This window comes from Rutidosis leptorrhynchoides, chromosome 4, assembly GCF_046630445.1.
Source record: "Rutidosis leptorrhynchoides isolate AG116_Rl617_1_P2 chromosome 4, CSIRO_AGI_Rlap_v1, whole genome shotgun sequence".
Taxonomy (NCBI): domain Eukaryota; kingdom Viridiplantae; phylum Streptophyta; class Magnoliopsida; order Asterales; family Asteraceae; genus Rutidosis; species Rutidosis leptorrhynchoides.
The window spans coordinates 102,371,730-102,443,818 of NC_092336.1; the positions used below are offsets into that span (position 1 = coordinate 102,371,730).

The 72,089-nt window shown below is 34.6% G+C and overlaps 2 protein-coding genes and 1 pseudogene across 2 annotated transcripts; all 3 read left to right on the top strand.

Annotated features, from left to right (window-relative positions):
• Positions 1-23,490: 23,490 nt before the first annotated feature.
• Positions 23,491-24,393, top strand: LOC139840861 (uncharacterized). Its single transcript, XM_071831104.1, has one exon. It carries the CDS (start codon positions 23,491-23,493, stop codon positions 24,391-24,393), a length of 903 nt encoding a protein of 300 aa, XP_071687205.1.
• A 1,334-nt stretch (positions 24,394-25,727) lies between these two features.
• On the top strand, positions 25,728-26,480 carry LOC139840862 (uncharacterized). Its single transcript, XM_071831105.1, has one exon. It carries the CDS (start codon positions 25,728-25,730, stop codon positions 26,478-26,480), a length of 753 nt encoding a protein of 250 aa, XP_071687206.1.
• A 6,344-nt stretch (positions 26,481-32,824) lies between these two features.
• On the top strand, positions 32,825-42,477 carry LOC139840863 (putative F-box/LRR-repeat protein 9; annotated as a pseudogene).
• The last annotated feature ends 29,612 nt before the right edge of the window (positions 42,478-72,089 follow it).

The following is a 72,089-nucleotide window of genomic DNA, read 5'->3' on the forward strand; positions in this document are numbered from 1 at the left end:
CTTCTGATCGAAGATATGCTGGACACTCTTGTGATCGGTGAAGATAGTGCTCTTAGTTCCATACAAATAATGTCTCCATAATTTGAGCACAAAGACAACGGCTCCAAGTTCAAGATTGTGAGTAGTGTAGTTCCGCTCGTGAATCTTCAGTTAGCGGGAGGCATAGGCGATAACCTTTGATCGTTGCATCAGTACACAACCAAAACCACTCTTCGATGCATCACAATAAACAACAAAGTCGTCACTGCCTTCGGGAAGTGATAGGATAGGTGCAGAGCTTAACTTCTTCTTCAAAGTTTGGAATGCTAATTCATGTGCGGGTTCCCAAATGAACTTCTTACCCTTGTGAGTCAGTGCGGTCAAAGGACGCGCAATCAGAGAAAATCCTTCAATGAACCTTCGGTAGTAACTGGCGAGACCTAGGAATTAGCGAATATGCGTCAGAGTAGTAGGGGTCTCCCACTTGCTGATGGCTTCAATCTTGGTAGGATCAACTTTGATACCCTGGTCGCTCACAACATGACCCAGAAATTGAACTTCCTTCAACCAAAATTCACACTTGGAGAATTTGGCGTAATGTTGCTCTTGTCTCAAGAGTTCAAGTACTAGTCGGAGGTGGTGCTCATGTTCTTCTTCGCTCTTAGAGTAGATGAGGATATCATCTATGAAGACGATAACAAACTTATCCAAGTACGGCTTGCAGACACGATTCATAAGGTCCATGAACACGGCAGGTGCATTTGTCAAACCGAATGGCATCACGAGAAATTCATAATGACCATAACGGGTCCTGAATGCAGTTTTCATCACGTCACTTTCCTTCACCCTCAACTGGTGATAACCGGATCACAAATCGATCTTTGAGTAAACGCTCGATCCTTGTAGTTGATCAAAAAGATCGTCAATTCGTGGAAGAGGATACCGATTCTTGATTGTCAATTTGTTGAGTTCGCGGTAGTCGATACACATACGGAAGGATCCATCCTTCTTCTTCACAAACAACACAGGTGCGCCCCAAGGCGAGAAGCTTGGTTGGATAAATCCTCGATCAAGTAGTTCTTGTAGTTGACTTTGTAATTCTTGCATCTCGGAAGGTGCGAGTCTATAAGGTGCGCGAGCTACAGGTGCAGCTCCTGGCACTAAATCAATCTGAAACTCTACGGCTCTCTGCGGCGGCAATCCAGGCAATTCCTCTGGGAAGACATCGGAAAATTCGTTCACGATTCTAACGTCGTTCACGCTCTTCACCTCAGTTTCTACCGCTTTCACATGTGCTAGGACAGCAAAACTGAAATGTCCCGTTCTTAATGATTAAAAACGTTCCATATTAATTGATTTCGTTGCGAGGTTTTGACCTCTATATGAGACGTTTTTCAAAGACTGCATTCATTTTTAAAACAAACCATAACCTTTATTTCATAAATAAAGGTTTAAAAAGCTTTACGTAGATTAAATGATAATCTAAAATATCCTGTTTACACACAACCATTACATAATGGTTTACAATACAAATATGTTACATCGAAATCAGTTTCTTGAATGCAGTTTTTACACAATATCATACAAACATGGACTCCAAATCTTGTCCTTATTTTAGTATGCAACAGCGGAAGCTCTTAGTATTCACCTGAGAATAAACATGCTTTAAACGTCAACAAAAATGTTGGTGAGTTATAGGTTTAACCTATATATATCAAATCGTAACAATAGACCACAAGATTTCATATTTCAATACACATCCCATACATAGAGATAAAAATCATTCATATGGTGAACACCTGGTAACCGACATTAACAAGATGCATATATATAAGAATATCCCCATCATTCCGGGACACCCTTCGGATATGATATAAATTTCGAAGTACTAAAGCATCCGGTACTTTGGATGGGGTTTGTTAGGCCCAATAGATCTATCTTTAGAGTTCACGTACTTGTGTCTATTTTGTAAATCATTTATAAAACCTGCATGTATTCTCATCCTAAAAATATTAGATTTTAAAAGTGGGACTATAACTCACTTTCACAGATTTTTACTTCGTCGGGAAGTAAGACTTGGTCACTGGTTAATTCACGAACCTATAACAATATATACATATATATCAAAGTATGTTCAAAATATATTTACAACACTTTTAATATATTTTGATGTTTTAAGTTTATTAAGTCAGCTGTCCTCGTTAGTAACCTACAACTAGTTGTCCACAGTTAGATGTACAGAAATAAATCGATAAATATTATCTTGAATCAATCCACGACCCAGTGTATACGTATCTCAGTATTGATCACAACTCAAACTATATATATTTTGGAATCAACCTCAACCCTGTATATCTAACTCCAACATTCACATATAGAGTGTCTATGGTTGTTCCGAAATATATATAGATGTGTCGACATGATAGGTCGAAACATTGTATACGTGTCTATGGTATCTCAAGATTACATAATATACAATACAAGTTGATTAAGTTATGGTTGGAATAGATTTGTTACCAATTTTCACGTAGCTAAAATGAGAAAAATTATCCAATCTTGTTTTACCCATAACTTCTTCATTTTAAATCCGTTTTGAGTAAATCAAATTGCTATGGTTTCATATTGAACTCTATTTTATGAATCTAAACAGAAAAAGTATAGGTTTATAGTCGTTAAAATAAGTTACAAGTCGTTTTTGTAAAGGTAGTCATTTCAGTCGAAAGAACGACGTCTAGATGACCATTTTAGAAAATATACTTCCACTTTGAGTTTAACCATAATTTTTGGATATAGTTTCATGTTCATAATAAAAATCATTTTCTCAGAATAACAACTTTTAAATCAAAGTTTATCATAGTTTTTAATTAACTAACCCAAAACAGCCCGCGGTGTTACTACGACGGCGTAAATCCGATTTTACGGTGTTTTTCGTGTTTCCAGATTTTAAATCATTAAGTTAGCATATCATATAGATATAGAACATGTGTTTAGTTGATTTTAAAAGTCAAGTTAGAAGGATTAACTTTTATTTGTGAACAAGTTTAGAATTAACTAAACTATGTTCTAGTGATTATAAGTTTAAACCTTCGAATAAGATAGCTTTATATGTATGAATAGAATGATGTTATGAACATCATTACTACCTCAAGTTCCTTGGATAAACCTACTGGAAATGAGAAAAATAGATCTAGCTTCAAAGGATCCTTGGATGGCTTGAAAGTTCTTGAAGCATAACCATGACACGAAAACAATTTCAAGTAAGATTTCCACTCGAAGTAAGATTTCCACTTGGAAGTATTCTTGATTTTATGAAACTAGAACTTTTGGGATTTATGAAGAACACTTAGAAATTGAAGATAGAAATTGAGAGAGATCAATTAGATGAAGAAAAATGAAGAATAAAAGTGTTTGTAGGTGTTTTTGGTCGTTGGTGTATGGATTAGATATAAAAGATATGTAATTTTGTTTTCATGTAAATAAGTCATGAATGATTACTCATATTTTTGTAATTTTATGAGATATTTTATGCTAGTTGCCAAATTATGGTTCCCACATGTGTTAGGTGACTCACATGGGCTGCTAAGAGCTGATCATTGGAGTGTATATACCAATAGTACATACATCTAAAAGCTGTGTATTGTACGAGTACGAATATGGGTGCATACGAGTAGAATTGTTGATGAAACTGAACGAGGATGTAATTGTAAGCATTTTTGTTAAGTAGAAGTATTTTGATAAGTGTCTTGAAGTCTTTCAAAAGTGTATGAATACATATTAAAACACTACATGTATATACATTTTAACTGAGTCGTTAAGTCATCGTTAGTCGTTACATGTAAATATTGTTTTGAAACCTTTAGGTTAACGATCTTGTTGAATGTTGTTAACCCATTGTTTATTATAACAAATGAGATGTTAAATTATTATATTATCATGATATTATTATATATAATATATCTTAGTATGATGTATATACAGTTAAATGTCGTTACAACGATAATCGTTACATATATGTCTCGTTTCGAAATCATTAAGTTAGTAGTCTTATTTTTACATATGTATTTCATTGTTAATACACTTAATAATATATTTACTTATCATTTAACATAATTAACCAATTGTATCAATATCTTAATATGATTCATATGTACCTAGTAAGACGTTGTTATAACGATAATCGTTATATATATCGTTTTCGAGTTTCTTAAATTAATAGTCTCATTTTTATGTATATAACTCATTGTTAAAATACCTAATGAGATACATACTTATAATAAAATCATGTTAACTATGTATATAACCATATATATGTCATCGTATAGTTTTTACAAGTTTTAACGTTCGTGAATCACCGGTCAACTTGGGTGGTCAATTGTCTATATGAAACCTATTTCAATTAATCAAGTCTTAACAAGTTTGATTGCTTAACATGTTAGAAACACTTAATTATATAAATAACAATTTCATTTAATATATATATATATAAACATGGAAAAGTTCGGGTCACTACAGTACCTACCCGTTAAATAAATTTCATCCCGAAATTTTAAGCAGTTGGAGGTGTTGACGTATCTTCTGGAAATAAATGCGGGTATTTCTTCTTCATCTGATCTTCACGCTCCCAGGTGAACTCGGGTCCTCTACGAGCATTCCATCGAACCTTAACAATCGGTATCTTGTTTTGTTTAAGTCTCTTAACCTCACGATCCATTATTTCGACGGGTTCTTCAATGAATTGAAGTTTTTCATTGATTTGGATTTCGTCCAACGGAATAGTGAGATCTTCTTTAGCAAAACATTTCTTTAAATTTGAGACGTGGAAAGTGTTATGTACAGCCGTGAGTTGTTGAGGTAGCTCCAGTTGGTAAGCTACTGGTCCGACACGATCTATAATCTTGAATGGTCCAATGTACCTTGGATTTAGTTTCCTCCGTTTACCAAATCGAACAACGCCTTTCCAAGGTGAAACCTTAAGCATGACCATTTCTCCAATTTCAAACTCTATATCTTTTCTTTTACTATCCGCGTAGCTCTTTTGTCGACTCTGGGCGGTTTTCAATCTTTGTTGAATTTGGATGATTTTCTCGGTAGTTTCTTGTATTATCTCCGGACCCGTAATCTGTCTATCCCCCATTTCACTCCAATAAATCGGAGACCTGCACTTTCTACCATAAAGTGCTTCAAACGGCGCCATCTCAATGCTTGAATGGTAGCTGTTGTTGTAGGAAAATTCTGCTAACGGTAGATGTCGATCCCAACTGTTTCCGAAATCAATAACACAAGCTCGTAGCATGTCTTCAAGCATTTGTATCGTCCTTTCGCTCTGCCCATCAGTTTGTGGATGATAGGCAGTACTCATGTCTAGACGAGTTCCCAATGCTTGCTGTAATGTCTGCCAGAATCTTGAAATAAATCTGCCATCCCTATCAGAGATAATAGAGATTGGTATTCCATGTCTGGAGACGACTTCCTTCAAATACAGTCGTGCTAACTTCTCCATCTTGTCATCTTCTCTTATTGGCAGGAAGTGTGCTGACTTGGTGAGACGATCAACTATTACCCAAATAGTATCATAACCACTTGCAGTCCTTGGCAATTTAGTAATGAAATCCATGGTAATGTTTTTCCATTTCCATTCCGGGATTTCAGGTTGTTGTAGTAGACCTGATGGTTTCTGATGTTCAGCTTTGACCTTAGAACACATCAAACATTCTCCTACATATTTAGTAATATCAGCTTTCATACCTGGCCACCAAAAATGTTTCTTAAGATCCTTGTACATCTTCCCCGTTCCAGGATGTATTGAGTATCTGGTTTTATGAGCTTCTCTAAGTACCATTTCTCTCATATCTCCAAATTTTGATACCCAAATTCTTTCAGCCCTATACCGGGTTCCGTCTTCCCGAATATTAAGATGCTTCTCCGATCCTTTAGGTATTTCATCCTTTAAATTTTCCTCTTTCAAAACTCCTTGTTGCGCCTCCTTTATTTGAGTAGTAAGGTTAGTGTGAATCATTATATTCATAGATTTTACTCGAATGGGTTCTCTGTCCTTTCTGCTCAAGGCGTCAGCTACCACATTTGCCTTCCCCGGGTGGTAACGAATCTCAAAGTCGTAATCATTCAACAATTCAATCCACCTACGCTGCCTCATATTCAGTTGTTTCTGATTAAATATGTGTTGAAGACTTTTGTGGTCGGTATATATAATACTTTTGACCCCATATAAGTAGTGCCTCCAAGTCTTTAATGCAAAAACAACCGCGCCTAATTCCAAATCATGCGTCGTATAATTTTACTCGTGAATCTTCAATTGTCTAGACACATAAGCAATCACCTTCGTCCGTTGCATTAATACACAACCGAGACCTTGCTTTGATGCGTCACAATAAATCACAAAATCATCATTCCCTTCAGGCAATGACAATATAGGTGCCGTAGTTAGCTTTTTCTTCAATAATTGAAACGCCTTCTCTTGTTCATCCTTCCATTCAAATTTCTTCCCTTTATGCGTTAATGCAGTCAAGGGTTTTGCTATTTTGGAGAAATCTTGGATGAATCTTCTGTAGTAACCATCCAATCCTAAAAATTGACGTATATGCTTCGGAGTTTTTGGGGTTTCCCACTTTTCAACGGTTTCGATCTTTGCCGGGTCCACCTGGATACATTCTTTGTTCACTATGTGACCGAGGAATTGAACTTCTTCCAACCAAAATGCACACTTTGAAAACTTAGCGTACAGTTTTTCTTTCCTCAATACTTCTAGCACTTTTCTCAAATGTTCTTCGTGCTCTTGATCATTCTTTGAGTAAATAAGTATGTCATCGATGAAAACAATGACAAACTTGTCAAGATATGGCCCACACACTCGGTTCATAAGGTCCATGAAAACAGCTGGTGCGTTAGTCAATCCAAACGGCATAACCATAAACTCGTAATGACCATAACGCGTCCTAAAAGCAGTTTTTGGAATATCATCCTCCTTTACTCGCATTTGATGATATCCAGAACGTAAATCGATCTTCGAATAAACCGACGAGCCTTGTAGTTGATCAAATAAGTCGTCACTTCTCGGCAGTGGATAACGGTTTTTGATGGTAAGTTTGTTCAACTCTCTGTAGTCAATACACAACCTAAATGTACCATCCTTCTTCTTGACAAACAAAACAGGAGCTCCCCATGGTGATGTGCTTGGTCGAATGAAACCACGTTCTAATAGTTCTTGCAGTTGGCTTTGCAGTTCTTTCATCTCGCTGGGTGCGAGTCTATAAGGAGCATGAGCTATTGGTGCAGCTCCTGGTACAAGATCTATTTGAAATTCAACAGATCGATGTGGAGGTAGTCCCGGTAATTCTTTCGAAAATACATCGGGAAATTCTTTTGCGACGGGAACATCATTGATGCTCTTTTCTTCAGTTTGTACTTTCTCGGCGTGTGCTAGAACAGCATAGCAACCTTTTCTTATTAGTTTTTGTGCCTTCAAATTACTAATAAGATGTAGCTTCATGTTGCCCTTTTCTCCGTACACCATTAAGGGTTTTCCTTTTTCTCGAATAATGCGAATTGCATTTTTGTAACAAACGATCTCTGCTTTCACTTCTTTCAACCAGTCCATACCGATTATCACATCAAAACTCCCTAACTCTACTGGTACCAAGTCAATCTTAAATGTTTCGCTAACCAGTTTAATTTCTCAATTCTGACATATATTATCTGCTGAAATTAATTTACCATTTGCTAATTCGAGTAAAAATTTACTATCCAACGGCGTCAATGGACAACTTAATTTAGCACAAAAATCTCTACTCATATAGCTTCTATCCGCACCCGAATCAAATAAAACGTAAGCAGATTTATTGTCAATAAGAAACGTACCCGTAACAAGCTCCGGGTCTTCCTGTGCCTCTGCCGCATTAATATTGAAAACTCTTCCGCGGCCTTGTCCATTCGTGTTCTCCTGGTTTGGGCAATTTCTAATAATGTGGCCCGGTTTTCCACATTTATAACAAACTACATTGGCATAACTTGCTCTGACACTACTTGCTCCGCCATTACTCGTTCCGACACCATTTGTTCCTTTCGTTCTGTTAACCCCTGGTCCGTAGACCTCACACTTCGCCGCGCTATGACCATTTCTTTTACACTTGTTGCAAAATTTGGTGCAGAACCCCGAGTGATACTTTTCACACCTTTGGCATAGCTGCTTCTGATTGTTGTTGTTGTTACGGTTGTTATTGTTGTTGGGATGATTGTTGTAGTTGCTGCTGCTATTGTTGTTGTTGTTGTTGTTGTTGTTGTTGTTGTTGGGCCGTTTGTTGTAGTTGCGATTGATGTTGCGATTGTTGGGATAATTGTTGCGATTATTATTGTAATTGCCGTTGTTGTTGTATTGGTGATTCTTATCACCGTTTTCCTCCCACTTTCTTTTGACTTGCTTCACATTGGCCTCTTCAGCCGTCTGTTCTTTAATTCTTTCCTCAATCTGGTTCACTAGTTTGTGAGCCATTCTGCATGCCTGTTGTATGGAGGCGGGCTCGTGTGAACTTATATCTTCTTGGATTCTTTCCGGTAATCCTTTCACAAACGCGTCGATCTTCTCTTCCTAATCTTCGAACGCTCCCGGACACAATAGGCACAATTCTGTGAATCGTCTTTCGTACGTGGTAATATCAAATCCTTGGGTTCGTAACCCTCTAAGTTCTGTCTTGAGCTTATTGACCTCGGTTCTGGGACGGTACTTCTCGTTCATCAAGTGCTTGAATGCTGACCACGGTAGTGCGTACGCATCATCTTGTCCCACTAGCTCTAGATAGGTATTCCACCATGTTAACGCATAACCTGTGAAGGTATGCGTAGCGTACTTCACTTTGTCCTCTTCAGTACACTTACTTATGGCAAACACCGATTCGACCTTCTCGGTCCACCGTTTCAATCCGATCGGTCCTTCGGTTCCATCAAATTCCAAAGGTTTGCAGGCAGTGAATTCTTTGTAGGTGCATCATACACGATTTCCTGTACTGCTAGATCCAAGGTTATTGTTGGTATGTAGCGCAGCCTGTACTGCGGCTATGTTTGAAGCTAGAAAAGTACGGAATTCCTCTTCATTCATATTCACGGTGTGTCGAGTAGTCGGTGCCATTTCCTTCAAAATAGTCAAATGGAACAAGTTAATCATACAGAATATTAAGAGTAGTTAATAGTATTTCATAGCATAATATGAACTCATTTATAAAAGCTTTTTCTTCATATTAGCGTTTTATAAGTTTAAATTCGGGTAGTACCTACCCGTTAAGTTCATACTTAGTAGCTAATATACAATTCAACTACTACAATTCTATATGAAAAACTGATTATAATAATATTTCACGTTCAAACTTTTATACAATATTTTTACAAACTTACAATACCGCTTATTTTACATAAAGCATGAAATATAGCACACAATAACTTTGATACAAGATAGTTGTGAAGATAATTCTAGCTAGTACACAAGTCGTTCAGCAAAGGCAATAAAGACACGTAATTCATACGTCCAGAAATAAGTCATGCATTCTGGTTTTACTAGGACTACTTCCCATCCTTGGTCTTGTGGAACATAACCATTATGGCCGTTTATAAGACAGCGTGTTGTAACGTTGTCAAAGGGATGAGGGTTACTTAATGACCAACAGTCTCGTAATAACCTAAAAACCTCATTTCTTACCCCAATTACCGACTCCGTCACTTGTGGGAACGTTTTGTTTAATAGCTGTAGCCCGATGTTCTTTTTCTCACTTTGGTGAGAAGCGAACGTTACTAACCCGTAAGCATAGCATGCTTCTTTATGTTGCATGTTAGCCACTTTTTCTAAATCATGAAGTCCTATATTCGGATACATTGAGTCAAAATAATTTCTTAACCCGTTGCGTAAAATAGCATTTGGGTTCCCCGCAATATATGCGTCAAAGTAAACACATCGTAACTTATGGGTTTCCCAATGTGATATCCCCCATCTTTCAAACGAGAGTCTCTTATAAACCAAGACATTCTTGGAACGTTCTTCGAATGTCTTACAAACTGATTTCACCGTAAATAGTTATGCCGAAGAATTCTGACCGACTCTAGACAAGATTTCATCAATCATGTCTCCAGGTAGGTCTCTTAAAATATTGGGTTGTCTATCCATTTTGTGTTTTTATACTGTAAAATAGACAAGAGTTAGATTCATAAAAAAAAGACCTATTAATACAAGCAATTTTCACATATATCATAAAGCATAAGCACACTATATTACATATATTACACCACACGAATACAACTATCTTATTCGGACTCGCTCGTTTCTTCTTCTTCGGTTTTGGTTCGTTTTGCCAAGTTTCTAGGGATATATGATGTTCCCCTAATACGAGCTGTCGTTTTCCACAACGGTTTAGAAAAACCTGGTGGTTTAGAGGTTCCTGGGTCATTGTTACAACTTAAGGGCTTCGGGGGTTGACGATACATATAAAGTTCATCGGGGTTGGAATTAGATTTCTCTATTTTTATGCCCTTTCCCTTATTATTTTCTTTTGCCTTTTTAAATTCAGTTGGGGTAATTTCTATAACATCATCGGAATTCTCGTCGGAATCCGATTCATCGGAGAATTGATAATCCTCCCAATATTTTGCTTCCTAGGCGGAAACACCATTGACCATAATTAACCTTGGTCGGTTGGTTGAGGATTTTCTTTTACTTAACCGTTTTATTATTTCCCCCACCGGTTCTATTTCCTCCTCCGGTTCCTCCTCTTCCGGTTCTGATTCTTCTTCCGGTTCTGATTCTTCTTCCGGTTCTTCTTCGGGAACTTGTGAATCAGTCCAATATATATTCGACTCTTCGTTATTATTAGGTGAGTCAATGGGATTTGTGCTAGAGGTAGACATCTATCACACAATATCAAACATGTTAAGAGATTAATATATCACATAATATATACATGTTAATAATATATAGTTTCCAACAAAAATGTTAAGCAATCATTTTTAAAGAAAACACGGTCGAAGTCCAGACTCACTAATGCATCCTAACAAACTCGATAAGACACGCTAATGAAAATTTTCTGGTTCTCTAAGACCAACGCTCTGATACCAACTGAAATGTCCCGTTCTTATTGATTAAAAACGTTCCATATTAATTGATTTCGTTGCGAGGTTTTGACCTCTATATGAGACGTTTTTCAAAGACTGCATTCATTTTTAAAACAAACCATAACCTTTATTTCATAAATAAAGGTTTAAAAAGCATTACGTAGATTAAATGATAATCTAAAATATCCTGTTTACACACGACTATTACATAATGGTTTACAATACAAATATGTTACATCGAAATCAGTTTCTTGAATGCAGTTTTTACACAATATCATACAAACATGGACTCCAAATCTTGTCCTTATTTTAGTATGCAACAGCGGAAGCTCTTAGTATTCACCTGAGAATAAACATGCTTTAAACGTCAACAAAAATGTTGGTGAGTTATAGGATTAACCTATATATATCAAATCGTAACAATAGACCACAAGATTTCATATTTCAATACACTTCCCATACATAGAGATAAAAATCATTCATATGGTGAACACCTGGTAACCGAAATTAACAAGATGCATATATAAGAATATCCCCATCATTCCGGGACACCCTTCGGATATGATATAAATTTCGAAATACTAAAGTATCCGGTACTTTGGATGGGGTTTGTTAGGCCCAATAGATCTATCTTTAGGATTCGCGTCAATTAGGGTGTTTGTTCCCTAATTCTTAGATTACCATACTTAATAAAAAGGGGCATATTCGATTTCGATAATTCAACCATAGAATGTAGTTTCACGTACTTGTGTCTATTTTGTAAATCATTTATAAAACCTGCATGTATTCTCATCCCAAAAATATTAGATTTTAAAAGTGGGACTATAACTCATTTTCACAGATTTTTACTTCGTCGGAAAGTAAGACTTGGCCACTGGTTGATTCACGAACCTATAACAATATATACATATATATCAAAGTATGTTCAAAATATATTTACAACACTTTTAATATATTTTGATGTTTTAAGTTTATTAAGTCAGCTGTCCTCGTTAGTAACCTACAACTAGTTGTCCACAGTTAGATGTACAGAAATAAATCGATAAATATTATCATAAATCAATCCACGACCCAGTGTATATGTATCTCAGTATTGATCACAACTCAAACTATATATATTTTGGAATCAACCTCAACCCTGTATATCTAACTCCAACATTCACATATAGAGTGCCTATGGTTGTTCCGAAATATATATAGATGTGTCGACATGATAGGTCGAAACATTGTATACGTGTCTATGGTATCTCAAGATTACATAATATAAAATACAAGTTGATTAAGTTATGGTTGGAATAGATTTGTTACCAATTTTCACGTAGCTAAAATGAGAAAAATTATCCAATCTTGTTTACCCATAACTTCTTCATTTTAAATCCGTTTTGAGTGAATCAAATTTCTATGGTTTCATATTGAACTCTATTTTATGAATCTAAATAGAAAAAGTATAGGTTTATAGTCAGAAAAATAAGTTACAAGTCATTTTTGTAAAGGTAGTCATTTCAGTCGAAAGAACGACGTCTAGATGACCATTTTAGAAAACATACTTCCACTTTGAGTTTAACCATAATTTTTGGATATAATTTCATGTTCATAATAAAAATCATTTTCCCAGAATAACAACTTTTAAATCAAAGTTTATCATAGTTTTTAATTAACTAACCCAAAACAGCCCGCGGTGTTACTACGACGGCGTAAATCCGGTTTTACGGTGTTTTTTGTGTTTCCAGGTTTTAAATCATTAAGTTAGGATATCATATAGATATAGAACATGTGTTTAGTTGATTTTAAAAGTCAATTTAGAAGGATTAACTTTTATTTGCGAACAAGTTTAGAATTAACTAAACTATGTTCTAGTGATTACAAGTTTAAACCTTCGAATAAGATAGCTTTATATGTATGAATAGAATGATGTTATGAACATAATTACTACCTCAAGTTCCTTGGATAAAAATACTGGAAATGAGAAAAATAGATCTAGCTTCAAAGGATCCTTGGATGGCATGAAAGTTCTTGAAGCAGAATCATGACACGAAAACAATTTCAAGTAAGATTTCCACTCGAAATAAGATTGTTATAGTTATAGAAATTGAATTAAAGTATGAATATGATTATTAACTTGTATTAGAAAGATAACCTACTGTAAGTAACAAAGGTTTCTTGATCTTGGATGATTACTTGGAATGGATTTAGAAAACTTGGAAGTAAACTTGCAATCTTGGAAGTATTCTTGATTTTATGAAACTAGAACTTTTAGAATTTATGAAGAACACTTAGAACTTGAAGATAGAACTTGAGAGAGATCAATTAGATGAAGAAAATTGAAGAATGAAAGTGTTTGTAGGTGTTTTTGGTCGTTGGTGTATGGATTAGATATAAAGGATATGTAATTTTGTTTTCATGTAAATAAGTCATGAATGATTACTCATATTTTTGTAATTTTATGAGATATTTTATGCTAGTTGCCAAATGATGGTTCCCACATGTGTTAGGTGACTCACATGGGCTGCTAAGAGCTGATCATTGGAGTGTATATACCAATAGTACATACATCTAAAAGCTGTGTATTGTACGAGTACGAATACGGGTGCATACTAGTAGAATTGTTGATGAAACTGAACGAGGATGTAATTGTAAGAATTTTTGTTAAGTAGAAGTATTTTGATAAGTGTCTTGAAGTCTTTCAAAAGTGTATGAATACATATTAAAACACTACATGTATATACATTTTAACTGAGTCGTTAAGTCATCGTTAGTCGTTACATGTAAATGTTGTTTTGAAACCTTTAGGTTAACGATCTTGTTGAATGTTGTTAACCCATTGTTTATTATAACAAATGAGATGTTAAATTGTTATATTATCATGATATTATGATATATAATATATCTTAGTATGATGTATATACAGTTAAATGTCGTTACAACGATAATCGTTACATATATGTCTCGTTTCGAAATCATTAAGTTAGTAGTCTTATTTTTACATATGTATTTCATTGTTAATACACTTAATAATATATTTACTTATCATTTAACATAATTAACCAAGTGTATCAATATCTTAATATGATTCATATGTACCTAGTAAGACGTTGTTATAACGATAATCGTTATATATATCGTTTTCGAGTTTCTTAAATTAATAGTCTCATTTTTATGTATATAACTCATTGTTAAATTACCTAATGAGATACATACTTATAATAAAATCATGTTAACTATATATATAACCATATATATGTCATCGTATAGTTTTTACAAGTTTTAACGTTCGTGAATCACCGGTCAACTTGGGTGGTCAATTGTCTATATGAAACCTATTTTAATTAATCAAGTCTTAACAAGTTTGATTGCTTAACATGTTGGAAACACTTAATCATGTAAATAACAATTTCATTTAATATATATATATATATATATATATATATATATATATATACATGGAAAAGTTCGGGTCACTACAAAAACGTCCCTTCTTCATAATCTTTTGCGCTTTCACGCAACTAATGAGGTTCAACTTCGAGGTACATCTCTCTCCATAGATGATCAGTGGTTCGCCATCTCCTTGTGGTATGCGAAGTGCTTTATCTCCACAGATAATATCGGCCTTTATCTTGCTCAACCAATCCATACCAACGATCACGTCAAAGCTTCCCAGTTTGATAGGTATCAAATCAATTTCGAAATCTGCACCAGCTATGTTGATAATAGCTCCACGACTAATATGGTCAACTTTCTCAAGTTTTCCATTGGCGACCTCGATAAGCATACTCTCTTTTAACGGGACTAATGACCAATTAATCTTATCGCAAAAATGTCTACATACATAACTTCTATCCGCACCAGTATCAAACAAGACAGAAGCTAAAAGATTGTTGATTGTGAATATACATGTTACCAAGTCGGGGTTATCGCGTGCATCCCTTGCATTAACATTAAAAGCTCTACCACGGGGTGGCCCGCCATCTTTTCGCTTGTTTGGGCATGCATTTCTGAAATGGCCCGTCTGCCCGCATTCGTAGCACTTCTTAGGTCCATTGGTATTCGCCTTCCCATTCAAAGTGGTGACTTTGCAGTCTTTTCCGATATGCCCAGCCCGTTGACACTTCTCGCAGACAACATTTCAATACCCAGTGTGGTGTTTGTAACACCTCTTGCATTGTGGTAAGGTTCCTTTGTAGTTCGGGTTTGAGTTGGTGTTGTTGTTGGGGTTGGGGTTTCCACCGTTGTTGTGCCTCTTGGCGGGGGTCTGGTCATAGGTTCTCCCCCTATTGTTGTGGTGGTGGTTGTTGTTGTTGTTGTTATTATCCCACTTTCACTTTTCGCTACTACCAGTTTCAAACTTAACCTTCTCCGGCTCATCAATAATGATTTGGTTCATGAGAGTATGCGCCATGCGCATTGCTTCGGGAACATTCGGTGGTTTGGACGATGTGACGTTTCCTTTGATGGACTTAGGGAGTCCCCAGAAGTATCTCTCCATACGCTTGAATTCCGGGGTGACCATTGTCGGACACATAAGAGCTAGTTCCAAAAATCTCCTGTTGTAGCCATCAAGGCCGTTCCCAACGGCCTTTAACTGCATAAATTCGATTTCCATCTTCTGAATTTCGGTTCTCGGACAATACTCATCAATCATAGCAGCCTTGAATTCCTCCCATGGCGTAGCATACACCTCATCAATGCCTTTCACTTGAGCTAACGTGTTCCACCACGTTAGTGCGCTGTCAGATAGCGTGCACGAAGCAAACTTGGTCTTGTTGTCCTCCGAACAGTTGCTAACTCGGAATACTGATTCAAGTTTCTCGAACCATCTGGTGAGACCAACCGGTCCCTCGATTCCACTGAAGTTATGTGGTTTGCAGCTCTGGAATTCCTTGTAAGTACACCTATTTCGAACGGGTGGGATAACCGGTGGTGGTGGCGGTGGAGCTTGGAGATTTCTTTCTGCTAGGGCTGCGGCTACACGTTCTTGGATCATCTCTTCAATTTGAGCAGCAGTAGGTGTGGATCGACCGTTAGCCATGATGTTCTAAACAAAATTTTTGACTCAAGTCAAAATCCAGCATGCAAGTAGTAATAATACAGTATATAGTGACCAATATGGAATCAAAACGTCACATGTTATTAAATAATGCATCTAGGTACAAATACCACAGAATCATCGTACAATAATGTAAATAGAACATCGTGCAAGAATTAAATAACGCAAAGTTCCATTAATAATAATAAGTTCCATACATCTGAATAAGTCCTTATAATACATAAATAATACAAGAAGCTACAACTAGATTACATCATGAAATCTAATACAAAAGTCCTACGCTGGAGGTGGGTGTAGGATGTCTAAAACCTGAGCCAACTGCTCCTCGAGCTCAGTAACCCGAGCTCGGAGGATTCTCACCTCCCTTGTAAATTCCTCGACAGTGGGAGCTGGTGGGGCAGGCGGTGGCGGTGCAGGTGGTGCCGGTGGTGCAGATGGTGCCGGTGGTGCAGATGGTGCCGGTGGTGCAGGTGGTGCAGCCCTCACGAAACGAGGTGAAGACGTTCCGGCTCCAGAAACAGTCAATACGTAACGGGGAACCTTACGTATCTGTGGGTTGGCAGGGTACGGCACAAGCCGTTTATGAGCAGTGACCCTCCGACGCCGACCAAAAGCGTCAATGAAAGCACGACCTCCATTCACCCCTGGAATAACGGTGCCATCAGGACGGTACCGCTTCTTCGGCGGGGTGGAGGGTGCCTGTATAGGTATATCAGCAGGGTCCTCTTCGTCACTGGAGTCTGATGAAGAATCATCTGATGAAGAATCGGTGGATGATGAGTCATCTGAATCATGTGGTGGTGACACGGGTGGCTGAACTGGTAGTCCAAAGGCGGCCAACATCTGTCTGTGTCTGCCTGGCGGAATCGGCACTAAACGTCCGTCGGGAGTGCGTCGGCAAGGCGTGCGCATATGGTTACGAAATGGCCCTTCCTCGAACTCCGCGGGAATCTCAATCCCACCGATGCGGGGCTGTGACCCCGAGGGTCCGGGAGCAGACGGAGCTGGAATCTCCGTAGGGCCTACGTGTCCATCGGAAGCAGCCACTGGGGCAGGTGTACTACTACTGGCTCCGGAAGTAGAAGCGCCGGGATCACTAATGGGTAGCGGGACTGGTGGATCGGCAACGGTGGTAGGTGGAGTAGCTGAAGAGTCTAAACTGCCCAAAACGCTAGCAGGTGGTACATCCGACATCTGAACAAGGAAAATAAATTTTCCATGTCAGTAAGTCATAAAGCAAGCACGTATTAGGCTAACAGTTTAAATCATGTATAACAATAAGTAGCATGGCAATAACAGCAAATCGTACGAAGGTAGCATGCAATCGAAAGCAAGTAATAGCATGCAGTAGTGAAATCATGTAGTAGCATACGGCATATAGCAGTAACAGTAAGCAGCAGCATGCAGTAAGTTCAGCGGAAACAAGTAAACTAGCAAGTTGTAGATTAGTCCTATTAGTGAATCCTACTCGGGTCGGTCTTAGACTCACTAATGCAACCTAATTCCCTACAACCAATGCTCTGATACCAAATGTGATGCCCCGTACAAAACCATCGTGTACGAATCATCAACAACAGGATCATTACAAGGTTAAGTACTATATGTTGTAATTAAAGAAGTTGCATTCACGATAAAAAGGTGATGTCATAACCGACATCAAATGTTTTACATTTCAAAAGCATGCTTCACTAAGTAGAAGCAAATAATAAGTGTATGTGACCACAATGGTCGTTACAAGTCATAGTTCAAAAGTACTAAAGTTTGAATGCAAGGTAAAGTAGTTCATGCGATGACAACTCTAAGCAGCGGGTGTCTACAGCACGACTAGTACACAGCGGAAGCTAACCTCAAGCAACTGAGAAAAACATGCTTAAAAATGTCAACACAAAGGTTGGTGAGCTATAGTTTAAGTATAACAGTATGTAAGGTAGACCACGAGATTTCAGTGCTACAAAGAGCGTTTCAAAACAGTATGATAAAGTATATGTTAACCGTGGGCACTTGGTAACTAACTTAACATTTATACCCCCTGAAAGTACACTTGGCAAGTGCGTATGTCTACGGAGTATTAAACACTCGTTAAATGCTAGCGCTACTAGCCCGAGTGGGGATGTCAAACCCTATGAATCCATATCTAAGATTCGCGTTCACGGTTCAAAAACCAATGATTAAACGTTACCGAGCTAAAGGGAATGTTTATGCCGTTGTATAACCCACACATATATAAGTTTAAGTACACGTGCATAGTATGTAAAACATAAAATCCGCATGTATTCTCAGTTCCCAAAATAAGTTTAAAGTAAAAAGGGAATGCTATAACTCACAATGATAATGTAGTCGTAAAGTCGGTTCGAAAAAGGTGTGCAAGTAATCGGTCCGAAGGTCCTCAACCTAAGTCAAATAGTACTAAGTCAGTAAATCGTCCGAAAAGGTTTAAAAGTATATAAATAAGGTCTTAAGGGTCATCATCATTCATCATCAAACAAAAGGCGCAAAGTAAGTTTCGTTTATGAAAGTAGTTTAAAACAAAGGCTGACTTCAGTCAGTAACCACGGCCTCTAACCTTACTGAATTAAGGTGAGACCAGTGGCCATGGCTCCGTATATGAGTCCTTTAAGTGTGGTAAAATTTACAGAAGCAAACTCATATTCGTTTGACCGTGGTGACGGTTTAAGTGCGAGTAGGTCAGAAATTTCTGCACAACGTTAAAGGACATAGTGACGATCGGAGGGCCATAAATCCTAAACCGTAACTCGGATTAAGACGAGTCCTATATGAAAAGTTATCTACTTGAAAAGATATATTTGAAAATAATAACCACAACAGCCCAGGTCTACTGGTATGTTACAGAATCAGCAAAACAGTAGGGTTTGGACAGAAACAGTAAGTTTAAGTGAGTTCCGGTGGTCTTGGTGCTTGATGTTCATCATGGTTCTCATCCTTGATGCATATAGCTTCAAGTGTACAACTCATTGATGTGTCTACATCATCTCAACCAAGTCTTGACCATCATAACACTAGTGCAAGTCTAAGACATGAAGCACAACTCACTTAAGAGTTGCATGTAGTTTGATGAACCAAAGTTACATCAAAGTCTTAGGTTTGACACTTACATGAACTATAAAAGAAATATTGAACTATAAACTTGAAAGTAAACTAACTAATCAAGATCTTAAGATGTAGAACATAGTTCTTAGTTAGATCTTGAAGATCCAAGACCCAAAAGTCTAGATCAAGCATAAGTATACAAAGTTATGTTTAAAGAAAACTTATTTGCGTGTTCTTGAACTTTCAAGGTTAACTTTTAGTTCCAAGAGATATGAGATCAAGACTAACTCGTAGTACTTGACCAACAACAACCAAATTCATAAAATTAAAGTGCAAGAAGAAGTAAACTAAGTAAACATGTAATTTGTTCATGGTTGTTCATACTTTAAAGATTCAAACCAAAGTTTGATCTTTAGAAAGTAAACTTTAAAGTTTACTTCATGAACTTCAAGTATGAGTTTAATCAACACATGAACTTGCAATCTTTTAAGAAAGTATATGTAGAACCATAACTAGTAAGTTATGTTCTTGAGTATTCTTGATAAATACAAGATATCATGAAGAATCAAACTAGTAAGTTTGATCTTGTAACTAGTAAAGAACAACTAACAATTACATGTAACAACTAACAACAACAAGTAACAAAAGATGATAATGATTGTGGGTTGTTGGGCCACGGTTTTGGCAAGAAAAAAAGAAGAAGGAAGAGATGCTCAAGTTACTTACCAAAACTAGAGAGAAAAGAGAGAAAAAGTTGAGAGAAATTACAAGTACTTGTGTGTGTGTGAAATGAGAGTGTTCTAGTGAATAAGATAATGGAAAATTTGAAACAAAAACACCCCTAAAGACCCACTAAGCTGGCGGTCAGCAGCATGGGAGGGAGATGGGGAGTGTTTGTTGGTTATTAGCATGAAAAGCTTACAAAAGATGGATATTAGATGTGGTCTCATGGGGATTATAAGGTAACTAGATTCTTAATGAAGTAACTAACTAGTTTCCATGTACAAGCACTACTTACAAGTCTTATGGGCTAATTAAGTCCATTTAAAATGTAGGGTGGGCTTGGAAGCCCAATATCAAGAGTCCACAACATTAATCAAAGCCCAAGTTCAATAAATTAACAAATAAGTCCAATAAAAGCCCATGTAATTAACTAACAACTTTAGTTAATTGAAATGATTAATAAACTTAATCATGAATGTAAATAATATCTAAAAATATTATTCGTGAAAAGTCCGGGTGTCACAAAGACGTTTCGGGCAATTAAAGTCAAGTTCGGGCAATCATGGCAACATGTAAATGTAATAACGTACATTCGTTTAATTACACGTATTAATAATAATTATTAATTAATAATAATTATTAATAAATGAACGTTGGAAAATCCAGGGTCGTTACATTTAATGTATATATATATCATATTAAGATATATTAATACATCATGATATCATGATAATGTAATAATTTAACATCTCATTTGATTTAATAAACAATGGGTTAACAACATTTAACAAGATCGTTAACCAAAAGGTTTCAAAACAACACTTACATGTAACGACTAATGATGACTTAACGACTCAGTTAAAATGTATATACATGTAGTGTTTTAATATGTATTCATACAATTTTGAAAGACTTCAAGACACTTATCAAAATACTTTTACTTAACAAAAATGCTTACAATTACATCCTCGTTCAGTTTCATCAACAATTCTACTCGTATGCACCCGTATTCGTACTCGTACAATACACAGCTTTTAGATGTATGTACTATTGGTATATACACTCCAATGATCAGATCTTAGCAGCCCATGTGAGTCACCTAACACATGTGGGAACCATCATTTGGCAACTAGCATGAAATATCTCATAAAATTACAAAAATATGAGTAATCATTCATGACTTATTTACATGTAAACAAAATTACACATCCTTTATATCTAATCCATATACCAACGACCAAAAACACCTACAAACACTTTCATTCTTCAATTTTATTCATCTAATTAATATCTCTCAAGTTCTATCTTCAAGTTCTAAGTGTTCTTCATAAATTCTACAAGTTCTAGTTTCATAAAATCAAGAATACTTCCAAGTTTGCTAGCTTACTTTCAATCTTGTAGAGTGATCATCCAACCTCAAGAAATCTTTATTATTTATAGTAAGATATCTTTCTAATACAAGGTAATACTCATATTCAAACTTTGATTCAATTTCTATAACTATAACAATCTTATTTCGAGTGGAAATCTTACTTGAACTTGTTTTCGTGTCATGATTCTGCTTCAAGAACTTTCAAGCCATCCAAGGATCCTTTGAAGCTAGATCCATTTTTCTCATTTCCAGTTGCTTTATCCAGAAAACTTGAGGTAGTAATGATGTTCATAACATCATTTGATTCATACATATAAAGTTATCTTATTCGAAGGTTTAAACTTGTAATCACTAGAACATAGTTTAGTTAATTCTAAACTTGTTCGCAAACAAAAGTTAATCCTTCTAACTTGACTTTTAAAATCAACTAAACACATGTTCTATATCTATATAATATGCTAACTTAATGATTTAAAACCTGGAAACACGAAGAACACTGTAAAACCGGACATACGCCGTCGTAGCAACACCGCGGGCTGTTTTGGGTTAGTTAATTAAAAACTGTGATAAAATTTGATATAAAAGTTGTTCTTCTGGGAAAATGATTTTTATTATGAACATGAAACTATATCCAAAAATCATGGTTAAACTCAAAGTGGAAGTATGTTTTCTAAAATAGTCATCTAGACGTCGTTCTTTCGACTGAAATGACTACCTTTACAAAAATGACTTGTAACTTATATTTCAGACTATAAACCTATACTTTATCTGTTTAGATTTATAAAATAGAGTTCAATATGAAACCATAGCAATTTTATTCACTCAAAACGGATTTAAAATGAAGAAGTTATGGGTAAAACAAGATTGGATAATTTTTCTTGTTGTAGCAACGTGAAAATTGGTAACAAATCTATATTAATCATATCCTAGCTAACTTATATTATATTATACATGTATTCTAATATATTATGTAATCTTGGGATACCATAGACACGTATACAAATGTTTTGACATATCATATCGACCCATGTGTATATATTATTTGGAACAACCATAGACACTCTATATGCAGTAATGTGGGAGTTAGCTATACAGGGTTGAGGTTGATTCCAAAAATATATATACTTTGAGTTGTGATCTAGCCTGAGACGTGTATACACTGGGTCGTGGATTGATTCAAGATAATATATATCAATTTTTTTCTGTACATCTAACGTTGGACAACTAGTTGTAGGTTACTAACGAGGACAGCTGACTTAATAAACTTAAAACATCAAAATGTATTAAAAGTGTTGTAAATATATTTTGAATATACTTTGATATATATGTACATATTTGTTATAGGTTCGTGAATCGACCAGTGGCCAAGTCTTACTTCCCGACGAAGTAAAAATATGTGAAAGTGAGTTATAGTCCCATTTTTAAAATCTAATATTTTTGGGATGAGAATACATGCAGGTTTTATAAATGATTTACAAAATAGACACAAGTACGTGAAACTAAATTCTATGGTTGAATTATCGAAATCGAATATGCCCCTTTTTATTAAGTCTGGTAATCTAAGTATTAGGGAACAGACACCCTAATTGACGCGAATCCTAAAGATAGATCTATTGGGCCTAACAAACCCCATCCAAAGTACCGGATGCTTTAGTACTTCGAAATTTATATCATATCCGAAGGGTGTCCTGGAATGATGGGGATATTCTTATATATGCATCTTGTTAATGTCGGTTACCAGGTGTTCACCATATGAATGATTTTTATCTCTATGTATGGGATGTATATTGAAATATGAAATCTTGTGGTCTATTGTTACGATTTGATATATATAGGTTAAACCTATAACTCACCAACATTTTTGTTGATGTTTAAAGCATGTTTATTCTCAGGTGAATATTAAGAGCTTCCGCTGTTGCATACTAAAATAAGGACAAGATTTGGAGTCCATGTTTGTATGATATTATATAAAAACTGCATTCAAGAAACATATGTCGATGTAATATATTTCTATTGTAAACCATTATGTAATGGTCGTGTGTAAACAGTATATTTTAGATTATCATTATTTGATAATCTACGTAATGCTTTTGAAACCTTTATTGATAAAATAAAGGTTATGGTTGTTTTAAAAATGAATGCAGTCTTTGAAAAACATCTCATATAGAGGTCAAAACCTCGCAACGAAATCAATTAATATGGAACGTTTATAATCAATATGAACGGGACATTTCATAAATCTCTGAAAAACCCTAATTGTGATGTGTTAAAAAAGCTGGATAGGGTTTTAGTTAATGAAGAGTTCACAAGTAAATTTGGTAGAGCACATGCTATATTCCATCCATACTTAATTTCTGACCACAGCCCTGCAGTCTTGGTGATTCCTGATGGTATTGTTTGTAAACCTAAATCCTTTAGGTTTATGAACTACATTGCAGATAAGCCTGAATTCATTCCTTTGGTTGAAAATGTATGGAAGAAAGTAGTCAATGGAGTTCCTATGTTCAAAGTGGTTCAAAAACTTAAAGCTTTGAAAAAGGATTTGAACTTTCTTAACTGGCAGAATGGTAATATTTTCTCTAAAGTTAAAGATCTTAAGCAAAAACTGAAAGTTGCTCAGGCTGAAGTAGATGATAATCCTTTTGATAAAACTGTTAAAGCTGAAGCTGTTAAGCTATTGAATGAATATAGAGATGCTTGTAAAGATGAAATGAAGATATTAAAACAAAAAGTTCGTGTAAAATGGCTGGAGGATGGAGATAAAAATTCAAAATATTTTCATAGCATCCTTAAGTCTAGGAAGAGTAAAAGCAGAGTTGAGAGTATTTGTAATGATCATGGCCAGAGGTTTTTTGGGGGTGAAGTTGCAGATCAAATTGTAGAACATTTCAAAAAAAATTTGGGAAGCTCAAGCAATACACAACCTGTGGAGGATTTGGGAGATATATTCACTAAAGTTTTAAGTGCAGAAGAAGCTAACTCCATGGTGGTTGAGGTGACCAATGCTGAAATTAAAGAAGCTCTTTTTGATATTGACAGTAATAAAGCTTCAGGCCCAGATGGCTATACTGCTAGATTCTTTAAAAAAGCTTGGCCAGTTGTGGAGATGATATATGTTTAGCTGTTAAGGATTTTTTCAACTATGGTAAATTACTGAAAGAAGTCAATGCCACATTGTTAGCTTTGGTCCCAAAGGTGGAATTTCCAAATAAAGTGTCTGAATTCAGACCTATAGCCTGCTGCAATGTTTTATATAAAACAATCAGTAAAATCATTACTGCAAGAATTAAAATGGGATTAAATAAGCTTGTTAGTTTGAATCAGAGTGCTTTTATTTCAGGAAGGTCCATCCAAGACAATATTTTTCTTACTCAAGCATTATTGAAGGGTTATGGTAGAGCTAAGGGGCCTAAGAGGTGTGCAATGAAGATAGATGTACAAAAGGCTTATGATACTATGTGCTGGAGATTTCTTAGGTCTATTCTGGAAAAATTTGGCTTTCATGAGAAAATGGTACATTGGATAATGACATGTATTACATCAGCTACTTTCTCTATTTGTGTGAATGGTGAGATAAATGGGTATTTCAAAGGGGGTAGAGGATTGAGACAAGGTGATCCTATGTCACCTTACATATTCACTCTTGTGATGGAAGTGCTTAACCTTATAATGCAGAAAAATATTAAAGAGGCAAAAGGGTTCAAATATCATAGTGGCTGTAAAAAACTTAAACTGTCCCATATCTGCTTTGCAGATGATCTCCTTATGCTATGTAAAGGTGATGTTGAATCTGTGAAGGTTATAAAGAAAGGGTTAGAGGAGTTTAGTTCCACTTCTGGTCTATTTCCTAATTTGCATAAGAGTACTATATTTTTTGGGAGTGTTCACCAAGTTGTTAAAAATGAAATCTTGGATATTCTTCTCTTTACTGTTGGTTCCCTCCCAATTAAATACTTAGGTGTTCCCCTTCTCTCAAAAACATTGGGAATTGCTGATTGTAAGCCATTGGTGGATAAAGTAAAAGAGAAGATTGATTGCTGGAAAAATAAACACTTGTCATATGCAGGAAGGCTACAATTGATATCCTCTGTCTTAGCATCCATGCAAGTGTATTGGGCTTCTGTATACTCATTACCTAAAGCTACTATTAAAGATATTGAAAAAATGATGAAAAGTTTTCTTTAGGATAAAGGGCATAATAGTAGAGGTAAGGCTAAGGTGGCATGGAAGTTGATTTGCAGGCCTAAGAAGCAAGGGGGGCTAGGTTTGAGACCCCTCAAAGAGTGGAATGATGTATTATTGATGAAGCATGTCTGGAAAATTATAAGTCAAAAAGAGTCCATTTGGTGGAATTGGGTTAATGTGGTGAAGTTAAAAGGTAGAGATTTTATGCATGTTGGTCAGGAAGCTAATGATAGCTAGGAATGGAGGCAGATTTTGAGGATAAGAGATGTTATGCAAACACATGTGCATAAAGATAATGAGGGTACATACTGGTGGATTACTAGTGAAAATAAAATAAAACCCTACTTAACTGGTCAAGTTTGGGAAGATTTAAGGAGTAATGCTGCAAATGTTGGGTGGTGTGATGTCATTTGGTTTCCACAATATACACCAAAGCATGCATTTATATGCTGGCTTGCTGTGCAGCAGAGATTGACAACTCAAGATAGGTTAAAAGTGTCGTACCCTAATGAAGTGTTTATTTGCAGCCTATGTGGAAAGCATGAGGATTCCCATCCACATTTGTTTTTTAAATGTGAGTTCTCATCTCAAGTGTGGGAAAACACAAAGAAAATGCTTGTTTATAAGGGTCTGCATAATGATTTGGGTTTAATTGTGAATGATTTTGCAAGATATCCTGCTAGAAAGGATATTAGGAATATACTGAATAAAATTGCAGTTGCTGCCACTGTATACTATGTATGGATGGAAAGGAATAAGATACAGTTTTTGAAGTTGAAGAAATCTGTGGATGCAGTAAGTCAGGAGGTGAAGGATTTTATTCGGGTTAAGTTGACTTCCCTGAAGGTCAAGAGTAGTAAGAATATTGGTATGATAGCTGGTATGTGTAATTTGAAGGTGGTTGGTTGTAGTTTGCAGTTGGATTTTAGTATGTGTATTGGAGATGTATTTCTTTGGGTGTGTTGTAGTGGGTTTGTATTTCCAAGTTTATGGGTTAGGATATTCCCTGCCTATGTTCTGTAATTTGTGTTGATTCTAATATATTCTTACTTTTGAAAAAAAAAAAAAAAAAAAAAATTAAGGACAAAAGCAAGCCATGACAATAGCGAAAAAAAAAATGTAATCAAAACATTATTTTACTAGAGGTACTTACAAGATGAGCAATTACTTCATAGTCATTTCGGTATTGATTCATCATCATTCATAGGCTATAGTCAATGGATGCTAATAATATGATCATCATAAGTAAGCTACTACGAAAGCATGTGCTAATTAGCACAATTACAAAACAAAAATTTTTATGATAACATAATTGACTTACAGGTGTAGGACTCAATTTGTTTGAAGTGCGGTCTTGAGGTTAAAGAGTCATACGACGTATAAAAGAAAGTTGTATTTTGAGGTGAAGCTGTTTAGCATTGCATTTTGAAAGTCATAAACTTTACTATACCCTTACACTAAAAGCCCGACTAAATATTAAAGATCAATCAGATAATCACTTTTTATTTAAAAACCAATCACCTCTATAAAGAAAAGTAAAAATTTTTTACTATAATACTGTTAAGAGATTATTGTTTCATACTGATGAAATAGTTCTGTTTATTTCTCGGAGAATGGTGAGATGCGGTGCAAGAATCACGACTTTCGTTTTTATTACTTTCCCGATTCGATACTGTTTTGAAAGTAAAAAGTAAATATAATCTTGTATTGAATTTTAAGATGTTATACAATTGTATTGTGTTTACTACACCAACTGAGATGTTCTTTATACACATAATGTCCTCACAGCTAATTCTATTACAAGGGAAGGCTTCAATAAACTTTTGGAACCTCCTTTGGTAGAACTGGAAATATGTTTATTGTGTAGTATGAACTAATCCGTTGAACTGATGCAGTCTTGTGTGACGACCCGTCCAAATCCATCTGGACGAACACGTCATTCATTGATTTCATTGCGAGGTATTTGACCTCTATATGATACGTTTTGTAAACATTGCATTCTTTTCAAAAAGTACACAATAAATAAATATCAATTTCTAAGGTTTTCAATGTTTGATGATTTCTACATATAGACAATCACCATAAATAATAGTTTACCATAATACATCCGTTGACAATGAAGTCAAAATAAGATACACGGTGATGATTTTGTGAATGCAAAGTTTTCTTGAATAAAGCATTTATGACTCCATGCACATAGCTTGTATCACATATAAGCAAACAGCGGAAGACTTCTAGAAACCTGAGAATAAACATGCTTAAAAGTGTCAACACAAAGGTTGGTGAGTTCATAGTTTTAATGTTGCGCATTATCTGTATATAAAGGTGAATCACAAGTTTCAGTTGTTTATCAAAATATTCTACGAAATTGAGCACCCTGGTAACTAAACTTAACGTATATATATTTTATACCCTTTGTATAATCATCTTAATAATACACGCAAACCAACGTGTACGCTTCTCAAATATCATACGTCCGTTAAAAGGCTAGTACTCTAGCTCGGACGGGGATATCAAGCCCTATGGATCCATATACTACTACTCGCGCCCACCAGTTCTTATAACCGGTAGTTACTAGTTACCAAAGCTAAGGGATTTTCGGTTCAAACTCAGTGTAGAATTTAGTATGTACTTGTATCCATTGCGTTTAAAATAAAGTGCATGTATTCCAGCCCAAAAATATATATTGCAAAAGCAATTAAAAAGGGAGCAAATGAAACTCACCTTAGCAGCATATAAAGTCGTTCACCAAAATGTGACCGAAACTCGGATTACCAAATAACCGTAGATCTCAACGTATCAATATTGTGATTCAATATTGCAGGAAAGTACGTAGACGTAACAGAGATGATAAACACTAGGTTTGACTTGCAAAATAATACCCACGAACATTACCCATAACCTCCATAGCTATAACTCATAGTTTCCTTAGCTCTATCCCGCTCGAAAACCATTTTGAAAGTGACACGCTCATGACCTCGTTGTAGTATTTTATGTATAATACTACTAATAATAATAAGATTAATAATAATATTAATCTTAATAATAATAATAATAATAATAATAATAATAATAATAATAATAATAATAATAATAATAATAATATTATTATTATTAATAATAATAATAATAATAATAATAATAATAATAATAATAATAATAATAATATATGTATATAAGTTATACGGAGTGTAAGATGAAAGAAATATGAATCACAAAAACTGAATTCGATCGCTTTATATAGACTTGGCCTGAAAAAGTACCCCATGCGATCACATGGGTCTGAGGAGCATTGGCCATGCGATCGCATGGCCTGAGGATCCAGCTCACAAACTTTTGTATTTTTGTTCGTCGACATATTTATTAATAATATATATAATATATATAATTTAAATTAATTAATTATATATTATATTATATTCTCGTGTATAGGTGACTTGTAATTTTTGTTCTGATAAGTCGTACGTCGTCACTCGACTTATGTCCCGATTCCGATTTTTCGAATATCCTTTCGTACACTTAGAAAACTTGCATTTTACGTTTCGCGAATCGTACCTTTGTCAAAATATAGATTTAAATTATCCATAAATCATACCACTTGAAATATAACTTATACATTTGAGTGTTTTGGTCGTTTACTTCTATATATAATCGTCTCGTTATTTATTAATATATATTTAATAATATTATTTTAAATCAAATCGTTTTAAGATTAAGTTAATATTTTATTTTATCACCTTGTAAAATATATATATACATTTTCATTTTGAAATAGTGTTTTACTGTAGTAAAGTTTTTTTACTGTAGCAAATTGTGATTTTTGAAAACACTGTAGCATTTTTGGGTACTGTAGCAATTCGAAAATACTGTAGCAAATTAGTGTTTTATTTGTTTATCTTAAACGTTTTAGTTCACTTATCTAAATATCAATCGAATTAACAAACGAATGTTACTATCGTTTACTAAATAACTTGTAATCATATATATATATATATATATATATATATATATATATATATATATATATATATATATATATATATATATATATATATATATATATATATATATATATATATATGCACATTAAGTTATATATATATATATATATATATATATATATATATATATATATATATATATATATATATATATATATATATATATATATTGTTCGTGAATCTTCGAGAATAGTCAAAGAATAATTGATTATATGAATATAGTTCCAAAATTTTCGTGACTCAACATTACAGACTTTGCTTATCGTGTCGGAAACGTTAATCATACAAAGATTAAGTTTAAATTTGGTCAGAAATTTCCGGGTCATCACATCTTGTGATCTCCTTTAAAGGGATATGATGAAGTGGACCACTTCTGATCCCAATGGTCAACTTACTCAAAGACGAAATGTGCAGGTATTTGTTTGTATTATTTAACCCTCCCCCTCAAGTTGAATAGTGGGGTTTCCAATGTTCAACTTGCCGAGAACTTCGCTGAAGAGTCTTCCGTTGACTGACTTGGTAAGGATATCCGCTAGTTGGTCTTTCGAATAAAATGTCAGTCAATTTCAACATGTTTAATGCGATCGTGCTGAATGGGATTTTCTGAGATGGCAATTGCGGCTTCATTGTCACAAAAAATTTGTATGGCTTCTTTTGGAGGAAAACCAATCTCTGTCAACAATTTCTTGATCCATAAGGCTTCAACTACTCCCTTTGCCATTCCTCTGAATTCTGATTAGGCACTTGAAAGTGAGACAACTTTTTGTTTCTTACTTCTCCATGCCACTAGATTGCCTCCGACCAATGAGAAGAACCCGGAAGTAGATTTTCTATCCCCTTTTCTCCAGCCCAGGTCGCATCTGTATATATTTGAGTCTTTAGATGTCCATTTCTTTTGAAAACAACTCCATGATCTGCTGTTTTCTTTAAGTATTTGATGATCCTTATTACAGCTTCCATATGGTGAACTTGTGGGTTATGCATGAATTGACTCACAACACCTACTGCATGTGCTATATCTGGTCGAGTAGATAAATTAGTTTTTCCACCATCCTTTGATATTGAGTTATTGACCTTTATCGCCAAAATAAGCATCGTCTTCCATGTATATCTTTTGATTTGAAATCATTGGAGTCTCAGTTGGCTTGCATTCGACCATTCTTGTTTTTGCAAGTAGATCAAGGATATATTTCTTTTGGCAAATAAATATTCCCTGTTGGGATCGTAGCACTTTAATCCCCCAAAAATACTTAAGTTGCCCTAAGTCTTTCATTTCGAATTCTTTAAAGAGATTTGTTTTTAAGTTAGAAATTTCTTCTTTATCGTTTCCCGTAATTATCATATCATCAACATAAATAATAAGAGTATGTTTTAAAAATAGAGTATGATCCAAATTACTTTGTTTAAAATCATGTTTTTTTATAAATAGTTTGAATCTCCCAAACCAAGCCCGTGGGGATTGTTTTAGACCGTATAAAGTTTTATTAAGTCGACAAACTTCTCTATCTTTGAAGTTTTCCGTGAATCCTGGTGGAGCATCCATATAAACCTCTTCTTTTAGTTCGCCATGTAGAAAAGCATTTTTCACGTCAAATTGGTGAGGTGGCCAGTCTTCATTTGCAGCGATCGAGAAAAGGACTCTGATAGTATCAATTTTTGCAACTGGTGAGAAAGTCTCGGAATAATCAACTCCATAGGTTTGAGTATACCCTTTGGCAACTAGACGAGCTTTATATCTTTCAACAACGCCATTTGGTTTGCGTTTGATTGTAAAAACCCAACGACACCCTACAGATTTTTTTCCTTGAGGAATCACACATTTTCCATGTATCATTTTATTTAGTGCTTCTATTTCTTCTTCCATAGTCTTTCTTCCCTTTTCACATTTCATTACTTGATCAAGACTAGTTGGGATTTCTTCCAAGTATAAGGCAGCATTAAATTTTTGTGCTTCGCTTGATAGATTTCTTCTGAGTATAAGTATTTAACGAAATTACTCTATACCTTAAAAAAGAGTTTTTTTACGTAATAATTATTTAGCAAAACCTTTTAATCGCCGTTAGATTTAAAAAAAGACTTCACATACCACTTAATCCAATGACCCTTAATCATCATCTAAAATATTACGTAACTAGTCTGGATCAGGCCCGCGTGATGCGGCGGGAGCTTTCGGCCCGTATATTCATATTTAACGTAACTTTATGTATTTGCAGAAGGAAAATGGCTCATGTGTTAAGCGCCATTGTAGGTGTCGTCGTCTTTAGTGTTTTTTAAAAACTGTTCGATTCGAACGTAGTTAGTTTCGTTTTGTTGATAAAATTATTTCGAGTCTAACGGTGCTGTCGAAAAAATTTAACTCGCGGCGAGCAGGAAGATAAAGGTCGTCGATGTGTTTAGCGTTTTTTAAAAAGTGTCCGTTTCGAACGTAGTTAGTTTCGTTTTGTTCATAAAATTTTTTTGAGTTTAACGGTGTGGTCGGTGAAATTTAACTCGGAGCGAGGAGGAAGATACGGGCTGTCGAAGTGTTTGGTTTAAGTTTTTATTTTAATTGAGAGAATTTTTGTTTTACCCCCTGAAGTTAAGGGTAATTTTTGTAAGCTGATTATAATTGAGGGGGGTATTTTGCATTTTTTTGAGTTGGGTTTTAGGCATTTGTCATTTTGACCGGGTTTTAGGTGTGGTGGGTGTGAAACGACACCTTTCCCCACCACAATTAGGGGGTAATTTTTGTAAGCTGATTATAGTTGAGGGGGTATTTTGCATTTTTTTGAGTAGGGTTTTAGGCATTTGTCATTTTGACCCGGGTTTTAGGTGTGGTGGGTGTGAAACGACACCTTTCCTCACCACAGTTAGTAATGTAGTGGTGGGTGTGAAACGACACCTTTCCCCACCACAATTAGGGGGTAATTTTTGTAAGCTGATTATAGTTGAGGGGGTATTTTGCATTTTTTTGAGTAGGGTTTTAGGCATTTGTCATTTTGACCCGGGTTTTAGGTGTGGTGGGTGTGAAACGACACCTTTCCTCACCACAGTTAGTAATGTAGGGATTAAAGGGATTAATAATCAATTTTAAGCCACTTAATCACCCCATATTACCCCTGAATCTAAAAAAAAAATATACGGTGTATCATCTAAAAATATTAGGGTGTCCTATTATTAGACTCACAAAACCTCCTGTTCATCACCTATTGAACCACAACCCTAATTTGTGATGATGATGTTCAACAACAAATCTAAAATTGATAGCGTATCAACATATTGCGATTAATAGCGTTCCCTTATTTCTTCCCAAACTCGCTCACCATCATCATCAATTCATTTTCTTCTTTTTCTTCCCAAACCACACTTATTTTTCTTCCCAAATCCGCTCACTATCATCATCAATTCACTTTTAACAGGGTATATACTTCAATTACCATCTTTAAATTCAATTTAGTTCATTATTTATATTCAATTCTGTCGTCGGTTTTAAAAACAGGGTTGGATCTTCTTGCGGTTGATACAATTGGTTGAGTTATACAACAATTCAATGACGACTGTAATCATAGTTTTGGGTTCTGATGGCTGCAATATCAATAGACATTTGGGTTTTTTTGTCTTTATCCTCTTCAATTTTATTTGTACGGATTCAAGGTAATTGTTTATAACACTTTTGTTTAGAATGGAATATTGAATTTCAAAATACATTACCTGACGTTGGATTGTGATGAATAATTGATTTGATTTAGATTGTTGGTCTTAAATATATATATATATATATATATATATATATATATATATATATATATATATATATATGGTTCAAGCTATTTTACAATTTGTTAATTTAGATGTTATATTCGAAAACCAAGATATGCAAATTATTAGATTAACCAGGTTAGTGCGTCATTGGAGTTGGTATTCTTTTATTTTACTTTAGTGTATTATTCTAAAGTCAATGATTTTTTGTAGATGTTAAAAGAGCTGCTACAAGTCAAATACAACTATAGGCCTCTCAATAAACAAAAGTTGCCCATTCTGACTAATGGTTGTTTTGAACCTATGTGTCTTTTTGCTTGGTAAGTTTTTTATCCACATAGATTTTTTTGAGGCTATATGAGCCCTCTTAATGTAAAATCAGTTGACCTTGTCCAATAGTATCATCAAGAGTAAGTGATTATTGATTGTAGATTAAAGGAAGTATAGTAATGTTTTTTTCTACCCATTAATGATACAAAATAAACCGAGTTGACTTGTTCGAAATTAAATGGGTCAAAATGACCACCTTCAGATACATCTTTATTTATTTATGTTAAAATGATGCTGACGTGGCAAATTATTTGTTATGTAGTATACAGGAAAGATGTTACTGAAGGAAATGGCCTCGATCTTCTTAACTCCATTCTTGCTTATCTTTGTAGTACCAAAGGTACTTATAATCCTTTTTTTTTTTCAATTTTTATGCGATTAAAATTGTTATTTTTTTTAATTGAATTAACGTTTGGTCCATTGTGGCAGCGGGTTGATGATATTTTGCAGTTCATTTTGGACTTCACCAGTTGATGTTGAAGGCGTTGGTCACGTTTGCAGGTTCGTATTTTTATCTTTCCAATCAACTTAACGGAATATTTTCATGATAATTATTATTATTATTATTATTAATTATTATTATTATTATTTTTACAGTTTTAGTCTATTCGATACCCGAAGGTCCAAAATTATCAAGGCTAGTTTTCCCGTGTTCCCGAAATACCTAATTACACCACTTTTAGCCCTTAAACACTAACTAGCACGAATTTTGCACAAAAACCCATTTTGACCTAAACTCAAGTCAAAACACCAATTTGCAAGCTTGCACCTTTAATCACTTATAACATAAGTTAACTAGTGATTTAAACGCCCGAACATGATTATTAACTAATCAATTTCATCATCCAACCCAAAACCTACCAACAATGGTCATCAACACCAATCTCTAGCTTGAACACCCATTTAACAACTAGTGGGGTTTACTCAAGAACACACAAATCAAAACCCCAACAATCAAACTATGAAATTCGGAATTGGAACTTACCACAACAATCACTATGTAGCCGTGAACGAGGTGAATAACTATAACTCTTGCAACTTGCCCCCGAATCACTCTTCTTCTCCACCAAATGAAGCTCTCTCTCTCTCTCTCTAAAACTTGGTTTCTCACTCTAGGGTTTGAGGATGAAGAGGAGGAGAGAAAATGAGAAGAAAATGAAGTTTGGGATAGGGTTGCATCAGTTTTGTGGTGGTAAAACCGTTCAAACGCGAAAAGACAATAATGCCCTTCATTTAATCAAGTTTCTAGAAGCAAAAAGCCACCAGGAAACCCGTTGAGCCGCGTCGCGACTGGTTCCCTCCATGTCGCGGCCAACAACCTACATATACAATGTTTTGCTCGCTCATTCGTACACTATATATATATATATATATATATATATATATATATATATATATATATATATATATATATATATAGTGGCAGGATCAATGTGGAAGTAACCAATCGGGGGGAAGCAAAAAAAATTTTTCTTCATTTTTTTTGGAATTTTTTTTTCCGACATCAAGATCACACGAAAATATGAACATTTAGAAGAGACACTTCGTGATGAATGTTATTATTTAGGCGGGAAAACGATCGACAAAAATAACATTCAAGATAATATTGTTCGTGAAGAATGTTAACGTTTTTTTCCATGTTTTGTGAAGTAAAATTTAGCCCGATTTAGAGTTTAGGGTTTGGTGTTTGGTGTTTTGGGTTTATTCCATAAACCCAAAACACCAAACCCTAAACCCTAAACCCTAAACTCTAAACCGTTCGTGTTAAAAACTCAATCTAAATCCTAAATCTAAACCCTAAATCTAAACCCTAAACCCTAAATTTCTAAACCCTAATGGCTAATATCTAAACCCTATAAACCCTAATATCTAAACCCTAATATCTAAACCCCAATAGCTAAAACCTCAACATACGCTCGAAAAACACGATAATTGTTATATATTACTTCTTCGAGCGTTTTCCCGCCAAAATAAAAACATTTATCACAAAGTGTCTCTACTAAATGTTCATATTTTCATCCCATCTATAATGTTCGTGAACAAAGTTTTTTTAAAAAAACGAAAAAAAAAGTTTTTGCTTCCCCCCGCTTCCACCCGATTTGTTACTTCCCTCTTGATCCTACCAATATATATATATATATATATATATATATATATATATATATATATATATATATATATATATATATATACTTACATATATGCGCTTCATACATTTAACACTCGAGATATTTATATATATTTATACGAAATATTCGGGTCTTACAATCCATGGGTCTAGTTTTAAGGTTGGTTTAGTTGATGTTGATGTTTCTTACTGTGGGGATTTGGGTAAAGTCAAATGTATGGCTTCAACTGATTTGGACATTGGCAGTGTTTACAATAAAAGTGTATCAAAGTTTGATGGAATCGCGAAAAATGAAAATAAAAATGGGTAACAATAGCAATGAAATAAATGCTACGGTTTTATCACTTAAGAAAGATTATTATAATAAGGGTCCAATCAATGATGTTGATGATTTCGATTCTAATGATGATGTTGATGTCGATTCTGATGGGGTTTCAAAGCGAAATGATGATAACATAACGTTTGGTGTATGACTCATTTGAAGAAGGAGAATAAGAAAATGAAAGAAGAATTGCTAACGAATCCGAGGATTAGAAAGAAGCCGAACGAGGTTTCCACTTCGCCTACTTGTAAACTTAAAGATCACAATGTTGACTTGGATTACGGGGACACAATTCAAAACTTATGTACTAGTTCTCAAGATGGAAGATACGGCGGTTCATCGACATAAGGAAAAGGAAATATGTTCGTGGAGGCTTTCCCGGCATTCGACGAAATGATGACAAGTTTGGCCGAGGAGATCGTATCGGGTTATGGATCCTTTAATTTTTATATCTTACAAGATAGAGAATCGGTCCGGGAAGAATAATTTGAAAGAGACGGTTAACGGTAGTTTGTACTATTCAACTAATTTAAAGTTGCTTCTCTTTTTGCCATTTTTGATTCTCATGGCCATATAATTGATATATAAGTTCAAGATATAAACATGTGCCTTAGAGGTGTTAATTATTCAATAAATTTAGAAAGATAAAAAGTAATGTTTTTTAAACAAAGGACATAATAAGTGTTCATTATCATTATTTCATGACCTTTGACGATGGATAATTTGTTTCAAAAGAAAAAAAAAAAATGTTTCTTTGTTGTAAGTTTTTATTTATACTTGTGCTGAAAGCAAACAAGAAGAAAAAAAGAATCACATATGTTTGCAATTTGCGACTTAGCTAGTTACAACGGTAGAAAATCATTATGCTGTTGGAGACACCTTTTGAATAAAACGTATAGTGTCAAATCTATTGAGGTTTCGGGGCGCAGCCCCCTTACCCCTGCAATATGCGTGGCAATTGCTAGTCAACTCTTACGGGTGTGTGTACTCTACACTCTCCAAACACGTTGTTAAGTATAACTATCGAACTCTTGGATTCAAGTAAATCCCAATTAAATAATAAAATTATGTTAAATGACATTAAAATCACTAACATCAAATATATTGTTACCATAAGATATAATATATGAAGTAATATGGAGTTTAATGATCATAGAATTTAGCATTTCGGTTCAGATTTCGTGAATATTTTAGATTGATATGATGATCTCAGTCAGTCAGCGGGTTGATTAAATGTTATTCAAAACATGTCGTCGTTCAGTGGGTTGATTAAATGTTATTCACGCATGCTCTCGGATGCAAATAACGGATAACAACAAGCATACAAACAAAACTTTTTGGGTCATATTTTGATGTACACGATGAAATTAGAGGGAAGAGCGTACAAGGGAAAAGGAGAAGGTTATTCAAAATGATATAAACAACCGAGGACAAGTGAAAGAATATGATGATGTCTTTTTTATAAGACCAGAATATGATGATGTCTTTTTTATAAGACCATTAATGATTTTTTGGATCATGGACCATTTGATGCGGCAACACCATTATTCCGAAAGTGCGTGCGTGTGTGGCATATGATCGCAAAGGTGTTTAAGTTCCCTCTACATGATGCCGATAACTTGCCTTTAAAAAAAATTATTTTCTTTTAATTTCAAATCTATAAGAAGTCCATTTAATGGTTTTTGGGCCTGGGCCTCTGTAATATAAAGTAAGAAACCCCATAGCACGGATCCCTAGAGTTAAATTAAATTATTGATTATTGATAATTCGACATGAAAAGCGGTTTACTCTTTGTATATATTTCAAATTTAGGTTTCATGCGTACCCGTGAAATGATTAGGATCGGAAAGCTTATTGGCTTTCAATTCAGGTAATTTTTATGTATTAAGGTCATAGTTTGATTTTTTTTTTCCTTTCATTCTGGTCTATTCATTTATTACCGAATTTTACTACAATATTTATGATTATGATGATAATTGAAATTGAAATAGTTGTATTAGTAGACGCTTTCGAAGTTCATTAGTTCTGTTAGGGTTTTATTCATCTTTTTTTAGTTCGATTTTGATTTATTCTGATAATTAGAAATCTTATCTTATGTAGAGTATCAATTGTACCTCTTTTTATGACATTCTAAGACCATTCCCAACTGTGTGTCCTCAACCATGTCATCAAGCATGTCCTCCGAGGGCTCCGTTGGCATTGTCCCCGCCCTCCTCCTCCCTCGAACGCCCTCACCCTCGTCGCCCTCGAATTTTTCATCCACAAGCATAAATGAGGACGGATGAAAGAGAGGAGTGTTCTTTTTACTTGTACTCTAGGAGTAGAAACTTGTACATCCTTTTATTTAATTAATTTTGTGGGGTATGTGATGAGGAGGGAGTATGTCATGGTTGACAATGATGTGTTATAGGAGTGTTATGGGAGGAAGTTGTGAGAAAGGAGGAGAGAGAAAGCCGATTTGGCGCTGAGTAAATGCCCTTGACGGCGTCATGATTGGGATTGGTCTAATAGTCTTTGAGTTTTATTGACAATTTTATGTCATAATTTAATTTGTTTACATAAGCTAACCCAAACAAATGAATACAGTAGGTCTTTAAGTTTACACTTATTTTATATACTTTGCAAAACTTTTAATTTACAATAAGGAATAAGGAGAATGATCTGTGGTTTAAATATGATTATTTAATTAATAAATAGTTTAAACATATATTGGTTAGTTTATTTGCGTAGTTTATTACTCCGTAGTTAAGAGGTTCTTTTTTGTTGATTTATTTAGAGGTGATAGTGGGTATGAATGTACTAAATTTATTATAGTCTATTGTGTGTACTCAACTTCATTATGGTTTATTACGTGTAGCAAACCTACTATATATTCGCTATTGTATGTATTAGGTAATAGGAGTATTACTTTCAATGATGTGACAACTTGTACCGATACCTTACACTTTTTAAGACATAAAAGTAAGACTTTTATTAAACACATACAACAGCATTGTTCGATCAAAAGTTGGATATACACGATAGAGCAAAATCATATAGAGTTTGTGTTATAGTTTAGTACCTTCTCACCCAATATTTCCTTTTATATGAATGAATGTAACAGTTTGTTTGTATTTTGTTTATGCAGCTAAACTGACAAAGGCATAAACGTCAAAATCAAATCGACATAAACGAAAACTTACTGGCTTCCAATTCGAGCCAGCTCCCAAACATAATCTGAGAGAAACGATGAAAGCTGACCAAGGTAATTATTATTCTTTTCATTCAGGTTTATTCATTTATTTACAGAATTTTTACTTCTACTAGTGATGATTATTGAAATTTTCGAAGTTCTTTAGTTTTGTTTAGGGTTTGTTTTTCATCTCTATTTTATGTGCGATTTTAATTTATTCTGATAATTAGGAATTTTTATATAATGTAGCATGTTGAATATAATCCCTTTTATGACATTCTTACGGTCTTTGAGTTTAATTGACAAATTTATCTTATAATTCTACTGCATAAGCCAACACCAACACACCCATATATTTGACTTTACACTTGTTTTATACGCTTTGCAAAATGTGTAACTTACATTAAGGAATAAGAAGAGTGATATGTGGTTCACACATGATTTTTTTTTAATAAATAGTTTAAAGATATATCGGTTAGCTTGTTTGAGCAGTTTACCCAGTTTATAATATTGTGTGTAGTTAACTTCATTTTGGTTTATTTTGTATAGCTAATCTACAATATTCACCATTTTATGTATGGAGTATTAGATAGTACTTCCCCATATGGCAACTTGTATGTATACCTTACACTTTAAGACAAATAAGTAAAATCACAATTATATACACACAATAGCATTATTTAAAAGTTGGATATACACGATAGATCAAAACGAAGTTTGATACACATAATAGAGTTGGTGGTATACTTTAGTACATTCTCACTCAGTATCTTCTTTATTATTCGAATGGAATGTGACAGGTTTTTATTTTTTATTTTTTTTTTTTTATTTTTACGCAGCTAAAGTGACAAAGGCATCAACATTAAAATCAAATAGCCGAAAAGGAAAGAAATCCAAGTTTGTTTCAAAACCTAAACAACGTTGGCAGGTGAAGAAACCAACTGTAAATTGGTTAGAGCTTCCAACCGATTTAACCGCCAATATACTACTAAGAATTGGTGTGTTTGATATACTTAAAAATGGTGAGAAAGTTTGCACAACTTGGCGAAATATTTGCAAGGACCCTTCTGTACCACCCTTCATATCGGAATGGTCTGCTATTATGTGAAGAGATATGTAAACAAGTTGTTGATAGAAGCCAATGCCAATTGGTTGATCTCTCTATCACCGGTTTTGGTAATCGCGAGCTTCTTCGATATATTTCGGATAGGTATGCAAGCTTATTATAATCTCACTGTTGTTCATTTTGTGCGTAAAATCACGGCCTAAGATGCTTTTTTAATCTTCTCTACTTCTTTTTAAATATACTCATATTGTGAAGTAACTTTAGTTTTTATAAGGCTTCCTTTTATTAGATTGTAATTGACTTCTTAGTTTCTCTGTTTGTTATGTGAAAGAAGTGATGCTAATATGATAATGCTAAGTGAAGGCTTAGCTTAAGGGTCTGTTTACTTTCACTTAATGATTTGTTTCTGTATAACTCTTAATTTAGCAAGTGAAATTGTTGTTTTTTTGCCACTTGATCAATCTATCACTTATTCTGAAAAACGATGTGTTTGTAGGAGACATAGTCCATAGAAACTGAGACATTTTCCCAAACAGAGTCATAGGGAAACATCACTTAATACAAAACGGCCCCTTTGTCTGTTAACTTAGCTAGTCTAAAAGTCGGATAGTGGTTCATGCTTTTTTTTTTTTTTTTTTTTTTTTTTTTTTCTAGACTACCAGATAATTGGACCCACAACCATATTTGATAACTGGTTACTACTGAATAATATGATTTTGACCACCCCGGAGCTTATAAATCTGATTGTCAAGGCTCCTATTATGTTTGTGATATAATAAAAAAACATTCTGATATATTATTTTTATATAGATTATAGAATACTGGATTAGAACTCATCTGATATATTATATTTTAATATAGTGTAAATGAGGATGTGTGATATAAACTATACAATTGACTGATGATGTATGTGCACAACACTAATAAAAGTAGACATGTGCAATAAAAACATATAGTTGTATGCCACAAATACAATCCAACCCATCAGCTGCTATCATCATATAATAATAATAATCATAATTATAATAATCTAACAATATCTTTGCATTATTTGTTTTTAACAGATCAAGCCGCTTAAACGTCTAGAAGTCATATATTGCCTAGGTGGAATGATCGGAGGCTGGGGTGTTTCTATTAAGAAATTTCCGTTATTGGAGGAACTTAGTATCGAGACAACAGATATTGGAGATAAAATAGTAATATTTTTCTAGTTTATTCTAGAATTAATTAAATATAGTTAGTAGATTATTAATTAGAAGAAACTAGAATTAGCTAGTAAATATTAGATACTTACCAAGTATGAACTAGAAGTTTGTAGAATACTTAGCTAGTTAAAAATATCAGAAAATACTAGAAGCATCAACCTACATCATGAGGCCTATAAATAGGCTTGTGATGTTGTGAAATGAGATGTACACACAAACACAAACACAATTCAATAGCAATAAAGAATTTCTTCCTAAAAAAAAAAAAAGTTATTTGATAGTATCAACACGTCCGTAAAGTCCCGCGTCAAACTAGGGAATGTAGCGCTTGTTGACACTAAAGGCAAATGTACGATAACTGTTCAAACTAATAACGTCACTCGATCTGTTAGTGACGTTCTTTTAGTACCAAGCCTTGCAAGTAACTTACTAAGTGTTGGACAAATGATGGAGCATGGCTACTCTTTACTCTTCGAAGATAAATCATGTGTTATTCGTGACAAGAAAAACAACTATAAACTAATAGCCGAAGTGCCAATGGAGAACCGTAACTTTCCGCTTCGTTGGCAGTATATCATAGACACGGCCATGAAAGTTCAAGTTGAAGAATCATGGCTATGGCATCGAAGATTTGGCCACTTTAACTTTCACGCTCTAAAAATCCTTCAGCAGAAAAATATGATGAGGGACTTGCCAAACATAGAAGAGATCACTGACACGTGTGAAAGCTGTATGATGGGCAAGCAACATTGAAAACCTTTCCCTCGTGACAAAGCTTGGAGAGCGAAAGGTATACTAGAGTTGGTGCACACTGACGTATGTGGACCAATGAGGACTACGGAATATGGTACAAGCCCACTATAGACTCGAAGCTTCAGGGATACACAGATAGTGATTGGGCCGGATCGGTGGATGACATGAGAAGTACTTCCGGATACGCATTCACACTTGGATCTGGTGTATTCTCATGGACATCAAAGAAACAAGAAACTGTGGCACAATCATCAGCCGAAGCCAAGTACGTAGCAGCTGCAAACTCAGCTAATCAAGCTATATGACTAAGAAGAATTCTAGAAGACATGGGCGAAAAACAAAATGAAGCCACTCAAATATTCTGCGACAACAAGTCTGCAATTGCAATGGCTAAGAATCTCGTGTTTCATGGAAGAACAAAACACATTGATATCAAATATCACTTCTTACGAGAAGTCACCGCTAAGAAAGAGATTGAATTAAAATACTGCAAGACTGAAGAGCAAATTGCAGACATATTCACCAAAGCACTCCCAAGATCAAAGTTCGAGTTCCTACGTAACATGCTCGGAGTAACATCGAAAAACATTAAGGAGGAGTGTTAAAATAGTAATGTTTTTCTAGTTTATTCTAGAATTAATTAAATATAGTTAGTAGATTATTAATTAGAAGAAACTAGAATTAGCTAGTAAATATTAGATACTTACCAAGTATGAACTAGAAGTTTGTAGAATACTTAGCTAGTTAAAAATATCAGAAAATACTAGAAGCATCAACTTACATCATGAGGCCTATAAATAGGCTTGTGATGTTGTGAAATGAGATGTACACACAAACACAAACACAATTCAATAGCAATAAAGAATTTCTTCCTAAAAACTAGTCTTCACCATTTCTTCTATAAAAATCCCCTCATAACATTTAAATTAACATCCGTCACTATTATATATATAACATCTAAATTAAAACTAATCAATTAATCTAATTACACTACAATTACAACAATTGGACCTGAAGATATTGAAGGACGTTATTGCCCCTTGCTAAAAACATTCAAAAGGAATAAACAGTTCCCTGGATTTTTCAAGAAAGGAGAAGATGATATTGTGAACAAGATGGCCATAACTATTGCTAAAAATTTACCTAATTTAAGGCACCTTCAACTCATTGGAGACAGCATGTCGAATATTGGGTTGCAGGCGATTTTGGATGGTTGTACTCATCTTGAGTCCCTTGACATTCGTCAGTGCATGTACATTGATTTAAAAAAAGACGACATTGGAAAAAGATGTTCAGAACGGATTAAAGATGTAAAACTTCCTAATGATTCTATGGAAGGGGGTATATGCATCTTGTTGGTAATTATGATAAGGAACCAAGTGATGTTTCTTGTGAATCTTTTGATGATTCTCAGTATGATGATGATGATTCTGATGGCAATATGACTGACTCTGACTTTGCGGATTGGAATGACCCCACTCAGGAATGGAATGACTATGTGAACATGTACCTTGTGCCTAAGTCTTATTCTCTGCGTTAAAAGGTAAGACGTTTCCGTTGATTTAGCTTTATACGTTTAGTTTGCACTTGAGATTCTCTAATCGTGTTTGATTTTTTTAATTTTTAGGTTCAGTTGCTTGCTGTCTTTCTTTATGATGGCTTTGGTAGGCATGGTTAATGTGAGTATTCTGTTGATTGTGTTGATTGTTTATTTTGTCATGAGGTTGTCATTTAGGCTGTCTTTTTGAACCTTGAAATAGTTATGGGTGATGCTAATTTTTGTGCATCAGTTGTGAAACCACTAAAGATGGTGCCTTGGCATTTCAGTTAACTTTTTGAACCTTGAAATAGTTATGGGTGATGCTCAATTCTGTGCATTAGTTAGTGTAACCACTAAAGATGGTACCTTTGCATTTATCTTTTGTTCTTGAGTTTGGAATGCATTTCTTTTATGATTATGAAACCTTTTAACATAGGTCTGTAACAAATTTAGAACATATTTGCATGGTTTTGAAATTTGTTTGACTAGTCTTTGATATGCGAGAAGTAGTTTGTTCCGACTCGACTAAGCCGGCCAAAAGTTGCTATATAACGGGTCAAAGTTGACCAAAAGTAAGATTTAGTCGGTCAAATTTAAATCCGTCAAGATTGGCGGAAAATAAGTTTGCGCTTTGTTCTCGGCGGCTCCCTACTTGATCGACCTGTCCTTGGCTTGCGACTTTTTATGTTTTTTTATTTGAATTGATGGCATCAATTCAAATAGTCAATGATTCACCCCTGTTTTAAAATTAATGTGGAACTTTAGAAAATGGGCTTGAAAAGCCGTGGAGTGGTGACATTGTTCAATAATGTTCTTGGTAAGCCGTGCGAGTGAGAGAACATAATAGTAGTGATAATTTCATCCTTTTTAGATTTAATCAATGGCAACTAGCATAAAAACACTTGTTTTTTTTCTTCTTTTCAAATGACACTTTTCTTCATATTTGTAAAGATACACCAATTGGTTAGAACCAATGTTCAAACGCACCATTATTTGTTCGAATTATTGATTAGATATGTTCATTGATCTGTAAAATGTGTGTTCAACCTAGGCACTAGATTCGAACCAATTGTTGTTCTAACTCAGTTCAGTTCAAAGAACTGAGTTTGAACCAATTGTTTTTCTAACTCAAGCTTAAACCAATTGTTATTCTAACTTGCTATAATTGATAAGATATTGAATATACAAGCTTTCAAGTTCATAAAAAGGAAGATATTGATAACATATTCACGCTTTCGTCAATTAGTAAAGGACGTGTATAAAACTCAATTCATCCAACCATATATAAAGTAGAATTATAAGTTTAATTGTACACATTAAAAGATATTAACTTTTGATTGCTATTAGTGTACTAATGTCATTTTCTTTTTTATTTTAAAGTCAAACACACATCCATGAATATATATATATATATATATATATATATATATATATATATATATATATATATATATATATATATATATATATATATATATATAGTGGTAGGATCAAAAGGGAAGTAACCATTCGGGGGGAAGCGGGGGGAAGCAAAAACTTTTTTTTTTTTTTTCGTTTTTTGAAAAAACTTTGTTCACGAACATTATAGATGAGATGAAAATATGAACATTTAGTAGAGACACTTTGTGATAAATGTTTTTATTTTGGCGGGAAAACGCTCGAAGAAGTAATATATAACAATTATCGTGTTTTTCGAGCGTATTTTGAGGTTTTAGCTATTGGGGTTTAGATATTAGGGTTTAGATATTAGGGTTTATAGGGTTTAGAAATTTAGGGTTTAGAAATTTAGGGTTTAGGGTTTAGATTTAGGATTTAGATTGAGTTTTTAACACGAACGGTTTAGAGTTTAGGGTTTAGGGTTTAGTGTTTTGGGTTTATGGAATAAACCCAAAACACCAAACCCTAAACCCTAAACCCTAAACTCTAAATCGGGCTAAATTTTACTTCACAAAACATGAAAAAAAGGTTCATATTCTTCACGAACAATATTATCTTGAATGTTATTTTTGTCGATCGTTTTCCCGCCTAAATAATAACATTCATCACGAAGTGTCTCTTCTAAATGTTCATATTTTCGTGTGATCTTGATGCCGGAAAAAAAATTTCAAAAAAAGCGAAAAAAAAAAAATTTGCTTCTCCCCGCTTCCCCCCGATTGGTTACTTCCCCATTGATCCTGCCCCTATATATATATATATATATATATATATATATATATATATATATATATATATATATATATATATATATATATATATATATATATACCTACAACGAGGCTTGAACTATCAATCTCTTGCTTGAAAGGACTCTCACATACTGGTCAGGCAACAAGACCTTGATAATGTCATTTTCATTTAGCATGCATGTGGAAGTTAATAAGGTGAAAGGAAACGATCTCGAGCTAGGCGTATGTTGAAACAAATGATTTTAGCGATAAGCTTAAAATTATAAAGGCAACCATTAAACCATGGGTGAATAAAAAAAAATCTCTGGAGAAGTCTACAACAGTAGCTATTCCTAAGAAGGTGGCAATAATCGAGCAGAAGATCGATCACTGCTTCAGTTTCGAAAAGGGAAGAACGACAGAAGCTATTAAACGAACTGCTCAAAATAGAGAAAAGAGACGATCAAGATGTTTTTTCAGAAATCCAAAGTTAAGTGGTGCACTGATGGGGATGAAAATTTCAAATTTTTCCATGGGCTCCTTAGACAGACGTAACAAACAGACGATAATAGGTTTCATTGAATGGGGTTTGGGTTACGAATCCTTCGGTTACTAAAAAAGTATTTAAGGAGTTTTATTCTACCAAGTTTGTGAGAGATGTCAATGGTGGCAGTGCAGCAAACTTATGCCCCTTAAAATACTCTAACTAAGTTGGACAATTATGTTCTACAACGAGATGTGACGGATGAGGAAATAGAAAAGGCGGTGTGGGATTGTGGTAGCGATAAATTTTCAGGACCCGGCGGGTTTAAGTTTCTGGTTGTGAAGAATAATTGGGACAGTTAAAGGTGGATCTGGTTACTTCGATTATCACAGCTTTCAATTCGACCAGAATGCCGAAAGGTTCAATTTCGGCGTTTATATCCGACTTCTATCAAGGATTATCGACCAATATCGATATCGTTGATTGGAATGCAATACAAAATTATAATGAAAAGAACGGCTACCTGATTATCGTTGGTTATTGATAAGATAATAAGTAATGTTCAATCAGCTTTCATAAAAGGTAGACGAAATTTAGATGGGCTGGTGATCGTTAGTGAACTAATGGGTTCGTGCAAAAAGAAAAAGCAAAAGCTATTGATTTTTAAAGTGGAATTTGAGAAAACTTATGACATGGTGAACTTGGATTTTCTCGAGTACATGATGTTGATTCTCGTTTTTGGCGAGAGATGGAGGAATTGAATTCGTATGTCTTTGGTAAACGTTCGTACTTCCATCCTTGTTAATGGCAGTCCAATTGGGGAGTTTCGATTGAATTGTGGGTTAAGAAAGGGTGATCCTATTAGCCCATTTCTCTTATTATTATGGAAGGTTTGCATCTATGTATTAAAAATAAGGTGGACATGGGGCTCATCAACGGGGTTAAAGTGGATGATCTTTGTGTGAATGTATCCCACTTATTTTTTGTGGATGATGCGATAATCTTGTTAGAATGGAAGCGTGATAGTCTCGCTAATACTATCTTGGTGTTGGATGAGCTTTATTGGTTATCGGGTCTGAAGATTAATGTAGCTAAGTCACACCTTTTTGGTATTGGTGTCCCGGATGATGTCATTGATTCTCATGTTCACGAGTTCGGTTGCTCGAGAGGTATACTTCCTTTTAAGTATCTAGGTCTACCAATTGGTGTGAATATGAGTTTCGTATCTAATTGGAAACCACTTAAAAGATCGATTTTTGAAGAAGTTATCATCTTGGAAAGAAAATTTTCTTTCTATTGGTGGTAGATTTACTCCCGCTAAGGCGGTGTTATGGAGTTTGGGAAGCTACTATCTTTCTCTCTTTTGGTGCTCGGAAATAGTGATCAAAAAATTACAATCGTATCTGGCCAATTTTTTCTGGGGGCTCATCGCAATCTAATTGTAAGTTATATTGGACTGGTTGGGATCAAACATTATTCGACCTTGAAAGTGGTGGTCTTGATATCGGAAGCCTTCGGGCTTTTAAAAAAGCTATTTTGTTTAAATGCATCTGACAGTTTGAATGTGACCGTAATGGATTTGGGCGAAGGTCAGAGCAATCCATGGCGACTTAGCCAGGTTAGATAGGTCCCCCGAATATGGTTTGGTCTGATAGAATCATTTCAAAAAGCTAAAAAATATGGAGTTAATCCGGACAATATTTTGCGCGCATACATTGGTAATGGGCATTCGTTTCAATTTTGGAACGACGATTGCTTGGGAGACGGTATTCTCAAAGACAAATTCCGACGACTTTATCATTTGGAAGTAAGCAAATAGTGTAAAGTTGTGGATCGTCCTGTTGATGGTACATGGTCATGGTCGAGGAATATAGTGAATCTCGGTACCTGAAACGCGTCTATGCTAAATGAGATGCTTATGGTTCTCGGGAAGACTTCTCTGTCTCAGTCCTTCGACACCTGAAATTGGGGTATCAATGATGATGCCTCGTTTTCAGTGGCCTGCACTCGACGTCACCTGGATGAGGCTCGGTTACCTTCTTCCGAGCCACGTACAAGATGGATTAAGTATTTGCCTCGAAAAATTAACATACTTTTATGGAGGATTGATAGAGACCGGCTACTAACTCGACATAACCTCTCAAGAAAATGCATCGAAATCAACCGGGTATGGTACTGAATCTATAAGTCATGTTATATTCGACTGTCAGGTTGCAAAAGACATTTGCCGTTCTGTTCGTATTTGGGTTAGTATCCCCATGCCGGATTTTGGAGATTCTTCCGAATGGTTGTCTTGGTTTGATGTTTGGCGAGAAAGATTGGAATCAAAGACGGCTTATATACGATTGTGGCCTCGTTGGTTTGGAACTTATGGAGATTTCGTAATAGTGTAATTTTCCTACCCGCAATGAAGAAGAACTTGGTTTTTGATTCTATTGTTTTTAGGTCTTTTATTTGGTTTAGAAGTAGAAGCAAGTCTGATGTAAACTAGAACTCGTGGCGCGTTAAGCCATTGTAATTTTTTTAGCCTTTTCCTAGCTCCTTGCTAGGGAGGTTTTTTATAATATCAGAAAATTGTTCCAAAAAAAGGAAGTTAATACTCCATCCGTTGCATAATACGTGTTCTATTTTAACTTTTTAAAGTCTTTTCTTTTCAACTTGGACATCGAATATATTTGTTTGTGTTATATAATAGTTGATGAAAATTATACCAATTAATAGTACGTTTAAAACTCAATCCACTCATATAATTTTAATCAAATATTATATAATGAAAATAAATATATTTAAAGTCAAAGTTGAGAAATAAAGACTTTTAAAAATTAAAATATGACACTTATTATGGGATAGAGGGAACTAGTTGGACGACCTGCCTTTGCGCCGATTCTTCACCCTTGATTAACATTAATTACATAGCTAATTATTGAGTAAGTAACCGTTTACCATTTTTTTTGTTTTATTTTTCGTTTTGTCGAGGAAGAACCCAAAATAGTTATGTGATTGATTTGTAATAAGCGTGATGTAACAACCCAACCCAATATCCAAACAAACACGCGAAATAATTTTTTTTATACAGTATGGGTGCGCGGCGCGCACAAGCCCAATTCAGTTCTGTCCGGTTTTGTCAAATTTCAATTAAAGATCTCCCACTTCCCGACATATTTAGACGAAACGCTTTTCACAACATGTTATAATAGTTAAAACTCACACGATTCAATAATAAAATAAGTTTTATGAAACCGGGCCCACATATGCCGTAATACGAGTTTCGTACAAATTATATAAGTTTCAACCGAATTAGTTTAAATTCCAAATGACACTAGAGCATGATGTTTGGGGGTTAAACTACCCAACTCTCGGTCAAACTTCAAAAGCTAACACATCCAAAAGCGTCCCCTATCAAAACAAAGCGGGATCTCTAATCCAATCGAACGCCCTTACCCTTGTCAACGCCCGAGCCTATAAAAAGGTAAACAATGAGAGGGTAAGCAAAGCTTAGTGAATGCAATAATTATACATATACATATATAATATACCTACTTGCATACACTTACATACGCCGTATAATCGCTAGCAATAACCATTAGCATACAAACTCCGAGTATAAGCTAATAACCTCCAAATACCGCAACTAGCGTAATCAATAGCATATTCACCGAAATAATTTATTATGCTATACAACGACACATACACAAACTATATGGTTAACCATACACGCGTCATGGTGCTACCGACTCCGTGGTTCACACCATACGCAATGCTATGACGCTACCGGCTCCGTGGTTCACGTCACTACGCATTTGAGTCATACTCTTTTATAGTGCTACCGGCTCTGTGGTTCACACTTTGGTGCTACCGGCTCCGTGGTTCACACCTCATTTTATAGTGCTACCGGCTCCGTGGTTCACACTTAGATGCTACCGGCTCCGTGGTTCACATCTCAACACATGCACCATGATGCTACCGGCTCCGTGGTTCACATCATAGTACACTCGCACACACCATGGCACTCCCGGCTCCGTGGGTCATACCATGACATACAAATAAATACACCATATACCTACATGTATAATTACTCCACTCACCTTAACGATTCAGTGACGGTTTTACACTTCCGCAAGCTTCAAAGCAAAGTACCTATTACAATAAGTACTTAATCAACACACAAACTAGTTGGGCTAAACACCAACCATTCACTAATGTGCATTTAATGACTTAATGCATTAGACCACCCATTTACTCCAAAACCGTCCATTTAAGGTCAAGACTATCACGAACCACTAAAAGCTAGTGATTAAGGTTCAACAACCCTAACTAATACACAATTAGGGTATTTCATACCCATCTCTCCCAACTAGGTCAATTATTACCCATTTGACCATTTTAAGGTCAACACACCTATTTCGGGTCATCCACAAACCCACATAACACCCATTTACTTAATAACTAGGTGTGCTAGTAATTAGCTAACCAATTATGACTCATAAGTCCATTTAACATTTCCAAAACCCTAAGTTAGTCATCCTTAGGCCCTCATGACCCAATCTTACCCAAGAACACCCAAAATCAACAAATATGAGTTTTATGTTCATCACTAACCCAAACCCTAACCCTTGAACAAATTAAAATAGGGAAATCAAAGTTAGAACATACCACCACAACCAAAACGTAGCTAAAGGCTAGATGAACAAATTTGATACTTGAGCCTTAACCCGGATCAAGCTTTTTCCTCCTTGATTCAAGCTTTCTCCCACTTAAGGTGTTTCTCACTCTAGAACTTGATTTGGGGTTGAAGATAAGGTTGGTGAATAACTTAAGTGTGTTTCAACCACTTCCCTACTGGCCATCTAATGCCCTAACTCATTCTCATGTAAAAAGACCACAATGCCCCTCATTTAACCTTGAATTAAAAGCTGGAAACCGTCAACAGTAGCAGTGCGCGACGTGCACCACTACATCTGCGCGGCGCGCACAATGGCCTGGGTAGACCCTGACCTCTATTTAATTACACCTTGCAGCCCACACTTTATGAACTCTATTTACAGTCTGTACAACAAATATTTGGGTGTTACAACTCTCCCCCACTTGAATCGGAGCGCGTCCTCGCGATCCAAGCCGCATGACAAGAGGGAAGATAGACCAACACAAACTCTTCGGGCTCCCATGTAAACTCGGAACCTTTACTACGACGCCATTGAACTTTATAAGTTCTCACCTCTTTATTCCTCAACCTCTTCATCTTTTCATCGAGTATAGCAATCGGCTCCTCGATATACTCTAACTTATTGTTTATCTCAATCTCGTCTAAAGGCACCCATGAAGAATCATCCGCAAGACACTTATGGAGGTGAGAAACATGAAATGTATTATGGATCCCGGCAAGCTCTTCGGGTAATTCCAAACGATATGCTACTTCACCAACACGAGTTAGAATTTTAAAAGGACCAATAAACCGAGGAGCTAACTTTCCCCGTTTTCGAAACCGAATAACACCTTTCCATGGCGAAACTTTAAGCATCACCATGTCGCCTTCTTGGAACTCAATTTGTCATCTACGCTTATCGGCCTAAGATTTTTGTCTATCTTGGGTCTTTTTCAAATGAGTCCGAATCATATCAAACTTGCTATTCGTCTCTAAAACCAAATTGGTACTCCCGATTTCTCTTTGACCAACTTCACCCTAACAAATCGGGGTTTGACACTGTGACGACCCGGAAATTTCCGACCAAATTTAAACTTAATCTTTATATAATTCCGACTTGATAAGAAATGAATTTTAATAAATCTTGAACCTCCGAAAGAGTTTTACACAAGATTTTGGTCACCCTTTTATTTCGACGATTCACGAACGTCATAACTTGATTTATTTGTTTAATTGTTTAATTATTGTGTATATATATGGATTTATATATATTTAACTTGAAAATATGATAATTAAATATCTCATTAAGTATATTAACAAAGTATTATATATATTTTCATACTACTAATTTAAAGAGTTTTCAAACAATATATATATTACTATTTAAACGACGTAATTAACTTATGTTAAAATGTATTTACATATAATGTATTACGAGTGTAAATACATCCTTATAAGTATTGAATACACTTTATAATATACCAATACATATAAAGGATAGCTATACTCGTATTTTCGTTCAATTTCCTCAAAGAATTCTACTCGCATTCATACGGTATTTTTACCCGTATTATACACAACTTCTAGAAGTATTTACTATTGGTATATACCAATAGAAATCTGCAATTATTTGTGTAATATGTCATCCATGACCTAATAAATTTAATATGTCATACATGACTTAATACAATTTAACTTATCTTAGATATTTTCACTAAAAGCCAAAATTATAAGCTTATAAATAAGGACCATTTTAACTCATTTTTACTCCACATTTTCTTAAACTAAAAACATACACTTGAATGCTCTCATATAATAATTTAATCTCAGAAAATTTCCTCTTCATAATCAAGGTAAAATACTTCTTAAAATCCTTGTTCAATTCCTTGTATAGTTGCTATCTTATTATACTTATAAAACTTGTAAAAGCTAGAACTTGTTTTGGTGAACACCAAACTTGTTTGAAAAACTAATCTAATATTTCTAACTTAACTCTAATAACACTTATTTATATGTATTATGATGTTATATTAAGTTAATATAAGAACTTATAACTTGTACATATGAAGAACACCTTGAAACTTAACATATATCCTTTAATCTCCATTCGGTAAAAAGCGGGCTGTTTTGGGTTGGGAATTAAAAACCTATCTTAGACTTTGAGTTCAAGGCTAAGACTTTGGAAATATGTTAATATATGTAAATAAGACTTCCAGTATTTTTTCATGATTTTAAACAAAGTGGAAGTATTTTATCAAAAATCATATATTGGGTGAATGCCGGGATTTTTCCAAATCTGTCCACCGATACAAAAAGAGGGTAAAGCTCTAAAAATTACTACTTGGGATGAACTTTTAGAATTGGTTTTGTAAAATTTACTTCTTAATGAATCCATAGCAATTTGATTCACTTTAAACGGAGTTGTAATGAATATTTGGCGAGCAAAACAAAATCTGCTAAAATTAACGTTGTATGGAAGAAATTTATATTATAAAAACTATATTAACCATATCCTTGTTAACTTTTCCTTTTTCCTATATATATTTAGATATGTTATCAGTAGTATAACAAAATATTATAATCTTGGTTAATTCTGTGATTGTGTATATGTATAATAATATTCTTGGTACGTCCTAACACAATAAGTATACAATACGTTTTGATAAATCCTAAGACAATACGTACACAATACGTCTTAGTTAATTCTAAGATAATACATATACAATACATCTCTGGGTTGATGCAAAGACAATACGTATACAATACGTCATGGGGTAATTCTAAGATTATATATATATATACCGATTATTGGACTGTTGGACTTTTCGAACTATTTTGTACTACTAACAAAGGACTACTAACAATGGACTACTAACATAAAATGTTAAAAATTATTATATAAGTATTCTATGAACTTGATTTATTTTATTCATATGTCGTATTATTATCTGAATCGTTATTATTGTTATAGGTTCGTGAATCCAAGGACGCCGGTCATATTTTTAATAAGTTGAAAACTTATTATTAATATACTTTTACTACTGTGAGTATATAGTCCCATTTTTAAACTCTACAAATATTTTGGGATGAGAATACATGCATTTTATGTTTTACGCCATAGACACAAGTACTTAAAATATATTCTACGTTGAGTTGTACCACTTTGCATATCTTCCCTAATAGCTTGGTAACTAATATTTACATGTTGTAAGAACATGTATACGCGAATCCTATTGATAGATCTATCGGGTTTGACAACCCCAACTGGGCTAGTCGCTCTAGTATCGTAAATGGTTGCATAGTACTTCATTTTTACTACACTTGGTACAATGTAGGGAGATTTCATAATAAAGGGAATATGCCACATTAATGGTTAAGTATGGTTACCGAAGCGCTCAACAACTTATAGAATACTTTTATACACTTGCGAGTGTACATATATTTATAACTATGAAATCTTGTAGTCTATATTTATATAAATGATAAACCTATATATCTCACCAACCTTTGTGTTGACTGTTTACGCATGTTTATTCTCAGGTCCTTAAGAAAGTCTTCCGCTGTTGCATTATCTGAGCAAGCTGTACATGGAGTCTCATACTTTTATTTAAATAAAGTGTTGCATTCAATAAAACCTTTGTCATGTATTATATTTGACTGTTACGTCACGTGTGTAGTATTTGGAAATCGATGTATTTTGGGGATTATTTCTTAAATAATCGCCCACTTGTTTAAAACATACATTATGTATAATAATGATGTGCTTTTTATGAAACGAATGCAATATTTTCTAAAACGTATCATATAGATGTCAAATACCTCGCTATGGGACCAATGAGAACATACTGCATTTATAGTAATATGGACGGGTTGTTTCAGTTGATATCAGAGCGGTGGTCTTAGCGAACCATGTCTTGCATTAGTGTGTCTAACGGATAGTTATTAAGATGCATTAGTGAGTCTGGACTTCGACCTTAACTGCATGTCAAAAGTTTTGCTTATCATTTCTTGACGGAAATTACTTGCTTATCATTCTTAGTCTAGGCACATCTTACTGCATTGATTGCATGAATGGTGTATAGACAAAAATCATATCTTAGCGTATCTGTTACTGTAAAATTTGCCTAACATATTCTGTAAATTCCTCCGTAATCTATGAAATCTTTTGCTCTATATATACAGATATTCTATGTAATTAGAATACCATCCGATAGTCGGAAATCATTTCATATAAAAAAAAATTCTTTATTCAATCGTACGAAATGAAACTCGCCGCTAGTTCAAGTCCCTCGGATTCCGATATGGAGATTCACTCGAGCTCCGAAACCAGTGTGACTGGAATAGATCAACCAATTAGCCATCATCTATTCTGGATGAATTGGGGATAGGTTCGCAGTCTACTTAATCATTGGAGACAAGAAGAAGGTGATCCGTTCCATCCACCACATTTCCCTCTTGGCGAAGAACCATAAGCACTTACCCGCGAACCTGTCCGAAACACCATTTTCTCTATCATTTCCAGAGTATCTCGTCACGATTATATACTATCTCAAATTCTAGATCTTATTCATCCGTTCGTCCGAACCAACAATCATCCCGGTATAATAGAAGAAGTCAACGAGCTTCGCACTCGGGTAGTGGCTTTGGAAAATATGGTGCAAAGGTTACAAGCACCAGCAGCATCACCGGCATCAACAGTACCACCATCAGCAACATCAACAGTACCATTACCACCATCAACAACAACATCCACACCCCACACCTCAACGTCACAATCTATACCTCGAGCATCAACGTCATACGCACCGTAGATACAAAGGAGTACCAACAACAATAACCGATGAAATATTGATTAATAAATTCATTGGAGAAACATTCTGCGGCGATTATGTAATCTCTAAAGTCTTAGAGATTATCTATTCCAGCCTTAACCATAAATCAGATGAGTGGACCGAAATGATAGAAGGAAGAGTAGAAATCCTGACAAGAATGGTGCATGGTTTACAAGCTAGACTTGTTATACAAGCACCACCGGTAGTACCACCAGCATCACCATCAGGATCACCAACACCGGCAAAACCTGTAGCACTACAAGCTCCGCCAATTCCATAATCAATAACATCATCACAAATCAACAACGCGTATATTGTATCAACGAGTTATGAAGTATTAACTCATTCCCCCTGAAGAAATTATATGTATATTTTATATATATATATATATATATATATATATATATATATATATATATATATATATATATATATATGAATTTTGAGATCAAAATAAATCTTTTCGTACTAAGATATTATGTATGAATTGAAAAAGGGTAGATACTACTCGGTTAAATTCATATTAATATGCTATGATGTACATCCATCGTTAACAACTTAACCATCGTTAACTACAATCTTTGTTTCAATTCAATGAATTCTATTTCATAATAAACCATGTGTATTATTCAATTACATATTTGATTTTACACTTTCATCTTCGATGTACTCGAAACTTTCTGGAAAACGTCATTCGTGCTTTATGAAATTCACAAGAACTCCACAAACATTAACATCATTCACCGAAGAAATGTCAATAAGAATAAATAATGAAGTATTGACTACATTAGTGAAATACTCCGCGAAGATTATGTAATATCTAATGTTTTAGAGATTATTCATTCCTAGTTCCAGCCGAAAATCAAATGAGTTTAATATTATATTAACTCATTAAATCTATGTTACATCTGCAAAAAATATACATATATATATATATATATATATATATATATATATATATATATATATATATATATATATATATATATATATATATATATATATATTTTCATAAAGGCTGTAATAAAAGTTCTCTTGTACAAAATATTACTTGTGAAACTTTTAACGAGTAGGTAATACCCGAGAGATATAAAAATTCACAATTAATATGTTACATTCTTCGATTCTGATTCAGCAAATCATCAACTATACTCACTACATTCACAACGATATACATTCTTTTATAGAAATCAAAACAACCATTCTCATCTAAATTTGATTACATATTCTGATTTTGACAAATCAAAATTTAAGTCAAGATTTAACAGAAGACATCACTCTTAGATCCCTACAGTTTTCAAAGCTATACTTTGACTTCAAAACTGTGATAGAACATCACTTCTATTCATAAAACTCTGAAAAATATTCATGTCATCCAAAACTCTAGAACATCATATGTATATTGACGATTACAATCTGCGTTTAAATCCTTCATGAGTCTTGAAAACACCTCAATTAAGAAACAACCGAGAAGATGATCCAACCACACGTTATCTATGAAATAAAGAACATATGCATACAATCATACACCTGGAAAACTCCCGGAACCCAAGTAGAAGTTTAACACGTATCCGTGTCAGATCCTTTGCCATTTACTACCAAAAATAACTTTCCAATCCCTTTTCAAAGTAGACAGTTTTGTCACAGCTCCAGCAAATCAACTTCAATTTTTCATTCGAATGAGCCTTATTATAACGATTACCCCTTCATCATTGTCACCGGGGAACCTTTTATATCGCGCCACATTAGTAGTAAACTTACCAACAACTTCATTAATCTTTGACCTTCCGAAAAATCATTATACTCATTGAAACTGTATCATGTACTCATCCACATCTTGTAACAATAATTGACATACCAACTACCAGGAATTAGCAATCAGTATTTCGAATCTCGTAACATTTCTACATCAACAGTTATTTGCATACCTATAACAATTATCTCTTAGAATTATGATCTTTCATTCTGAAATTCTTAAAAGCGCCCAACCTACGAATCAGTTCTCGAAATTTTGAAAAATGCTGATGAAGCAGCAAAAACTGTAAACGACCTTAACAGCCAAAAGTTTGATGATAAAGAATAGTGCGTTGGCAAAGCTCAGAAAAGAGAAGGTTTGGAACTAGAAAACGGATTGAGCAAACCCTGAAGGAGGATGTGGACAAATCACAAGGACGAAATCTACCTTCAAAGAATCCAAATGATTCAGTGTCTGCTAAAATCCTTAGCAAATACGTTGCTCCTTACTCTAAAACCCTTGCGGACAATATTCTTCATCATCCTCTTATCTTAAATATTCTAAGATATCATCGTATCTTCCATTATAAACATCCTTCATATTTCTGAAGATATTTTCATAACCATTCTTATCTGAAATCATTTATTCCTTCACGTTATCTGTATCACATCGTAAAAAAAACTGTTTTAGTTTCTAAATATCTAAAACCTCTGAGTGTAAAGTATGAATGTTTTTGAAGTAATGTTGGGAACTGAAGCATGAGTTAGTATAATATAATGACACTTGATCAACGTGATTATATTACAGTAAGTCATGCTGAGTTTATAAATGGAACGTAATAATTCACAGACCATAACTTCATCATGTGCCATTTTACATGACTCTTACATTCAATCTAATCTCTAAACATATCAAGAATGAAATGTCCCGTTCTTATTGATTAAAAACGTTCCATATTAATTGATTTCGTTGCGAGGTTTTGACCTCTATATGAGACGTTTTTCAAAGACTGCATTCATTTTTAAAACAAACCATAACCTTTATTTCATAAATAAAGGTTTAAAAAGCTTTACGTAGATTATCAAATAATGATAATCTAAAATATCCTGTTTACACACGACCATTACATAATGGTTTACAATACAAATATGTTACATCGAAATCAGTTTCTTGAATGCAGTTTTTACACAATATCATACAAACATGGACTCCAAATCTTGTCCTTATTTTAGTATGCAACAACGGAAGCTCTTAGTATTCACCTGAGAATAAACATGCTTTAAACGTCAACAAAAATGTTGGTGAGTTATAGGTTTAACCTATATATATCAAATCGTAACAATAGATCACAAGATTTCATATTTCAATACACATCCCATACATAGAGATAAAAATCATTCATATGGTGAACACCTGGTAACCGACATTAACAAGATGCATATATAAGAATATCCCCATCATTCCGGGACACCCTTCGGATATGATATAAATTTCGAAGTACTAAAGCATCCGGTACTTTGGATGAGGTTTGTTAGGCCCAATAGATCTATCTTTAGGATTCGCGTCAATTAGGGTGACTGTTCCCTAATTCTTAGATTACCAGACTTAATAAAAAGGGGCATATTCGATTTCGATAATTCAACCATAGAATGTAGTTTCACGTACTTGTGTGTATTTTGTAAATCATTTATAAAACCTGCATGTATTCTCATCCCAAAAATATTAGATTTTAAAAGTGGGACTATAACTCACTTTCACAGATTTTTTACTTCGTCGAGAAGTAAGACTTGGCCACTGGTTGATTCATGAACCTATAACAATATATACATATATATCAAAGTATGTTAAAAATATATTTACAATACTTTTAATACATTTTGATGTTTTAAGTTTATTAAGTCAGCTGTCCTCGTTAGTAACCTACAACTAGTTGTCCACAGTTAGATGTACAGAAATAAATCGATATATATTATTTTGAATCAATCCACGACCCAGTGTATACATATCTCAGTATTGATCACAACTCAAACTATATATATTTTGGAATCAACCTCAACCCTGTATAGCTAACTCCAACATTCACATATAGAGTGTCTATGGTTGTTCCGAAATATATATAGATGTGTCGACATGATAGGTCAAAACATTGTATACGTGTCTATGGTATCTCAAGATTACATAATATACAATACAAGGTGATTAAGTTATGGTTGGAATAGATTTGTTACCAATTTTCACGTAGCTAAAATGAGTAGTTTTTACCAATTTTGTTTTGCTCGCCATTTCTTCGTTTCTAATCCATTTTGAGTGATTTAAGCGGCCACGGTTTCGTATTGAACTTGACTTTATGAAACTAAACAGAAAGGTATAGGTTTATAGTCGGAAATACAAGTTACAAGTCATTTTCGAAAGAGGTAGTCATTTCCGTCGAAAGAACGACATCTTGATGACTGTTTTGAAAAACATACTTTCACTTTGAGTTTAACCATGATTTTTGGATATGGTTTCATGTTCATAAGAAAAATAATTTTTCCAGAAGTATAGCTTTTAAATCAAAGTTTTTCATAGTTTTTAATTATCCAAACCAAAACAGCCCCCGGTTGTAACTACGACGGCGTAAATCCGGTTTTATGGTGTTTATCGTGTTTCCGGGTTTTAAATCATTAAGTTAGCATATAATATAGATATAGATCATGTGTATAGTTGATTTTAAAAGTGTAGTTAGAAGGATTAACTTTATTTGCGAACAAGTTTAGAATCAACTAAACTATGTTCTAGTGATTACTAGTTTACCACTTCGAATATGATAGCTTTTTATGTATGAATCGAATGATGTTATGAACATCATTACTACCTTAAGTTCCTTGGATAAACCTACTGGAAAAGAGAAAAATGGATCTAGCTTCAACGGATCCTTGGATGGCTCGAAGTTCTTGAAGCAGAATCATGACACGAAAACAAGTTCAAGTAAGATCATCACTTGAAATAAGATTGTTATAGTTATAGAAATTGAACCAAAGTTTGAATATGATTATTACATTGTATTAGAATGATAACCTACTATAAGAAACAAAGATTTCTTGAGGTTGGATGATCACCTTACAAGATTGGAAGTGAGCTAGCAAACTTGAAAGTATTCTTGATTTTATGTAACTAGAACTTGTAGAATTAATGAAGAACACTTAGAACTTGAAGATAGAACTTGAGAAAGATCAATTAGATGAAGAAAATTGAAGAATTAAAGTGTTTGTAGGTGTTTTTGGTCGTTGGTGTATGGATTAGATATAAAGGATATGTAATTTTGTTTTCATGTAAATAAGTCATGAATGATTACTCATATTTTTGTAATTTTATGAGATATTTCATGCTAGTTGCCAAATGATGGTTCCCACATGTGTTAGGTGACTCACATGGGCTGCTAAGAGCTGATCATTGGAGTGTATATACCAATAGTACATACATCTAAAAGCTATGTATTGTACGAGTACGAATACGGGTGCATACGAGTAGAATTGTTGATGAAACTGAACGAGGATGTAATTGTAAGCATTTTTGTTAAGTAGAAGTATTTTGATAAGTGTCTTGAAGTCTTTAAAAAGTGTATGAATACATATTAAAACACTACATGTATATACATTTTAACTTAGTCGTTAAGTCATCGTTAGTCGTTACATGTAAGTGTTGTTTTGAAACCTTTAGGTCAACGATCTTGTTAAGTGTTGTTAACCCAATGTTTATAATATCAAATGAGATTCTAAATTATTATATTATCATGATATTATGATGTATAAATATCTCTTAATATGATATATATATATACATTAAATGTCGTTACAACGATAATCGTTACATATATGTCTCGTTTCAAAATCATTAAGTTAGTAGTCTTGTTTTTACATATGTAGTTCATTGTTAATATACTTAATGATATGTTTACTTATCATAATATCATGTTAACTATATATATATCCATATATATATGTCATCATATAGTTTTTACAAGTTTTAACGTTCGTGAATCACCGTTCAACTTGGGTGGTCAATTGTCTATATGAAACCTATTTCAATTAATCAAGTCTTAACAAGTATGATTGCTTAACATGTTGGAAACACTTAATCATATAAATAACAATTTCATTTAATATATATATATAAACATGGAAAAGTTCGGGTCACTACAGTACCTACCCGTTAAATAAATTTCGTCCCGAAATTTTAAGCAGTTGGAGGTGTTGACGTATCTTTTGGAAATAAATGCGGGTATTTCTTCTTCATCTGATCTTCACGCTCCCAGGTGAACTCGGGTCCTCTACGAGCATTCCATCGAACCTTAACAATCGGTATCTTGTTTTGTTTAAGTCTCTTAACCTCATGATCCATTATTTCGACGGGTTCTTCAATGAATTGAAGTTTTTCATTGATTTGGATTTTGTCCAATAGAATAGTGAGATCTTCTTTAGCAAAACATTTCCTCAAATTTGAGATGTGGAAAGTGTTATGTACAGCCGTGAGTTGTTGAGGTAGCTCCAGTTGGTAAGCTACTGGTCCAACACGATCTATAATCTTGAATGGTCCAATGTACCTTGGATTTAGTTTCCCCCGTTTACCAAATCGAACAACGCCTTTCCAAGGTGAAACCTTAAGCATGACCATTTCTCCAATTTCAAACTCTATATCTTTTCTTTTACTGTCCGCGTAGCTCTTTTGTCGACTCTGGACGGTTTTCAATCTTTGTTGAATTTGGATGATTTTCTCGGTAGTTTCTTGTATTATCTCCGGACTCGTAATCTGTCTATACCCCACTTCACTCCAACAAATCGGAGACCTGCACTTTCTACCATAAAGTGCTTCAAACGGCGCCATCTCAATGCTTGAATGGTAGCTGTTGTTGTAGGAAAATTCTGCTAACGGTAGATGTCAATCCCAACTGTTTCCGAAATCAATAACACAAGCTCGTAGCATGTCTTCAAGCGTTTGTATCGTCCTTTTGCTTTGCCCATCAGTTTGTGGATGATAGGCAGTACTCATGTCTAGACGAGTTCCCAATGCTTGCTGTAATGTCTGCCAGAATCTTGAAATAAATCTGCCATCCCTATCAGAGATAATAGAGATTGGTATTCCATGTCTGGAGACGACTTCCTTCAAATACAGTCATGCTAACTTCTCCATCTTGTCATCTTCTCTTATTGGCAGGAAGTGTGCTGACTTGGTGAGACGATCAACTATTACCCAAATAGTATCATAACCACTTGTAGTCCTTGGCAATTTAGTAATGAAATCCATGGTAATGTTTTCCCATTTCCATTCCGGGATTTCAGGTTGTTGTAGTAGACCTGATGGTTTCTAATGTTCAGCTTTGACCTTAGAACACGTCAAACATTCTCCTACATATTTAGCAATATCGGCTTTCATACCTGGCCACCAAAAATGTTTCTTAAGATCCTTGTACATCTTCCCCGTTCCAGGATGTATTGAGTATCTGGTTTTATGAGCTTCTCTAAGTACCATTTCTCTCATATCTCCAAATTTTGGTACCCAAATTCTTTCAGCCCTATACCGGGTTCCGTCTTCCCGAATATTAAGATGCTTCTCCGATCCTTTGGGTATTTCATCCTTTAAATTTCTCTCTTTTAAAACTCCTTGTTGCGCCTCCTTTATTTGAGTAGTAAGGTTAGTGTGAATCATTATATTCATAGATTTTACTCGAATGGGTTCTCTGTCCTTTCTGCTCAAGGCATCGGCTACCACATTTGCCTTCCCCGGGTGGTAACGAATCTCAAAGTCGTAATCATTCAACAATTCAATCCACCTACGCTGCCTCATATTCTGTTGTTTCTGATTAAATATGTGTTGAAGACTTTTGTGGTCGGTATATATAATACTTTTGACCCCATATAAGTAGTGCCTCCAAGTCTTTAATGCAAAAACAACCGCGCCTAATTCCAAATCATGCGTCGTATAATTTTGCTCGTGAATCTTCAATTGTCTAGACGCATAAGCAATCACCTTCGTCCGTTGCATTAATACACAACCGAGACCTTGCTTTGATGCGTCACAATAAATCACAAAATCATCATTCCCTTCAGGCAATGACAATATAGGTGCCGTAGTTAGCTTTTTCTTCAATAATTGAAACGCCTTCTCTTGTTCATCCTTCCATTCAAATTTCTTCCCTTTATGCGTTAATGCAGTCAAGGGTTTTGCTATTTTGGAGAAATCTTGGATGAATCTTCTGTAGTAACCAGCCAATCCTAAAAATTGACGTATATGCTTCGGAGTTTTTGGGGTTTCCCAATTTTCAATGGTTTCGATCTTTGCCGGGTCCACCTGGATACCTTCTTTGTTCACTATGTGACTGAGGAATTGAACTTCTTCCAACCAAAATGCACACTTTGAAAACTTAGCGTACAGTTTTTCTTTCCTCAATACTTCTAGCACTTTTCTCAAATGTTCTTCGTGCTCTTGATCATTCTTTGAGTAAATAAGTATGTCATCGATGAAAACAATGACAAACTTGTCAAGATATGGCCCACACACTCGGTTCATAAGGTCCATGAACACAGCTGGTGCGTTAGTCAATCCAAACGGCATAACCATAAACTCGTAATGACCATAACGCGTCCTAAAAGCAGTTTTTGGAATATCATCCTCCTTTACTCGCATTTGATGATATCCAGAACGTAAATCGATCTTCGAATAAACCGACGAGCCTTGTAGTTGATCAAATAAGTCATCAATTCTCGGCAGTGGATAACGGTTTTTGATGGTAAGTTTGTTCAACTCTCTGTAGTCAATACACAACCTAAATGTACCATCCTTCTTCTTGACAAACAAAACAGGAGCTCCGCATGGTGATGTGCTTGGTCGAATGAAACCACGTTCTAATAGTTCTTACAGTTGGCTTTGCAGTTCTTTCATCTCGCTGGGTGCGAGTCTATAAGGAGCACGAGCTATTGGTGCAGCTCCTGGTACAAGATCTATTTGAAATTCAACAGATCGATGTGGAGGTAGTCCCAGTAATTCTTTCAGAAATACATCGGGAAATTCTTTTGCGACGGGAACATCATTGATGCTCTTTTCTTCAGTTTGTACTTTCTCGACGTGTGCTAGAACAGCATAGCAACCTTTTCTTATTAGTTTTTGTGCCTTCAAATTACTAATAAGATGTAGCTTCATGTTGCCCTTTTCTCCGTACACCATTAAGGGTTCTCCTTCTTCTCGTACAATGCGAATTGCATTTTTATAACATACGATCTCTGCTTTCACCTTCTTCAGCCAGTCCATGCCAACTATTACATCAAAACTCCCTAACTCTACTGGTATCAAATCAATCTTAAATATTTCGCTACCCAGTTTAATTTCTCGATTCCGGCATATATTATCTGCTGAAATTAATTTACCGTTTGCTAATTCGAGTAAAAATTTACTATCCAACGGCGTCAATGGACAACTTAATTTAGCACAAAAATCTCTACTCATATAGCTTCTATCCGCACCCGAATCAAATAAAACGTAAGCAGATTTATTGTCAATAAGAAACGTACCCGTAACAAGCTCCGGGTCTTCCTGTGCCTCTGTCGCATTAATATTGAAAACTCTTCCGTGGCCTTGTCCATTCGTGTTCTCCTGGTTCGGGCAATTTCTAATAATGTGGCCCGGTTTTCCACATTTATAACAAACTACATTGGCATAACTTGCTTCGACACTACTTGCTCCACCATTACTCGTTCCGACACCATTTATTCCTTTCGTTCTGTTAACCCCTGGTCTGTAGACCTCACACTTCGCCGCGCTATGACCATTTCTTTTACACTTGTTGCAAAATTTAGTACAGAACCCCGAGTGATACTTTTCACACCTTTGGCATAGCTGCTTCTGATTGTTGTTGTTGTTGCGGTTGTTATTGTTATTGGGATGATTGTTGTAGTTGCTGCTGTTGTTGTTGTTGTTGTTGTTGTTGTTGTTGTTGTTGTTGTTGTTGTTGTTGTTGTTGTTGTTGTTGTTGTTGTTGTTGTTGTTGTTGTTGTTGTTGTTGTTGTTGTTGTTGTTGTTGTTGTTGTTGTTGTTGTTGTTGTTGTTGTTGGGCCGTTTGTTGTAGTTGCAATTGATGTTGCGATTGTTGGGATAATTGTTGCGATTATTGTTGTAATTGCTGTTGTTGTTGTATTGGTGATTCTTATCACCGTTTTCCTCCCACTTTCTTTTGACTTGCTTCACATTAGCCTCTTCAGCAGTCTGTTCTTTAATTCTTTCTTCAATCTGGTTCACTAGTTTGTGAGCCATTCTACATGCCTGTTGTATGGAGGCGGGCTCGTGTGAACTTATATCTTCTTGGATTCTTTCCGGTAATCCTTTCACAAACGCGTCGATCTTCTCTTCCTCATCTTCGAACGCTCCCGGACACAATAGGCATAATTCAGTGAATCGTCTTTTGTACGTGGTAATATCAAATCCTTGGGTTCGTAACCCTCTAAGTTCTGTCTTGAGCTTATTGACCTCGGTTCTGGGACGGTACTTCTCGTTCATCAAGTGCTTGAATGGTGACCACGGTAGTGCGTAAGCATCATCTTGTCCCACTTGCTCTAGATAGGTATTCCACCATGTTAACGCAGAATCTTTGAAGGTATGCGTAGCGTACTTCAGTTTGTCCTCTTCAGTACACTTACTTATGGCAAACACCGATTCGACCTTCTCGGTCCACCGTTTCAATTCGATCGGTCCTTCGGTTCCATCAAATTCCAAAGGTTTGCAGGCAGTGAATTCTTTGTAGGTGCATCCTACATGATTTCCTGTACTGCTAGATCCAAGGTTATTGTTGGTATGTAGCGCAGCCTGTACTGCGGCTATGTTTGAAGCTAGAAAAGTATGGAATTCCTCTTCATTCATATTCACGGTGTGTCGAGTAGTCGGTGTCATTTCCTTCAAAATAGTCAAATGGAACAAGTTAATCATACAGAATATTAAGAGTAGTTAATAGTATTTCGTAGCATAATATGAACTCATTTATAAAAGCTTTTTCTTCATATTAGCGTTTTATAAGTTTAAATTCGGGTAGTACCTACCCGTTAAGTTCATACTTAGTAGCTAATATACAATTCAACTACTACAATTCTATATGAAAAACTGATTATAATAATATTTCGCGTTCAAACTTTTATACAATATTTTACAAACTTACAATACCGCTTATTTTACATAAAGCATGAAATATAGCACACAATAACTTTGATACAAGATAGTTGTGAAGATAATTCTAGCTAGTACACAAGTCGTTCAGCAAAGGCAATAAAGACACGTAATTCATACGTCCAGAAACAAGTCATGCATTCTGGTTTTACTAGGACTACTTCCCATCCTTGGTCTTGTGGAACATAACCGTTATGGCCGTTGATAAGACAGCGTGTTGTAACGTCGTCAAAGGGACGAGGGTTACGTAATGACCAACAGTCTCGTAATAACCTAAAAACCTCATTTATTACCCCAATTACTGACTCCGTCACTTGTGGGAACATTTTGTTTAATAGTTGTAGCCCGATGTTATTTTTCTCACTTTGGTGAGAAGCGAACATTACTAACCCGTAAGCATAGCATGCTTCTTTATGTTGCATGTTAGCCGCTTTTTCTAAATCATGAAGTCCTATATTCGGATACATTGAGTCAAAATAATTTCTTAACCCGTTGCGTAAAATAGCATTTGGGTTCCCCGCAGTATATGCGTTAAAGTAAACACATCGTAACTTATGGGTTTCCCAATGTGATATCCCCCATCTTTCAAATGAAAGTCTCTTATAAACCAAGACATTCTTGGAATGTTCTTCGAATGTCTTACAAACTGATTTCGCCGTAAATAGTTGTGCCGAAGAATTCTGACCGACTCTAGACAAGATTTCATCAATCATGTCTCCAGGTAGGTCTCTTAAAATATTGGGTTGTCTATCCATTTTGTGTTTTTATACTGTAAAATAGACAAGAGTTAGATTCACAAAAAAAAATACTTATTAATACAAGCAATTTTTACATATATCATAAAGCATAAGCACACTATATTACATATATTACACCACACGAATACAACTATCTTATTCCGACTCGCTCATTTCTTCTTCTTCGGTTTTGGTTCGTTTTGCCAAGTTTCTAGGGATATATGATGTTCCCCTAATACTAGCTGTCGTTTTCCACAACGGTTTAGAAAAACCTGGTGGTTTAGAGGTTCCCGGGTTATTGTCACAACTTAAGAAATACGGGTGTTGACGATACATATAAAGTTCATCGGGTTTGGAATAAAATTTCTCTATTTTTATGCCCTTTCTCTTATTGTTCTCTTTTGCCTTATTAAATTGTGTTGGGGTAATTTCTATAACATCATCGGAATCCTTGTCGGGATCCGATTCATCGGAGAATTGGTAATCCTCCCAATACTTTGCTTCCTTGGCGGAAACACCATTGACCATAATTTACTTTGGTCGGTTGGTTGAGGATTTTCTTCTACTTAACCATTTTATTATTTCCCCCACTGGTTCTATTTCTTCTTCCGGTTCTGATTCTTCTTCCGGTTCCGATTCTTCTTCCGGTTCCGACTCTTCTTCCGGTTCCTCTTCGGGAACTTGTGAATCAGTCCACGAATCATTCCAATTTACATTTGACTCTTCATTATTATTAGGTGAGTCAATGGGACTTGTTCTAGAGGTAGACATCTATCACATAATATCAAACACGTTAAGAGATTAATATATCACATAATATTCACATGTTAAAAATATATGGTTTCCAACAAAATTTGTTAAGCAATCATTTTTCAAGTAAACACGATTGAAGTCCAGACTCACTAATGCATCCTAACAAACTCGATAAGACACACTAATGCAAAATTCTGGTTCTCTAAGACCAACGCTCGGATACCAACTGAAATGTCCCGTTCTTATTGATTAAAAACGTTCCATATTAATTGATTTCGTTGCGAGGTTTTGACCTCTATATGAGACGTTTTTCAAAGACTGCATTCATTTTTAAAACAAACCATAACCTTTATTTCATAAATAAAGGTTTAAAAAGCTTTACGTAGATTATCAAATAATGATAATCTAAAATATCCTGTTTACACACGACCATTACATAATGGTTTACAATACAAATATGTTACATCGAAATCAGTTTCTTGAATGCAGTTTTTACACAATATCCTACAAACATGGACTCCAAATCTTGTCCTTATTTTAGTATGCAACAGCGGAAGCTCTTAGTATTCACCTGAGAATAAACATGCTTTAAACGTCAACAAAAATGTTGGTGAGTTATAGGTTTAACCTATATATATCAAATCGTAACAATAGACCACAAGATTTCATATTTCAATACACATCCCATACATAGAGATAAAAAATCATTCATATGGTGAACACCTGGTAACCGACATTAACAAGATGCATATATAAGAATATCCCCATCATTCCGGGACACCCTTCGGATATGATATAAATTTCGAAGTACTAAAGCATCCGGTACTTTGGATGGGGTTTGTTAGGCCCAATAGATCTATCTTTAGGATTCGCGTCAATTAGGGTGTCTGTTCCCTAATTCTTAGATTACCAGACTTAATAAAAAGGGGCATATTCGATTTCGATAATTCAACCATAGAATGTAGTTTCACATACTTGTGTCTATTTTGTAAATCATTTATAAAACCTGCATGTATTCTCATCACAAAAATATTAGATTTTAAAAGTGGGACTATAACTCACTTTCACAGATTTTTACTTCGTCGAGAAGTAAGACTTGGCCACTGGTTGATTCACGAACCTATAACAATATATACATATATATCAAAGTATGTTCAAAATATATTTACAATACTTTTAATACATTTTGATGTTTTAAGTTTATTAAGTCAGCTGTCCTCGTTAGTAACCTACAACTAGTTGCCCACAGTTAGATGTACAGAAATAAATCGATATATATTATCTTGAATCAATCCACGACCCAGTGTATACATATCTCAGTATTGATCACAACTCAAACTATATATATTTTGGAATCAACCTCAACCCTGTATAGCTAACTCCAACATTCACATATAGAGTGTCTATGGTTGTTCCGAAATATATATAGATGTGTCGACATGATAGGTCGAAACATTGTATACGTGTCTATGGTATCTCAAGATTACATAATATACAATACAAGTTGATTAAGTTATGGTTGGAATAGATTTGTTACCAATTTTCACGTAGCTAAAATGAGTAGTTTTTACCAATTTTGTTTTGCTCGCCATTTCTTCGTTTCTAATCCATTTTGAGTGATTTAAGCGGCCACGGTTTCGTATTGAACTTGACTTTATGAAACTAAACAGAAAAGGTATAGGTTTATAGTCGAAAATACAAGTTACAAGTCGTTTTTGAAAGAGGTAGTCATTTCCATCGAAAGAACGACATCTTGATGACTGTTTTGAAAAACATACTTTCACTTTGAGTTTAACCATGATTTTTAGATATGGTTTCATGTTCATAAGAAAAATCATTTTTCCAGAAGTATAGCTTTTAAATCAAAGTTTTTCATAGTTTTTAATTATCCAAACCAAAACAGCCCCCGGTTGTAACTACGACGGCGTAAATCCGGTTTTATGGTGTTTATCGTGTTTCCGGGTTTTAAATCATTAAGTTAGCATATCATATAGATATAGATCATGTGTATAGTTGATTTTAAAAGTGTAGTTAGAAGGATTAACTTTATTTTCGAACAAGTTTAGAATCAACTAAACTATGTTCTAGTGATTACTAGTTTACCACTTCGAATATGATAGCTTTTTATGTATGAATCGAATGATGTTATGAACATCATTACTACCTTAAGTTTCTTGGATAAACCTACTGGAAAAGAGAAAAATGGATCTAGCTTCAACGGATCCTTGGATGGCTCGAAGTTCTTGAAGCAGAATCATGACACGAAAACAAGTTCAAGTAAGATCATCACTTGAAATAAGATTGCTATAGTTATAGAAATTGAACCAAAGTTTGAATATGATTATTACATTGTATTAGAATGATAACCTACCATAATAAACAAAGATTTCTTGAGGTTGGATGATCACCTTACAATATTGGAAGTGAGCTAGCAAACTTGAAAGTATTCTTGATTTTATGTAACTAGAACTTGTAGAATTTATGAAGAACACTTAGAACTTGAAGATAGAACTTGAGAGAGATCAATTAGATGAAGAAAATTGAATAATTAAAGTTTTTGTAGGTGTTTTTGGTCGTTGGTGTATGGATTAGATATAAAGGATATGTAATTTTGTTTTCATGTAAATAAGTCATGAATGATTACTCATATTTTTGTAATTTTATGAGATATTTCATGCTAGTTGCCAAATGATGGTTCCCACATGTGTTAGGTGACTCACATGGGCTGCTAAGAGCTGATCATTGGAGTGTATATACCAATAGTACATACATCTAAAAGCTGTGTATTGTACGAGTACGAATACGGGTGCATACGAGTAGAATTGTTGATGAAACTGAACGAGGATGTAATTGTAAGCATTTTTGTTAAGTAGAAGTATTTTGATAAGTGTCTTGAAGTCTTTCAAAAGTGTATGAATACATATTAAAATACTACATGTATATACATTTTAACTGAGTCGTTAAGTCATCGTTAGTCGTTACATGTAAGTGTTGTTTTGAAACCTTTAGGTCAACGATCTTGTTAAGTGTTGTTAACCCAATGTTTATAATATCAAATGAGATTTTAAATTATTATATTATCATGATATTATGATGTATAAATATCTCTTAATATGATATATATATATATATACATTAAATGTCGTTACAACGATAATCGTTACATATATGTCTCGTTTCAAAATCATTAAGTTAGTAGTCTTGTTTTTACATATGTAGTTCATTGTTAATATACTTAATGATATGTTTACTTATCATAATATCATGTTAACTATATATATATATATATCCATATATATATGTCATCATATAGTTTTTACAAGTTTTAACGTTCGTGAATCATCGTTCAACTTGGGTGGTCAATTGTCTATATGAAACCTATTTCAATTAATCAAGTCTTAACAAGTTTGATTGCTTAACATGTTGGAAACACTTAATCATGTAAATAACAATTTCATTTAATATATATATAAACATGGAAAAGTTCGGGTCACTACAAAGAACATATTCTATTGATAGTTCTATCTTTTCCTTTGGATTCTGGTAATTTCACAAGTCAGATTGTGCTATTACAATTTCTTTCTTAGAGCATTAGCTATGTTCATTCCGAATTTCATATCTATGAATTCTAGACCGTTATTCGCTTGACTTGAAGTCGGGAAAAGAAGACGAAAGCATGAAACTCCAAAATATAAGAAAAAATATAAGCACGAAGACAACGCATAAATTACAAACCGTGTATATCGATGCGTATAGCAATATAAAGACACGGGAAAACTAAGAACACTATAAACCCAAGAGCATAGTAGAAATTAACGGATTCCTCCGGTGGAAGATGAAAAA

Bases quoted from the DNA above. Each gene is read 5' to 3' on its own strand.
- LOC139840861 (XM_071831104.1), top strand. From the start codon at position 23,491: ATGAACGGGACATTTCATAAATCTCTGAAAAACCCTAATTGTGATGTG.
- LOC139840862 (XM_071831105.1), top strand. From the start codon at position 25,728: ATGCAAACACATGTGCATAAAGATAATGAGGGTACATACTGGTGGATT.